At 44.1% G+C, this 67694-nt stretch overlaps 1 protein-coding gene across 1 annotated transcript; it reads right to left on the reverse strand.

The window, feature by feature from the left end:
• Window positions 1-28908: 28908 nt before the first annotated feature.
• Window positions 28909-59995, reverse strand: chaf1b (chromatin assembly factor 1, subunit B). Its single transcript, XM_055645187.1, has 14 exons — window positions 59871-59995; window positions 55894-56029; window positions 55233-55365; window positions 53997-54117; window positions 52119-52222; window positions 50092-50188; window positions 48025-48103; window positions 46584-46677; window positions 42466-42535; window positions 42287-42378; window positions 35539-35701; window positions 32316-32753; window positions 30646-30722; window positions 28909-29387 (listed from the first exon to the last, which is right to left on the reverse strand). Exons 2-14 carry the CDS (start codon window positions 56017-56019, stop codon window positions 29233-29235), a joined length of 1749 nt encoding a protein of 582 aa, XP_055501162.1. The 5' UTR covers window positions 56020-56029; window positions 59871-59995; the 3' UTR covers window positions 28909-29232.
• Window positions 59996-67694: the final 7699 nt, after the last annotated feature.

A 67694-nucleotide genomic window follows, 5' to 3' on the forward strand; every position in this document is an offset into this window, starting at 1 on the left:
TGTGTTGGTGGCCTTGCCAAGGCAGCGTGAAGTGTAGATGAAGTCAACAGAAGGGAGGTTGGTTTGTGTGATGGTCTGGGCTGCGTCAATTTCTTGCTGTCTTGGATGGAGCAGTTCCTAAACCATGCTGTGACGCATCCTGATAAAATGTTTCCTACGGGCAATTGCAGAAGTTGGTTAGAGTTTGTTTCTTAATTAACTTAGCTATACATTAACATCTTCTCAGAGCTAAGTACAATGATACCATGACGCCCATGTCATATATAACCATATAACCATATAACAATTACAGCATGGAAACAGGCCATCTCGGCCCTACAAGTCCATGCCGAACAAATTTTTTTTTCCCCTTAGTCCCACCTGCCTGCACTCATACCATAACCCTCCATTCCCTTCTCATCCATATGCCTATCCAATTTATTTTTAAATGATACCAATGAACCTGCCTCCACCACTTCCACTGGGAGCTCATTCCACACCGCCACCACTCTCTGCGTAAAGAAGTTCCCCCTCATATTACCCCTAAACTTCTGTCCCTTAATTCTGAAGTCATGTCCTCTTGTTTGAATCTTCCCTATTCTCAAAGAGAAAAGCTTGTCCACATCAACTCTGTCTATCCCTCTCATCATTTTAAAGACCTCTATCAGGTCCCCCCTTAACCTTCTGCGCTCCAGAGAATAAAGACCTAACTTATTCAACCTATCTCTGTAACTTAGTTGTTGAAACCCAGGCAACATTCTAGTAAATCTCCTCTGTACTCTCTCTATTTTGTTGACATCCTTCCTATAATTGGGCGACCAAAATTGTACACCATACTCCAGATTTGGTCTCACCAATGCCTTGTACAATTTTAACATTACATCCCAGCTTCTATACTCAATGCTCTGATTTATAAAGGCTAGCATACCAAAAGCTTTCTTTACCACCTTATCTATATGAGATTCCACCTTCAAGGAACTATGCACGGTTATACCCAGATCCCTCTGTTCAACTGTATTCTTCAATTCCCTACCATTTACCATGTCCTGGAACAACTATATAAGTAGGACGTTTGATGATGAAAGTTGATACAGTCGGTAAAACTTTGATCTATGACGGAACTCATGTCTTCATGAGAGCCAAAGGGAAGCAACTTGAAATCGAGTTGTACCTGTACAGTCATAACTGTGTGCCATATTCTGCTTTAACTGCATTTTCAAGTTTCTAGATGACACCACAGTAATGGGCTTGATCTCGAACAAAGATGTGATGGAGCACAGGAAGGAAATGCAGATCTTGGTATCACAATGACAACCTCCCCCACAATATCAGCAAAGCGAAAGAGTTAGTTATCAACCTCAGGAAGCGGGCTGTAAGCATGTCCCAGTCAGCATCAATGGTGCTGAAGCGGAGATGGTCGAGAGCTTCACGTTCAATATCGAACTTCACTTTCATGTTCCTTAAACCTGCGTGCAAACTTCCAGTCCATCGTATTTTGATAGTCAAAATAAACAAAGTGCTGTAACTCAGCGGGTCAGGCAGCATGTCTGCAGAACAAGGACAAGTGACGTTTCAGCTTGAGACCCTTCTTCAGGGAAATATTGTTAAAATTGGACAGAGTGCTGGTAATACCTCTCATCTGGTCCCTCGTTTAGGAAAGTATATGCTGGCATTGGAAGCGATCCCAAAGAGATTCAACAGGTTGATTCCCAAACTGAGACAAACGTCCTGTCATGAGACACTGAAGACATTTATTTGATGTGTATTCTTTGGAGTTTTAGAAGAATGAGGTATCATCTTATTGAATAGACAATTGACAATAGGTGCAGGAGTAGGCCATGCGGTCCTTCAAGCCAGCACCGCCATTCAATCTGATCATGGCTGATCGTCCACAATCAGTGCCCCGTTCCTGCCTTTTCCCCATATCCCCTGACTCCGCTATCTTTAAGAGCCCTATCTAGCTCTCTCTTGAAAGGATCCAGAGAACCGGCCTCCACCGCCATCTGAGGCAGAGAATTCCACAGACTCACAACTCTCTGTGTGAAAAAGATAGGTGTGAAACAATAAGATCACCAGACGTTATGACAGAGTAGACATGGAGATGTTTCCACTGGTCAGAGAATCTCAAACAAGGGGAGGGGAAGACGTTGTTAGGTCTTTAAAGTCATTGACGATCATTTAAACATAAAGCATGTAGAAACATAGAAACATAGAAAATAGGTGCAGGAGTAGGCCATTCGGCCCTTTGAGCCTGCACCGCCATTCAATATGATCATGGCTGATCATCCAACTCAGTATCCTGTACCTGCCTTCTCTCCATACCCCCTGATCCCTTTAGCTACAAGGGCCACATCTAACTCCCTCTTAAATATAGCCAATGAACTGGCCTCAACTACATTCTGAGGCAGAGAATTCCAGAGATTCACCACTCTCTGTCTGAAAAATGTTTTTCTCATCTCTGTCCAAAAGATTTCCCCTTTATCCTTAAACTGTGACCCCTTGTTCTGGACTTCCCCAACATCGGGAAGGAACTTCTTTGTAGGTGCTTCTTTGCAGGAACTTCTGTATGTATGAACGTCTTTGCAGAGTGTGGTGAATCTTCGGAACTTGAGTTTAGTTTAGTTTAAAGATACAGCGTGGAAACAGGCCCTTCGGCCCTCCAAGTCCGTGCTGACCTGTGATCCCCGCACATTAACACTATCCTACACAAGGGACTATTTTTCTTATACATTAATACCAAAGCTAATTAACCTACAAACCTGTACATCTTTGGAGGAACTTTCTGGAGGTGGTGTGGAGTTCATGGAAGTGATATCATGGAGCATATTTAAAGTGGATGTGTATCATTTTTTGAACGATCAGAGAATTGAGGACAGACACAGAGGAGATAATAAGATCTGATCCAATTTAATGGCACTGCAGCATGTGGGACTGAGGGCTGACTACTGTCTTGTGTATAATGTTTTTATGTAAGTCTAGATCGTTAAATAAACCTGGCATAAAACAAGGCTAATATCAGTTATTTGAACTCGTCCAATAAGCTAATCACAGTGATGGTTTTTGACTATGTGTTAAAAGCCATTCTGTTTTTTTAAGCAACACTCTTGACCTACATTTGGAAGAGATTTGAAATCAAAATGACATTTAGTTTAGTTTAGATTTGCAGATAATGCTCTGATTTAGTGCAAAGAAAGACTCGTGGAGCTAAAAATTGGAGATAAGAAGATTAAAAGGGAAATAATGCAGATTTTTATAATGTCAATCGATACAACTATTACACACAGCTGCATCATTGCTAAATTAAGATTAGGTAATGTATGACTGATTCATTCTGGTCTATTGATTATGAGTCAGAGAGTCATAGAGTCATAGAGCACAGAATTATTTCCTTTGGTGTTCAGAGTTGGTTTATTTTACCATGGAGTTTAAAGCCAGTTTCACCCTACAAACAGCGAACAATGGCCTGTTTCCATTATCATTGTTACTTTTTTGCTTGTCTTTAATCCATTAGTCATAGAGTCATAGAGCAATACAGTGTGGAAATAGGCTATTCAGCCCAACTTGCCCACACCAGTCAACATGTCCCAGCAACACTAGTCCCACCTGCCTGCGCTTGGTCCATATTCCTCCAAACTTGTCCTATCCATGTACTTGTCTGACTGTTTCTTGAACGTCGGGATAGTCCCAGCCTCAACTACCTCCTCTAGCAGCTTGTTGCATAGACCCACCACCCTTTGTGTGAAAAAGTTACCGCACAGATTTCTATTAAATCTTTTCCTCTTCACCTTGAACTTATGTCCTCTGGTCCTTGATTTCCGTACTGTGGGCAAGAGACTCTGTGCATCTACCCAATCTATTCCACTCATGATTTTGTACACCTTCATAAGATCACCCCTCATCCTCCTGCGCTCCATGGAATAGAGACCCAGCCTACTCAACCTCTCCCTATAGTTCACACCCTATAATCCTGGCAACATCCTCATAGTTTTGGTCTCCTAATCTGAGGAAAGACATTCTTGCCATAGAGGGAGTACAGAGAAGGTTCACCAGACTGATTCCTGGGATGTCAGGACTATCATATGAAGAAAGACTGGATAGACTCGGCTTGTACTCGCTAGAATTTAGAAGATTGAGGGGGGATCTTATAGAAACTTACAAAATTCTTAAGGGGTTGGACAGGCTAGATGCAGGAAGATTGTTCCCGATGTTGAGGAAGTCCAGAACAAGGGGTCACAGTTTAAGGATAAGGGGGAAATCTTTTAGGACCGAGATGAGGAAAACATTTTTCTCTGCCACAGAAGGTAGTTGAGGCCAGTTTATTGGCTATATTTAAGAGGGAGTTAGATGTGGCCCTTGTGGCTAAAGGGATCAGGGGATATGGAGAGAAGGCAGGTACAGGATACTGAGTTGGATGATCAGCCATGATCATATTGAATGGCGGTGCAGGCTCGAAGGGCCGAATGGCCTACTCCTGCACCTATTTTCTATGTTTCTATGTAAATGTTCTCTGAACCTTTTCAAGCTTGACAATATCTTTCCTATAACATGGTGCCCAGAACTGAACACAATATTCCAAATGCGGTCTCACCAGCGTCTAATACAACTGCAACTTGTCATCCCAACTACTATACTCTGACTGAGAAAGGCCAAAGTGCCAAAAGCCTCTTTGACCACCTTATCTACCTGTGACTCGACATTCAAGGAACCATGCTCCTGTACTCCTAGATCCCTCTGCTCTACAACACTCCCCAGATGCCTACCATTTACTGCATAGGTCCTGCCCTTATTAGACGTCCTAAAATTCAACACCTCACACTTCTCTGTATTAAATTCCATCAACAATTCCTCTGCCCACCTGGCCAATCAATCCAGATCCTTCTGCAATCTTTCACCACCATCTTCACTATCTGCAAAACCACCCACTTTTGTATCCTCAGCAAACTTGCTAATCCTGCCCTGTATGTTCTCAACCAAATCATTGATGTAGATGACAAGCAGTAACGGACCCAGCACCGAACCCTGAGGCACACCACTAGTCACAAGCCTCCAGTCCGAGAAGCAACCTTCCACCATCACCCTCTGCTTTCTTTCATGGAGCCAATTTGCTATCCATTCAGCTATCTCCCCTTGGATCCCATGCAATCTAACCTTCCCGAGCAGCCTACCATGTGGAACCTTGTCAAATGCCCTACTGAAATCCATGTATACAACATCTACAGCTCTGCCCTCATCGACATTTTTAGTCACGTCTTCAGAAAACTCAACCAGATTTGTGAGACACGACCTCCTATGTACAAAACCATGTTGACTATTCCTAATCCGCCCTTGCCCATCCAAATGCCTGTGTAACCTATCCCTCAGAATACTCTCTAGTAACTTTCCAACTAATGTTAATGTTGAGGTCACCAGCATTCTGAGTTCCCAGCATTTTCCCTGCAGCCCTTCTTGAAAAGAGGCAAAACATTTGCCACCCTCCAGTCTTCCGCCACCTCTCCTGTATTTAAGGACGACTTGTAAATTTCAACCAGGGCTCCGGCAATTTCCTCATTGGTTTCCCACAATGTCCTCGGATATATCTGATCCAGCCCTATTGTTCTTTATCTCTCGACATTATCGTCTATATCTCTCGTTTCCCTTATCCCTAACCAGTCTGAAGAAGGGTCTTGACCCAAAACGTCACCCATCCCTTCTCTTCAGAGATGCTGCCTGTCCCGTTGAGTTACTCCAGCTTTTTGTGTCTATCTTCAGGGAGATGGAACCATGGGGGTAGATTGCTGACATGGATGGAGAAGTGGTTGGCAGACAGGAAACAAAGAGTAGGGATTAACGGATCCCTTTCAGAATGGCAGGTAGTGACTAGTGGGGTACCGCAAGGCTTGGTGCTGGGACCACAGCTATTTACAATATACATCCATGATTTGGATGAAGGGATTCAAAGTAACATTAGCAAATTTGCAGATAACACGAAGCTGGGTGGCAATGTGAACTGTGAGGAAGATACTATGAGAATGCAGGGTGACTTGGGCAGGTTGGGGGAGTGGACAGATGCATGGCAGATGAAGTTTAATGCGGATAAATGTGAGGTTATCCACTTTTGTAGCAAAAACAGGAAGGCAGATTACTATCTAAATGGCGTCATGTTGGGAAAAGGGGAAGTACAACGCGATCTGGGGGTCCTGGTACATCAGTCTATGAAAGTAAGCTTGCAGGTAGAGCAGGCAGTGAAGAAAGCAAATGGCATGTTTATAGCAAGAGGAATCGAACATAGGAGCAAAGAGGTCTTTCTGCAGTTGTACAGAGCCCTAGTGAGACCACACCTGGAGTATTGTGTGCAGTTTTGGTCCCCTAATTCGAGGAAGGATATTCTTGCTATTGAGGAAGTGCAGCGTAGGTTTACAAGGTTAATTCCCGGGATGGTGGGACAGTCATATGCTGAGAGAATGGAGCATCTGGGCTTGTGCACTCTGGAGTTTAAAAGGATGAGAGGACATCTCATTGAAACATATAAGATTGTTAAAGGTTTGGACATGCTAGAGGCAGAAAACATGTTCCCGATGTTGGGGGAGTCCAGAACTAGGGGCCACAGTTTAAGAATAAGGAGTAAGCCATTTAGAATGGAGACGAGGAAACACCTTTTCTCACAGAGAGTATTGAGTGTGGAATTCTCTGCCTCAGAAATTAAAATCCAGGAGAAAAGTGTAAGCTGAGCCATAGAGCTCTTTAGAGTGTGACTGCCATAACTTCCCACTGCCATGTAAACAAGCCCTAAACAAGCCCTACCTCTCATCCTTCACTTGGGCAGCTTACAACCCAGTGGTATGAATGCTCTCTAATTTCAAGTAAACCTTGTTTTCCCGCTCTCTCCATCCCTCCCCCCCCCCCCCCCCCCCCCCCCCCCCAACCTAGTCGTCGTACTAGTTTCACTGTCGTCCTGCTGAGTTTCACTGTCTGCATCCACTCGTTCTCACCTCCTCCACAGCCAACAATGAACCATTGTGGGCTCCACCTTTCCTTGATCATCATTGCAGGCTTTGATTTGTCCATTTCATACCTTTCATTCATTTGTTCTCTGTACCTTTTCATATCCCTAGTATCCCTCTCCCCCACTCTTAGTCTGAAGAAAGGTGTCGACCCGAAACGTCACCTATTCCTTGTCACCTATGCCTTTTCCCCAGAGATGCTGCCTGGCCCGCTGAGTGAGCATTTTGTGTCTAACTTCGAAGCAAACCTCCAGTGGCTTAGGGATATACTGATGACTAGGTCTCTGACCGGTTGACCTGCCCCCCCCCCCGCAACACCATAAATATTTGCATGGTCAGTGCAGAAGCCCAGAGAAGCTAGTTTAATATTTTTGCCTTCCTTAATATTTCCACAGACTATGAAAAGAGGTTACTTGCCTGAAACTTACCGAATAATGAAAGGCCCAGATAGAGTAGATGTGGAGGGGATGTGCCCACTAGTGGGAGAGTCGAGGACTGGAGAGCACAACTTCAGAATGAAAGGATGGACCTTTGGAATGAAGATGAGGAGGAATTTCTTTAGCCGGAGGGTGGTGAATCTGTGGAATTCATTGCCTCAGACAGCTGTGGAGGGCAAAATGTTGGGTATTTTTAAAGCAGAGATTGACAGGTTCGTGATTAGTAAGGGTGTCAAAGGTTTGGGGGAGAAGGCAGGAGAATGAAATTTCAGAGGGAAAAATAGATCAGCCATGATTGAATGGTGGAGTAGACTCGACGGGCCATATGCGATTATGTGAGGTAAGGGAAACTGGTAGAGTAGTTATGGATACTATGAGGTTCAAAGTAAAAGAAGTACTGACACTTTTGAAAAATATAAAAGTGGATAAGTCTCCAGGTCCTGACAGGATATTCCCTAGGACATTGAGGGAAGTTAGTGTAGAAATAGCCGGGGCTATGACAGAAATATTTCAAATGTCATTAGAAACGGGAATAGTCCCCGAGGATTGGCGTACTGCGCATGTTGTTCCATTGTTTAAAAAGGGTTCTAAGAGTAAACCTAGCAATTATAGACCTGTTAGTTTGACTTCAGTGGTGGGCAAATTAATGGAAAAGATACTTAGAGATAATATATATAAGCATCTAGATAAACAGGGTCTGATTAGGAACAGTCAACATGGATTTGTGCCTGGAAGGTCATGTTTGACTAATCTTCTTGAATTTTTTGAAGAGGTTACTAGGGAAATTGACGAGGGTAAAGCAGTGGATGTTGTCTATATGGACTTTAGTAAGGCCTTTGACAAGGTTCCTCATGGAAGGTTGGTTAAGAAGGTTCAACTGTTGGGTATAAATGCAGGAATAACTAGATGGATTCAGCAGTGGCTGAATGGGAGAAGCCAGAGGGTAATGGTGGATGGCTGTTTATCGGGTTGGAGGCAGGTGACTAGTGGGATGCCTCAGGGATCTGTGTTGGGTCCTTTGTTGTTTGTCATGTACATCAATGATCTGGATGAAGGTGTGGTAAATTGGATTAGTAAGTATGCAGATGATACCAAGATAGGGGGTGTTGTGGATAATGAAGAGGATTTCCAAAGTCTACAGAGTGATTTAGGCCATTTGGAAAAAAGGGCTGAAAGATGGCAGGTGGAGTTTAATGCTGATAAATGTGAGGTGCTACACCTTGGCAGGACAAATCAAAATAGGACGTACATGGTAAATGGTAGGGAATTGAAGAATACAGTTGAACAGAGGGATCTGGATATAACCGTGCATAGTTCCTTGAAGGTGGAATTGCATATAGATAGGGTGGTAAAGAAAGCTTTTGGTATGCTAGCCTTTATAAATCAGAGCATTGAGTATAGAAGCTGGGATGTAATGTTAAAATTGTACAAGGCATTGGTGAGACCAAATCTGGAGTATGGTGTACAATTTTGGTCGCCCAATTACAGGAAGGATGTCAACAAAATAGAGAGAGTACAGAGGAGATTTACTAGAATGTTGCCTGGGTTTCAACAACTAAGTTACAGAGATAGGTTGAATAAGTTAGGTCTTTATTCTCTGGAGCACAGAAGGTTAAGGGGGGACCTGATAGAGGTCTTTAAAATGATGAGAGGGATAGACAGAGTTGATGTGGACAAGCTTTTCCCTTTGAGAATAGGGAAGATTCAAACAAGAGGACATGACTTCAGAATTAAGGGACAGAAGTTTAGGGGTAATATGAGGGGGAACTTCTTTACTCAGAGAGTGGTAGCGGTGTGGAATGAGCTTCCAGTGGAAGTGGTGGAGGCAGGTTCATTGGTATCATTTAAAAATAAATTGGATAGGCATATGGATGAGAAGGGAATGGAGGGGTTATGGTATGAGTGTAGGCAGGTGGGACTAAGGGGAAAAAAAAAAATTGTTCGGCACGGACTTGTAGGGCCGAGATGGCCTGTTTCCGTGCTGTAATTGTTATATGGTTATTGTTATATATGGCCTAATTCTGCTCCTATGTCTTATGGTCTAATTACCTGTAGGCGCTAGCATCATAGACAAACGCTGCAGATTGTTAAGTCTGTGGTGTTGAAGATAGCGTGGAATGCTTCTCTCAGGCAACAACAGGATATAGAGCCATTGGAAAATGGGACAGAGTGCTGACAGATGCAACCTAATGCACTTTGGGGAATCAGGGGTAGGACGTGTACAGGAAATGGCAGGACACTAAGGAATGTTGTCGAATAAATTGACCTTGTGGTTCAAGTCCATATGTTCGCTGAACTGAGGCACAGCGGGATAAGGTGAGGTCAGGCAGGGGAATAGTGATATGAGACTCTATAGTTAAGGGGACACAGGGTTTATCGCACAGAGGATGGTGCGCAGAGAAAGTAGTAGATGCTGGTACAATTTAAATGACACTTGGACAGGTACAAGGATAGGAAAGCTTTGAAGGGATATTGGCAAGTGCAGGCAAATGTGACTAATTTGGTTGAGCAACTTGGCTGGCATGGATACAGTAGGAAGAAGGGCCTGTTTCCATGCTGTGCAACTCAATGACTCTATGAGTCTAAGACTCCATGACTTTTTGCGCAAATATCTAGAAAAAGAAATGTCCTGAAAGAAACTCTTCCCGCCTTTGCTGCATAATGTTGGAGGTGGTAGACGCAAGTCACTGCAGATGTTGGTTTACCAGAAAATACACAAAACGTTGCCTATTTCCTTCGCTCCATAGATGCTGCCGCACCCGCTGAGTTTCCCCAGCAATTTTTGTCTACCTGAGACGTCATACTTGATGAGACAAAAGAAGACACAAAGTGCTGAAGTAACTCGGCAGGCCAGGCGGCATCTCTGGCAAACAGGTAGAAGTGACTTTTTGGGTCGGGACCCTACTTCAGTCTGACCCTTCTTGAGTAACTCCAGAACTTTGTATTTTCTTTTGTAAACTGGCATCTGTTGTAAAAATGGTAGCTCTTTCAACACCTGTTCTGTTCATTTGGACGCAGATTGTTCCTATTCGCCACAGGGTGCCTGAAGACAAATTTCATTCCAAACTCCCAACAAATGGCGGCACAGATGGCGCAGCGGTAGAGTTGCTGCCTTACAGCGCTCGAGACCCGGGTGTGATCCCACTATGCGTGCTGTCTGTAGAGAGTTTGAACGTTCTCCCCATGACTTGTGTGGGTTTTCTCCGAGATCTTCGGTTTCCTCCCACACTCCAAAGATGTGCAGGTTTGTAGATTAATTGGTTTGGCGTAAGTGTAAATTGTCCCGAGTTGTGTGTTGGATAGCGTTAATGTGCGGGGATCGCTGGTCAGTGTGGGCCTGGTGGACCTGTTTCTGCGCTGTATCTCTGAACTAAATTAAACAAAACTAAATTTGGTCTTTATTTCACTGAAGACTGATGCCTATTAAATACTGCCCTGCATGCTCTAAGCTAGAAACATTTGGTGCTGAAGCTCTGTTTCGACTTGATGAAGCCAGTGAAAAATCTCCCCCTGGGCTCCCCTCCTCTATTTTCCTGTGACTAACCTTGAGGCCTGGCTTATATTTCAGCAGCTATTGTTCTCCTCGTATCCTAGTCTTTTGTCGCTAGTTTTCATTCCCAACTCTCCCTTTGGCCCTGCAATTTCCCTTTCCCTTTCTTTTTTTTCTTTTTTTTTTGTTTTGTTTATTTTATTAGAAGTTAATACAGTACAAAACACTACAGTGGAACCTAATTTTAGGTGCCAACTATGTCATATTTCCCTTTCAAGTGTACAAAATCATGAGATGAATAGACTAGGTGGACGCACCGGGTCTCTTGGCCAGAGTAGGGGAATCGAGAACCAGAGGACTTGGGTTTATGGTGAGGGGGGAAAGATTTAATAGGCACCTGAGGGGTAACCTTTTCACGCCAAACTCTTCTAAACTCGCCAATTAGGTCGCCCAAGTGGGACAGCCCCTTTAGTATTCTCCATTTCTGTTGTCAATTACTTAGTTTTAGGTTTTTTCGTAATTGATTTAAATTCTATTTAACATATAGAGCATTGGTATCTGCACTTACAGTTTTCTTTGTGATCAAGAATATTTTGCCTCTGAAGTTGAAGTAATCATGAGAATGGCAAATTTTAGAGCATTGATAGTTTGATAGTTTAGTTTAGGACAAAGGACATTTATTGTCACATACACCAATTGGTGCAGTGAAATTTGAGTTACCATGCAGCACACAAATAAGATAAACACAACACTTTAGAATTTTACATAAAACATAAAAAACATCCCCCCCACAGCAGAATAAACATTTCCCACTGTGAGGGAAGGCAGCAAAGTTCAGTCCTCTTCCTCTGTTCCCCCGTGATCGGGGCCTATTGTGGCCTCCGCAGTCGCCGCAAAGGCACCCCGATGTTTCAGGCCCTCAAATGGAAGAACATTCTCAGCGGCCGGAGCCTCCGAATCGGCCACTTCCTACCAGAGACCGTGGCTCTCGAAGTCCACAGGCCGAGCTGGGCGGAGATTCAACGCTGGCAACCTCGGCAAGGATCCCAGGCTCCGCGATGTCAAAGTCAGCGCTGCTCGCGGCTGGAAGCTCCGCAGACCACAGCTCCACGGTGTCAAAGTCGGCAGTCCCAGCACTCCGGAGCTCCAACACGGTGACCCCAGTAAGGCATCGCTCGCTCCGCGATGGAATCCAGTGCTGCACCGCTGCTGAAGCTGAAGCTCTGGCCAGTCTCCGGCAGGAATGCCCGCGCCAATCCAGAAGGTAGGCTGCGAGGAGGGGGCGAAGATGTGGTTCGGAGGAAAGACGCATCCTCGACCAAGTATTGTCTAAGAAAAACGGTTTCCCCCTTCCCCCCCTGCCCCCACATAAAAAAGACTAAAATACCTCCAAAAACAGAGACTAAAAATAACAAAAAGGATGAAAGGACAGACAGCTGCTGGCGAGGCTGCCACACTCAATGGCGCCACCACTTATTGTCACGTGTACCGAGGCACAGTGAAAAGCTTGTTTGTTGCGTGCTATCCAGTTAGCGAAAAGATTATACATAATTACAATCAAGCCGTACACAGTGTACAGATACAGAATAAAGGGAATAACGTTTAATGCAAGATAGTTAGAGAAAGAAACAGCCCAGAAAGAGGACCTTCGGCCCACCGAGTCCGCACCGACCAGCGATCCTCGTTCATAAACACTATCCTACACACACTTGGGACAGTTGCATTTATACCAAGCCAATTAGCCTACAAACCTGTATGTCTTTGGCGTGTGGGAGGATATCCAAGGATTCGGAGAAAACCCACGCTAGACATGGGGACAATGTACAAACAGCACCTGTAGTTGGAATTGAGCCAGGGCCTCTGGCGCTGCAAATGCTGTAAGGCAACAAATCTACCACGGCACCACCATGCCGCTGTTGAAAGAAAGATAGAAATGAATGGATCGATTGTAATGAATGATAGCAGATACACTTTTGGAACCAGCATGCAAAGAATGGCCTGGTTTTGCCACCATCTTGGAAAGATTGACTTCTGAGAACGGTCTGGAATGAAGCTTACTTTGGCACGGAGCTTAAGTTGCATAAGGATTGGACCTCCTTGTCTTTGCTCCCACGGTTCTGTATCCAATGGATTATGCTGTGGGCTGTTTCTGTCAATAAAGCCTCCCTATCCAATTAGAGGGGATATTGGACATGGGTGATTGTGGAAGAGTTAAACCTACATGCATTCTGCAGGTGCAGAGTTGGGACTAATGCTGACAAGTCTGTACATTGGGGTAATTTTATCACAATATAGAACTAATCACAGAGCAAGAAAACATTTGAACAAGAACAAGTTGCTTGCAGAAGAAATCACTTCAAACTCTAGTGAGTCTAATCACACTAATTACTAGTTGGTGTGCTTCTTAAGTGAGGGACAGCCACAAAGTTCCCCTTAATTACCTGAGGAAGTCGAAGAGAAAATTGCCAGCAGTTTTGTTTCCAAATTAACTACTACATATTTTGCTTCCTTCCAGAAGATAATAGTCGGGACTAACCAATGGTGCATAACATCACTAGATACTTGGGTTTAGTTCTAACTTTGAGTGCCGTCGGTGTGGAGTTTGCACGTTCTCTCTGCGACCGGCTGGGTTCCCTCCCACATCTCAAAGACGTGCGGGTTTATAGGTTAATTGGCCTTCTGTAAATTAGCCCTAGTGTGCAGGGAGCGGATGAGAAGGTGGGTCAGCATAGAAATAGTGTAAACGGGTGATCGATGGTCAGAGTGGACTCGATGGGCCAAAGGGCCTGTTTCCATGCTGTGTCTCTAAACTAAGTGGTGAATCTCTGGAATTCCCTGCCACAGAAGGTAGTTGAGGCCAGTTCATTGGCTATATTTAAGAGGGAGTTAGATGTGGCCCTTGTGGCTAAAGGGATCAGGGGGTATGGAGAGAAGGCAGGTACAGGATACTGAGTTGGATGATCAGCGATGATCATATTGAATGGCGGTGCAGGCTCGAAGGGCCGAATGGCCTACTCCTGCACCTATTTTCTATGTTTCTATGTAAACTAAACTAAACCAAACCTGTTAATTCTCTAAACTGATCTAAACTAAACCTTTATACAATACAATCCAATATGGTTTTATTCGTCACATTGCACATAAAGTGCAAGTGAAATGATTATTTATTTATTTATTTTTTTAAATAATATTTTTTATTAGAAGTAGACATATTATAAAGTATAGTTGCATATTATAGTAAAACAACTTTTCATATACATCAGTCATACATTATTAAACATTTTAAATTGTCGATTACTTCTACTTCTAGTGGGTTTTTTTATATAGAAAAAGAGAGAAAGAGAGAGAAAAGTTACAAATATTAAAAAAAAAAAAGGTGGAATGGATTACTTATAATACGTCATTGGAGATAGGTTCGTAGATTATAAAATATGACTTTTCATCTAATCCTGAGTTCAAGTTTCAGTTGGGTTTTCGTGCCGGGCCAATCTATCCCGTCAGATAATTAATGAATGGAGCCCATATTTTATCAAAAAGTTCTTGTTTGTCCATTAAGACAAGTCTAATTCTTTCTGGAGTGAAATGATTATTTAGGACACGTCTCAAATGTATTGTATATTTAATTTATTGTAAATGTTAATCTATTGTGATTGATGAATTGTATTTTTAATCTATTGTAGATTCAGGGAACACGCAGCTCTGATCCCATAGGGAAACCAATTAACAAATGCAAATAGCAGGAATGATCTTTGGCTTGGGGTAACAAATATTTAATCTGCTGAAGAGTTGAGAATAGTTTCATAAAGCATACGTTATTGCAGCCAGCTGTTTAATTAGTTTTGTTCTGAATGTTATTTTGATAGGTTTCCCCCTCCACTGTAGCTAAAAACATTGGTCAGCAAAACCGACATAGTTTTACACATTGCCATAGAGGGAGTGCAGAGACGGTTCACCAGACTGATTCCTGGGATGTCAGGACTGTCTTATGAAGAAAGACTGGATAGACTTGGTCTATACTCTCTAGAAATTAGAAGATTGAGAGGGGATCTTATAGAAACTTACAAAATTCTTAATGGGTTGGACAGGCTAGATGCAGGAAGATTGTTCCCGATGTTAGGGAAGTCCAGGACAAGGGGTCGCAGCTTAAGGATAAAGGGGCAATCCTTTAAAAAAAACCGAGATGAGAAGAACTTTTTTCACACAGAGAGTGGTGAATCTCTGGAACTCTCTGCCACAGAGGGTAGTTGAGGCCAGTTCATTGGCTATATTTAAGAGGGAGTTAGATGTGGCCCTTGTGGCTAAGGGGATCAGGGGGTATGGAGAGAAGGCAGGTACGGGATACTGAGTTGGATGATCAGCCATGATCATATTGAATGGCGGTGCAGGCTCGAAGGGCCGAATGGCCTACTCCTGCACCTAATTTCTATGTTTCTATGTTTCTATGTTACACAGAGAACTATATGGGAGAATAAAACAAAAGTCAATTCATCAACTGTTGTAGAACATAGAACAATGTAGCACAAGAACAGACCCTTCGGTCCACAATGTTTGTGTTGCACGTGATGCCAGGTTATTCTGATCTCATCTGTCTGTACATGATAATCTTGCAATGCTAAGATTCTGCAAAACATTAGTTCTGAGAGGAAATGGGTTACAGTCTTGTGGGAAACTGAAAGATTAAAGTTTGTAAACACTGGTGTTCAGACTGCAAACGTGTCGCAATATGCGGGCAGCACGGTGGCGCAGCGGTAGAGTTGCTGCCTTACATGCAGGGCTGGATTAACCATTAAGCAAAATAAGCACGTGCTTAGGGCATCAAGGGAAGGGGGGCACCACAGAAATGGTAAATGGTTTACGGCACAAAAGAAATCACTTTAAACTTGCTAAAATAATATTCGAAGTGGTTTATATGATCGGAAATGTTCATGGTGTCATAGTGATGTCATATAAAATTGACCAATCATAAACAAGATGGGCGGAGTTTATGATTTATTCACGTGTTGCTGGGTATTATTTACCAGTCAGTTCATTTTCTCAGTTGAAGAATATTAAAAATCCCATCAGGACAACTATGCAACAAGGCAGGCTGGATGCCTTATCTCTACTAAGTATAGAAGCAGATGTGTTACGTTAGATTGATTTTGAGGATCTGATCAAAGACTTTGCAATTTAAAAAAGTAGGAGGAAACTTTTCAAATATAAATAAAGTGGAAGTATACAAAAATAAACATTATTTTCCATCTTACAGTTAGTTTTGTTTCATTTTGAAAAATAAAAATGTATTTTATGGTTTATTATTGTTTATATTTTGAATGACATATATATATGGGGGCACGAAAATCTTTTAAGTGCTTAGGGCCTCTATGGGTCTTAATCCGGCCCTGCTTACACGCCAGACACCCAGATTTGATCCGGCACTATGGGCGGTGTCTGTACAGAGTTTGTGTTCTCCCTGTGACCGCGTAGGTTTTCTCTGGGTGAGCCGGTTTCCTCCCACACTCCAAAGACGTACAGGTTTGTAGGTTAATTGGTTTCGGTAAATATTGTAAATTGTCCCTTGTGTGTAGGACAGTGCTAGTGTGGACTCGGTAGTCTGAAGGGCCTGTTTCTGCGCTGTACCTTTAAAGTCTAAAATATTTGAAGTCGAAAGAATAAGACTAACAATACATAATCAAAATTATGGAAGGTAATCTAAGAAGGGCCTGTGGCTATCTGTACTGACTGCTTGTCATAATCAGGTTCTCGTAACAAATCTTCTTATAATCAGGATCTTACCCACACCCAGAAAAGACATAATGGGTTCAATCCCTCCTTAATGACAACCATTTGTAAACATCCTATCTACATTCTTGAATGTGCTAGCTGCAAAAGATATTTGAGAAAATCAAAACAAACTTGCCTTCCACAGAAATTCCCCCAAACTAATCATGTTTCAGTTCACCATTCATTGCTCCGGTTTCATAAGTTCATAAGCGATAGGAGCAGAATTAGGCCATTTGGCCCATTAAGTTTAGTCCACCATTCAATCATGGCTGATCTAACTCTCCCTATCAGCCCCCATTCTCCTGCCTTCTCCCCATAACCCCTGACACCCTTTTTTTCGCCTTCCATCACAGTGAGGAATGCGGAGGAGTCACTGTGGTGGATGTTCATGTTAAAATGTATTTTGTGTGTTCTGTTGCTTTTTATTGGTATGACTGTATGGCAAATGAAATCCTCATAGGTTGCAAAACATACTTGCTAATAAAGTATTATTAAAATTATGATTATGATTATTACTAATCAAGAATCTACCAGTCTCTGCCTTAACAATATCCATTGACTTGGCCGCGACGGCCTTCTGTGGCAATGTATTCCACAGATTCACCACCCTCCCACATCCCAAAGACATGCTGGTATGGTAAGTAAAGATAGACACAAAAAGCTGGGGTGACTTTCAAAAAGCCTTTGACAAGGTCCCACACAACAGATTAGTGTGCAAAACTAGAGCACATGGTATTGGGGGTAGGGTATTGACATGGATAGAGACTGGTTGGCAGACAGGAAGCAAAGAGTAGGAATTAATGGGTCCTTTCTAGAATGGCAGGCAGTGACTGGTGGAGTGCCGCAAGGCTCAGTGCTGGGACCCAAGTTGTTTACAATATATATTGACGATTTAGGCGAGGGAATTAAATGAAACATCTCTAAGTTTGCGGATAACTCAAAGATGGGTAGCAGTGTGAGCTGCGAGGAGGATGCTGTGAGGCTGCAGGGTGACTTCGATAGGTTTGGTGAGTGGGCAGAAGCATGGCAGATGCAGTATAATGTGGATAAATGTGAGGTTATCCACTTTGGTTGCAAGAACAGGAAGGCAGATTATTATCTAAATAGTGTCAGATTAGGAGAAGGGGAGGAGCAATGAGACCTGGGTGTGCTTGTACATCAGTCACTGAAAATAAGCATGCAGGTACAGCAGGCAGTGAAGAAAGCTAATGGCATGTTGGCCTTCATTGCGAGAGGATTTGAGTTTCAGAGCAAGGAGGTCCTACTGCAGTTGTACAGGGTGCTGGTGAGGCTGCACCTGGAGTATTGTGTGCAATTTTGGTCTCCTAATTTGAGGAAGTACACAGTAGGGAGCTTTTGCATTTTTCAGCTCAAAATTGTGAAATCTGGTGCATACTGGAGCAAGTCTTTTAACTTATACTTGAATGCAACATTTATGCTTCAAATTGGATTAGGTATGAATAAGGTTAGGCTAAATTACATTCCTAATTACATTCCACAGTAGAGCCAGGCTCTGATCAACAGGTGCAGCACATGAATGACCTTAGTATATTCTTGGAAATCTTGGAAATCAGATTATAATTCGTGCTGTTATGCATATATATATAGACACAAAAACATAGAAACAAGGCAAGAAGAATCAGAGTTCCATCACTGTTCCGCACAAATTAATCAACCTTACCCTTTCACTATTGAAACAAGACAAAAATAATGTCACATATTCAACCATATATGGTTCAATGAAATTAAGATATATAACATATATATTAACATAAGATATAAAACATATATATGGAAACAGCCCCTTTGGCCCACCAACTCCACACCGACCAGCAATCTACCACACACCAGTTCTATCCTACACACCAGGGACAATTCACAGAAGCCAATTAACCTACAAACCTGCACTTCTTTCGGATGTGGGAGAACCGGAATATCCAGAGAAAACCCATGTGGTCATAGGGAGAATGTACAAATACTGTACAGACAGCACCCGTAGTCAGGATCAAATCTGGGTCTGTGGTGCTGTAAGGCAGCAACTCTACCGCTGCGCCACCGTGCCACCCCATTAAATTATTTTTTCTGTAATATATTTATTATGGTGTCACGTCATTAAAGATGAACACATGATTCTGATTTATGCCCTTAGTTGGATAACACACATCTCCAGTCATTGTGTTTTATGGCTGGTTTTCAACCTCTTCAGTCTGAAGGTCTCGACCTGAAACCCCTATTCTTTCTCTCCAGTGATGCTGCCTGTCCTGCTGAGTTATTCCAGCTTTTTGTGTCTATCTTCAGTTTAAACCACCATCTGCAGTTCCTTCATACACTCTTTGTTAAGCGAAACAGGTCCTATTCTCATAATATTATTCACCTCAACTAAGTGTTTTCTTCACCTCCGTTGCTGCAGAGATTACAATCCCAGTTATCAAATCTTTCTTCAAAGTGAAAAAAAAAATTCCAGCCCTGCCAACATGTTCATAAATCGCCCCTGGATCCCCCTCCAGAGCAATTGCACCCGTTCTACAATGTGTCATAGTCTTACAGCATGGAAACAGGTCCTTCCGTGACTCACCGCCGTGACTCACCTATCACACCATCTGTACGGGAATGTGAATGCGGGTGAGGTAGCATCTATGGAGCGGTCGACAAAAATGCTGGAGAAATGCTTGAGTGTGAAGATGGGTCAAACTCAGACATATAAAACTTCTGGAGGGGAATATTTGATATCTTCTCCAAAATACTTTAAATAAAATTGGAACCAGATATAAAACTGATCACATTAGGTATGTCAGAGGCCTGCTCTAAACTAACGGTATCTCAAAGACGTTTCCTCAATTACGGCCCAATAACGGCAAAAAAACGAATACTCAAATTTTGGAAAAAGACACCAGTCCCCACAGTGAAGATGTGGATTACTGATATGTCCGAGACATTACATTTAGAAAACATTAGGCTTGTCTTGGTGGGAAAAGCAGATCAATTTCTCAAGACATGGTTACCTTTCACTGAGTTTCTGCAACAACAGATTGGTTAAATACAAATTTAAACCCGATGCCATGGATGGGTGAGGGGGGGGGGGGATGTATATCTCCATTTTCTCTTTTCTTATTTATTTTCTTTCCTCTTGCACTTCTTTGGTAGCTTAGGGATCTTCTCTTTCTTCAATCTCTTCTTTTTTCTCTCTTTTTTTCCCTCCCTTTTTTACCTTTTTTTAAAATTTAGGTTTCAATGTTAAAAATGAAGCTGTACAATAATTGTATAACCATTATGTCGATTGCCCTATCCCTGTACAATTGCTTCTAACAAAATAAATAAAAAACCAAGACATAGATGCTGCCTCACCCGCTGAGTTTCTCCAGCATTTTTGTCTACTTCAAAGATCTATGATCTTTGGTCTCCATTGCCATTTTAAATAGTGTGTGATGGGCTTAAGCCAATCAAACTGCTCGTTCTTTACGGGAAACCCGCCAACAGAAAACTATTCTCATTGGTTAGTGTGGAGGAGTGTGACTTTATTTAGTTATTTACATTTAAAAAAAAAAATTTTGAGCGTGAGAACTTGTCATCAGCGTGAGAATTTCATGAAATGCGTGACTCTCACATTCAATGCGTGAGAGTTGGCAGCCCTGATTAATTACCCATCTGTACTAGTCCCACTTCCCAGCAATTGGCCCACAATCTTCTCTGCTCACTTAGTTTCTTATTCAACTTCATGACAGTCTGGATGAAAAAAAAATCCTCTTCAGAGCCTATCTATTACCCCTTTGTCTATGTCTCTGTTTCCATAGCAAAATGAGGAAGGGTTGCACAGTGGCACAGCTGTTAGAGCTGCTGCCGCACAGCGTCAGAGACCTAGGTTTGATACTGACCTAGGGTGCTGTCTTTGTGAAGTTTGCATGTTCTCCCTGTGACCACGGGTACTCTGGTTTCCTACCCCACCCCCCCATGTCTAAGATGTGTGGATTTGAAGCTAAAGTTGCCTCTGTAAATTGCGCCTAGTGTGTAGGGATTGGAAGAGAAAGTGGGATAATGTAGAACCAGAGTACATGGGTGATCGATGGTCGGCGTGGACTCGTTGGGCCGAAGGGCCTGTTTCCATGTTGTATCTCTTAACTAAACTCTATGAATTATAGATTTATAATTGACACTGCTACAGAGCACATTTTTTAATTAGTTTTTCTTGGCCAAGGTGAAAAACTATTGGCATTGACTAGTGGTTAAAAAAGTAGATTGGAGCAGGCGATGAAAGTCTTCTGTACTGTCAAGCTGGCTGGAAGTGACTTCCCAGTTTTACTTTCACTTTTGATTCACATAGACAGCCCCAGATGCTGTACAATGTGTCAGCTGCCATTTTAATGACAAAAAAAAAACAGACAGCCATTTTGTGGAAAGCAAAGGCTATTGTGGGATCACAACCATAGTATTTATGATTGTAAATCTCATCCAGAGATTTTTGTTACCAGATTATAAACTGCAAGAAGATGTTTATTTTGTAGTGATACTTGTAGTGAAAAGGTGGTTTTATTTTTGTAAGCCAGCATCTGCAGTTCCTTTTCTACATATAAACCGCAAAACAATAGTGAAAAACAGACATTTTCCTTGTGCTGAATTATTGAATAACATTTCCTTATTGTCTGGACAATACTTTCACAATTCTTTAGAAAACAGATTTTTTTCAATTCTACTTTATTCAAAGCCACCCTGCAGTGGAATTTTATTGAGTAACAATCCAGAAAAAAGATGTAGGAAAGAACTGGTTTAAATCAAAGGTAGACACAAAATGCTGGAGCAACTCAGCGGGCCAGGCAGCATCTCTGGAGAGAAGGCATGGGTAACGTTCCAGTCTGAAGAAGGGTGTCGATCCAAAATGTCACGCATTCCTTCTCTCCAGAGATGCTGCCTGTCCCGCTGTTTTCAGCATTTTGTATCTACTTTCAGAAAAAATGATATACAAGGAACTGCAGTTGTTGGAACCTTGAGCAAAACACAAAGTGTTTAGTTTAGAGATAAAGCATGAAAACAGGCTCTTTGGCCACCAAGTCCATGCTGACCAACGATCACCGGTACAGCATATCTATCCAACACACTGGGGGCAATTTTCAGAAGCCGATTAACCTGCAAACTTGCACGTCTTTGAAATGTGGGAGGAAACCTGGACCTACAGTTTTGGTCTCCAAATCTGAGGAAGGACATTATTGCCATAGAGGGAGTGCAGAGAAGGTTCACCAGACTGATTCCTGGGATGTCAGGACTGTCATATGAAGAAAGACTGGATAGACTTGGTGTATACTCTCTAGAATTTAGGAGATTGAGGGGGGATCTTATAGAAACTTACAAAATTCTTAAGGGGTTGGACAGGCTAGATGCAGGAAGATTGTTCCCGATGTTGGGGAAGTCCAGGACAAGGGGTCACAGCTTAAGGATAAGGGGGAAATCCTTTAAAACCGAGATGAGAAGAACTTTTTTCACACAGAGAGTGGTGAATCTCTGGAACTCTCTGCCACAGAGGGTAGTTGAGGCCAGTTCATTGGCTATATTTAAGAGGGAGTTAGATGTGGCCCTTGTGGCTAAGGGGATCAGAGGGTATGGAGAGAAGGCAGGTACGGGATACTGAGTTGGATGATCAGCCATGATCATATTGAATGGCGGTGCAGGCTCGAAGGGCCGAATGGCCTACTCCTGCACCTAATTTCTATGTTTCTATGAAAACCCATGCGGTCACAGGGAGAAGGTACAAACTCAATGGTACAAACTATGTACAGACAGCACCTGTAGTCAGGATCAAACCCGGATCTCCGGCGCTGTAAGGCAGCAACTCTACCGCTGGCCCACTGTGACACCTTTGTTCTGGAGGAACAGCAGGTCTGGCAGCATCTGTGGAAGGAATGGATAGACGATGTTTCAGGTCAAGAACCTTCTTCAGACTAACTGTTTCTTCAATTCTCTCCTATCCAAAAAACAATCAGAGGGTTATCGTATAGAAAGGAACTGCAGATGCTGGTTTATACCAAAGATAGACACAAAGTGCTGGAGTAACTCAGCAGATCAGGCAGCATCTCTGGAGAAAAAGGATGGGTAACGTTTCGGGTTGGGGCCCTTCTTTGGACTCAAGAGCGATCAGTCTGAAGAAGGGTTCCTACTCGAAACGTCACCCATCCTTTTTCTCCGGAGATGCTGCCTGACCCGCTGAGTTACTCCAGCACTTTGTGTCTATAGTCACGGGGTTACCCTGAATATCCTGGACAATATTGATTCCTTAAACAACTTCACAAGAAACGGATTAACTGACCATTTTCATGCTGTGGCTTGTGAGAGTTGCTCTTCAAAAATTGTTTGCCGAGCTCTCCAACACTATGGCGGTGGTTACTCTCTGAAACCACACTGCATTGATGGCTTCATCTGAAGTCCCTCCAGACACTGGGACATTGAACTGAAGCAGAGTGTTCATGTTTTCTCCAGATTTGGATCAGCGGACTCAGCATAAACCTGTTGCACACAGGTTAAGTGATACACGGAGACAAGAATGGAGGAGCAGGAGGGAAGATAGACACAAAGATCTTCCAGTAACTTAGTGGGACAGGCAACATCTCTGGAGAGAAGACATGGGTGACGTTTCAGGTCGAGACCCTACTTCATACTGGTCCATGGTGATACAGTTGAGTTGAGTTGATCTCCTTCAAATGTTGCTCCTTGTACCTTTAAAGCTATGCTGGTATTTGATATTTCCATCCTGGGAAATAAATTCTGATCATCTACCCTTTCTACGCCTCTCATAATTTGACATATTTCTATCATCAACTCCATCTATGCTTCACACTGCCTTGGGAAAGCAACCAATAATAAGGGCCACTCACACCCCGGTTATTCCCTTTTCTTCCCTCTCCCATCGGACAGAAGATTCAAAAGCTTGAAAGCACATACTACCAGATTCAAGAATAGCTTATTTCCCGCTTTGTCAGACTACTGAACAGACCTCTCCTATATTAATGATGTATACCCCGATCTTCCAGTCTACCTTGTAACACTTTTTTTAAATATCTACACTTTTAACTGTAGCTGCAACACAATATTCTGCACTCATTTTTGATCATGGGGAATAAGGACATGGCAGACCAATTGAATAACTACTTTGGTTCTGTCTTCACTAAGGAAGACATAAATAATCTGCCGGAAATAGCAAGGGACCGGGGGTTAAATGAGATGGAGGAACTGAGTGAAATCCAGGTTAGCCGGGAAGTGATGTTAGGTAAATTGAATGGATTAAAGGCCGATAAATCCCCAGGGCCAGATAAGTTGCATCCCAGAGTACTTAAGGAAGTAGCCACAGAAATAGTGGATGCATTAGTGATAATTTTTCAAAACTCTTTAGATTCTGGAGTAGTTCCTAAGGACTGGAGGGTAGCTAATGTAACCCCACTTTTTAAAAAGGGAGGGAGAGAGAAAACGGGGAATTACAGACCAGTTAGTCTAACATCGGTGGTGGGGAAAATTCTGGAGTCAGTTATTAAAGATGGGATAGCAGCACATTTGGAAAGTGGTGAAATCATTGGACAAAGTCAGCATGGATTTATGAAAGGTAAATCATGTCTGACGAATCTGATAGAATTTTTCGAGGATGTAACTAGTAGAGTGGATAAGGGAGAACCAGTGGATGTGTTATTAAAAAGTGGGGTTCTGTCATTTACTTGTGACAGAGGGAGTACAATAACCATTTACTCCCTAGATTGCCGAGATGGGGGCGATTGTCCCGTAAGGAGAACTTAAACAGATAGCCTTGTACTCTTTTAAAGTTCACAGGAATGAAAGAAGGCCAAATGGAAATGTTCTCAGTTGTTTCGGATAGGCATATAGATATGCAGGGAATGGTTTAGTTTAGCTTTGTTTATAGATACAGCACGGAAACAGGTCCTTCAGCCACCCCGGCTGATCAGCGATTCCTGCCCACTAACACTATCCTACACATACTTGGGACAATTTATATTCATACCAACCCAATTAACCTACAACATGCAAGGCTTTGAAGTGTGGGAGGGAACTGGAGATACTGGAGAAAACCCATGCAGGTCACGGGTAGAACATAGAAACTCTGTACAGATAAGCACCCGTAGTCAGGATCGATCCCGGGTCCCTGGCGCTGTAAGGCAGCAACTCTACCGCTGCGCCATCGTACCACCCACAGTGTTTCCTCCGGGGTTGGCCGGTTTCCTCTCACATCCCAAAGATGTGCAGGTTTGTAGATTAATTGGCCTCTGTACAATTGCTCCTGGTGAGTGGATGCATAATTGTGACAACGTGGAACTACTAAAGCAGAATTACAATGCATGTCAATTACAAAGATTTCAATGAATGTATGTCAATGAACATTTTCACACAGAGTGGTGAATCTCTGGAACTCCCTGCCACAGAAGGTAGTTGAGGCCAGTTCATTGGCTATATTTAAGAGGGAGTTAGATGTGGCCCTTGTGGCCAAAGGGATCAGGGGCTATGGAGAGAGGGCAGGTACAGGATACCGAGTTGGATGATCAGCCATGATCATATTGAATGGTGGTGCAGGCTCGAAGGGCAGAATGGCCTACTCCTGCACCTATTTTCTATGTTTCTATGCAATCAGTAATGTTTCTGAATCAGCGGGTCTGGCAGCATCTCTGGAGAAAAGGAATAGGTGACGTATCGGGTCGAGGCCGTTCATTAGACTGAGAGGGGGGGGGGGGGGGGGGGGAGGGGTTAATGGTCTTGTGTTCAGGACCCTTTTGGGAAAATGGAAGAATTCTTAGTTATGAATTATAGTGGTCAGAAGCAGGCTCTTCAGTCCACCATGTCCATACCAAGTGCTTCAAGAAAGGCTCTTCTTTAAGCTGTAAAGTGAGGTAGTGTCCTGGGAAACTAGAATCCCATGACTAAGCAAAGGAAAATTTGACCAGAGTGTGTTTTTCTCTGATAGATTGGGGAGCTTCATTAAATAGGCATGACGATAGACTAAACTTTACAGATTGAGGGCAGGAACTGCAGGTCTTACTTATTCCCGCTGTGTGTAAAGATGCAAAAGGAAACTCAACGATGAGTAACCCAAAAGGTTAGGCGATGTATTAGTCTCAAAGAAGTGTTATATATAAAATGGCAAGTGAAAGGAGTAAATCTGAAGAATGGAAGCAGTTTCAATGTCTGCAAAGGAAAACAAGGAAATTGATTAAGAGAGCAGAAATAGAGAATAAGGGTGAACTTGGCGAGACCTTCTTCCCGACACGAAACGTCACCCATCCTTTTCACCCCGAGATGCTACCTGACCTGCTGAGTTACTCCAGCACTTTGTGCCTATTTTAGGAATAAACCAGCATCTGCAGTTCTTTGTTTCAATGGACAATATTTTTAGTCAGGACCAATCTGAAGGAGTAACCCGAGCTGAAATGTTGTCTCTCAAATTCCCTCCACAGATGCTGCCTGGCCTGCTAAGTTCCTCTAGTAATTTGTGTTTGCCTCCAAGATACAGTTGTAAATATCGGCCTGATGCCCTAAAGTTAACATCGACCTCTTCTACTGAAGTTAATCAATCAACCTTCGCATTCATTCACCTCTTTGGTGCATTTAGTTTAGTTTAGTTTAGTTTGCAGATACAACACGGAAACAGGCCCTTTGGCCCACAGACTCCGCGCCAACCAGAGATCCCTGCACACTAACACTATCCTACACACACGGGGAACAATTTACAATTTTACCAATCCAATTAACCTGCAAACCTGTATGCTCTTTGGAGTGTGGGATGAAACCGGAGATCCCGGAGAAAGCCCACAGTCACGGGGAGAACGTATAAACTCCGCGCAGACAAGCATGCGTAGTCAGGATCGAGCCGGGGTCTGTGGCGCTGTGAGGCAGCGACTTTACCGCTGTGTTAACGTGCCGCCACTCTGTGACACAACAATATAATCAGTACATTTTCACGCAGTTGATATTTACTATTTCACTGTATGGGAGCGCACACGCACACAATCAAACACCAGGCATGGATTTACACTCAAGACCATAATGCCTGGTTGACTAGGGAAACAGATACCATATCCCCACACATGTACTCCTCCTCAAAGGCCAGATATGAATTCATAACTAGTATAAGTGAGCTGTATTCATGGGTACATATTTGTAGTACAAACAGATAATTTAAATATAAATGGCTTTTGGCTTGCTGTCGTAATCTGACACCTTCCCAGGCCTCTTCCTTCTTTACACCATTATACAGGAATGACATACTGTACATCGAACACATATTTGTTTAATACCAGGGCTTGGTCTAGCTACAAATTCCTAGGCTCAGAAATTCCTCCACACTTTGAAACTTATTTTTCTTTATTCATTCAAGGAATTTGTAGGCTGCGCTGCCATTTAATTGCCCCGTTCACCAATGCCCTGGAGAAGGTGGTGATGATCTGCCTCCCTTAACCCGCTGCGTTCCTTGAGGTGAGGGTACACCAACATTGATGTTGGGGAGAGAGCTCCAGGATTTGACCCAGCGATGGTGAAGTCTCGGCGATACATCTCCTCGTCAGGATGGCTTCCGGCTTGGAGGGCAACGTTCAGCTGTTTCCGTGCTTTTGTCCTTCTAGCTGGTAGAAGTCGGAGCATTTGGAAGGAGCTTCTCCTAAAATGAGGTGGGGACCCACACCAGATTTGTGTAGGGCCTTGGACCACCAGATTCAGGAACAACTTCTTCTCGATGTTATCAAACTACTGAACAGCCCTTCCAGAAATTAAAGTTCATTAATTCTAAATTGATTAGTTAGGGTGTCAGAGGTTATGGGGAAAAGGCACGAGAATGGGGTTGGGAGGAAAAGATAGATCAACCATGATTGAAGGGCGGGGTAGACTTGATGTGTCCAAATGATCTAATTCTGCTCATACAAATTATAAAGTGTAGTCCCGATCTTCCAACCTACCTCATTGTGGACCTTGAACTTTTTCCTCTGTGGATTGCAACACTATAGTGCAGTGATGCTATTTTCTGCACTCTGGTATTTTTATCTTTACACAACCTTTTGTACCTGTGCATGGCCTCATTGTACTCATATATAGTATGAATTGACTGGGTAGTATGCAAACAAACCATTTCACTGTATCTCAGTACTATTTGTTTAGTTTAGTTTATAGTTTAGAGATACACCGCGGAAACAGGTATTTTGGCCCACTGAGTCCGCACCAACCAACGATCACCGCGCACTAATACTATCCTACACACACTGGAGACAATTTACAATTTTACCAAGGGGTGGGAGATTGCAACCTTCACGTGGTCCACCCTGTTTTGACTAATGCAATCAACCCGACGTGCACAAACAAGATCAAATAGAACAAGTTGACCTACAACTTTAGGCTGAGCACGCCATACGCAAGAGGAATTATACCAAACCAATTAACCTACAAACCTGTGTGTCTTTGGGGTGTGGGAGGAAGCTGAAGCTCCCGGGGAAAACCCAAGCACTTCAAGGGGAGAATGGATCATCATCATCATCACAAGGTTTGGTTCCGTGAGTGTGACAACCTCAGCTGACTACCAATGCAGATGGGTGGGATTAGTGTAGATGAGATATGTTGGCTGGTGTGGGCAAGTTGGGCCAAAGGGCCTGTTTCTATGATGTAAGACTGTGGAGGGAAGGGACCGACAATGTTTCAGGGCGGCACAGAGGTAGAGTTGCTGCCTTATAGTGCCAGGGAGCCGGGTTTGATCCTGACTACGGGTGCTGTCTGTACAGAGTTAGTACATTCTCCCTGTGACCACATGGGTTTTCTCCAGGTTCCTCCCACGCTCCAAAGACAATAGACAATAGGTGCAAGAGTAGGATATTCGACCCTTCGAGCCAGCACCGCCATTCAATGTGATCATTGCTGATCATCCCCAATCAGTACCCCGTACAAGTTTGTTGGTTAATTGGCCCTAGTGTGTAGTATATAGAACGAGTGTACGGGTGATTGTTGGTTGACGTAGACCCGGTGGGCCGAAGGGCCTGTTTCCACGTTGTATCTCTAAACTAAACCTTGTAGTCGGGAGAAAGCAGGAAAAGAGGTGGGAGGCTCACAAAGCTTACAAGTGATAGGTGGGGACAGGTGAGGGAGTTTCATTGGCAGATGGATGGTAAGTGACAGTGGTGAGAGGTGAAAAGTCCTCAAATAATTCCTTCTTTGGTGTGAAAATTTAACAGCTGCAGCAGCATTTTCTAAAGTTGCCTGACCGTAAAAGATCTTGCGATTAATTACATGATAAAGTCAAATATTTTCTTTGAGAAAACGGTAATATCAAATTAATGATTTTACCAGCGTATAGAGACTTTATTATTTTTTTTAAGGCATAATTAATACTTTGTACAGTGATTAATAACTAAAACTGGACTATTCACATTCAGAGACAGGCCAATACGGGTAGCACTTAAAGGACAATATGGCGTTTAAACTCACAACAAATGTACCCAGAAAGTTAATAGTACTCTCTATGGAATCTCTTGCTCCTTATATACATTGGAGACTCACAGCCAAAATAATACAGATCGCATTGCGGAGTTCTATAAAGATGTAATGCTTCAGGTTTTCAGAGCAACGTTCACTTGCTGTCTGATTGTCCACTGTTCGTTGTGCAGTCATCCTTTGCTTTGACATCATCCACCGTGGCGGGACTGAGATCCTGACTGTCCTCCGTTCTGGAGCGTTTCGCATCTGGTGGCTTGCACGAAGGATCATTCGACGGAGAAGGTGGCTCTGAAACATTTATAAAAATCATCGCTCAGTGTTTTCATTGTGAAATGTAACTGCAGCCAACTCGCTCAACAGTAGAGTCATAGAGTGATACAGGGCCCTTTGCCCCCCCTCCCACCTCCCAACTTGCCGACACCCGCCAACATGTCCCAGCTAAGCTGGTCCCACCTGCTTGCGTTTGGCATATATCCCTCCAAACAAGTCCAATCCATGTGTAGGAAGGAACTGCAGATGTTGGTTTAAACAAAAGATAGACACAAAATGCTGGAGTAACTCAGCGGGACAGGCAGCATCTCTGGAGAGAAGGAACGGGTGAAGTTTCGGGTGGAGACCCTTCCCCAGGCTGGAAGTCTGAAGAACAGTCTCGACCCAAAACGTCACCCATTTCTTCTCTCCAGAGATGCTGCCTGTCCCACTGAGTTACTCCAGCATTTTGTGTCTATCTTCTGTCTTATCCATGTACCTGTCTAACTGTTTCTTAAAAGTTGGGATAGTCCCGTCCTCAAGTACCTCCTCTGGCAGCTTGTTCCATTCACCAATCACATTTTGTGTGAAAACGTTACCCCTCAGATTCCTGTGAAATCTTTTCCCCTTCACCTTAAACCTACAAGGTCGGTCAGATTAAGGCTGGAATAGAGCTGCAACAGCACCACCTCCGTGGTAACACAACTCACCCCCAGGTTAAAATGTAGAGGAACCATCTTAGGAAACAAAGGAAGAGCACCCAGCATTAATGGAGATATATCTCCATAGAGACAAGGGCCTCCGTGTAATGGTAAACCTCAAGGCTCAAAATAATATTGTCTGAACAAGTCTCTTGACCCGAAACATCACCTATCCATATTGTCCAGAGATGATGTCTGAGCAGCTGAGTTACACCTAGCTGGCAATCAATGTTTTTTTGCCATATTTCTGTGAAGGAGGTTCGTCTTGACCCCAACACAAGACGGAGTCTTCTGGAAAGAAGCTGTAGCCAGGGGAGTCCATGCAAGTTAAAGGTAGCCTTAATGAGTAGGTGAGGGCTGGGCAGAGGAATCCTGAAGCAGTCATCCCTGCTTTATAGAGCCATAGAGAGAAAGGAAACAGGCCCTTCAGCCCAACTTGCCCGCACCGGCCAACATGTCCCATCTGCACTTGTCCCACTAGCCTGTGTTTGGCCCATATCCCTCTAAACCCGTCCTACCCATGTACGGAGACAAGTTAGACTTCAACATAAACACCACGCCCGAAGCTCAAACTCAGATGGGAATCAAATACTCACCGTGTTCTGCCTGGTTAACCAAAGGTGTCATTGTCAGCTTGGAGGAGCTGGGGTTCACAGGAGTGAGCGAGATTCGCCTGGAAAAATAGAGTTCAGAGTTAGGCTAAATGCAAATTGGAGGAACAGCATCTCATATTTCGCTTGGGCAGCTCACAGCCAAGTAGTATGAACATCGATTTCTCTAACTCCAAGTAACCCCCGGCATTCCCTCTGGCTCTATCCCTGCCCCACCCAAGTCGCACCAGCTTCTCGTTTTCACCCAACAAACAGCTAACAATGGCCTGTTCCCTTTATGATCGTTTTATTTTTTTTGCACATCTTTCATTCATTGTTTTTTATCTCCTTACGTCATCGTCTATATCTCTTGATTCCATTATCCCTCAACAACTGAAGAAGGGTCTCGATCCGAAACGTCACCCATTCCTTCTCTCCGGAGATGCTGCCTGTCTTTCCAGTTACTCCAGCTTTTTGTGTCTCTCTTTAGAAAAATAACCGCACAGCTTTATACTGGGCGCGCCAAGAACCACAAGACATTGGCAATCAGAGTCGAGCATCGCTGTGCACACAGTCAGCTTCAGACCTAAGGTACACAAAAATGTTGGAGAAACTCAGCGGGTGCAGCAGCATCTATGGAGCGAAGGATTTCCTTCGCTCCATAGATGCTGCTGCACCCGCTGAGTTTCTCCAGCATTTTTGTGTACCTTCGATCTTCCAACGTCTGCAGTTCCTTCTTAAACACCTCTAGACCTAAACCGCTGATCCTCACCACTTTCACATTGACTTCAAAACATATCATCAGAATGTGGGACAAGCAGCCAATGCACAGTGGTGCACTATCAACAGAACTCTACTCCCCTCCCCCCCCCTCTTCCAAATGACAAAGTCTAGTCCCACATAAATCATACCAACATAAACTTGGACAAAGTTAAAAACAGTGGCACAGCGGTAGAGCTGCTGCCTCACAGCAACGGAGAACCAGATTTGATCCTTGCTGTCTATGCGGAGTTTGTGCATGCTCTCTGTGACCTTGTGGGTTTTCTCCAGGTGCTCATTCTAAAGTCCTGCAGGTTTGTAGGTTAATTGGCTTCTGTAAATTACCCCTAGTGTGTAGGATGGAATAGCATAGAACTTGTCCCTAGTGTGAAGGACCGAACCATTGTGAACGGGTGATCGATGGTCAACCTGCACTCAGTGGGCTGAAGGGGCTGTTTCCATGCTATATCTCTAAACTAAACTAAATAGCAATTGAACACACACTACTCTAAGCTCATTGGCCTGAAACGTTAACTGTTTCTCTCCCCACATACATGGCTTCCGCTGCAGTTTTTCCAGCATTTTCTATTTTTAGTTCAGATTTCCAACATCTGTAGATTTTTGCACATTTACGTATAATCCTTCCCGTCTCCTGCGATGCTGAGCGGGTGACAGTGATATGAAGCAGGGATGAAGGGACTACAAGAACAATGTTGCACTGACGGGCCAAAGACGTACAGGTATGTGGGTAGATTGGCTCGGTAAATGTAAAAATTGTTCCTAGTGGGTATAGGATATTGTTAAATGTGCAGGGATCGCTGGTCGGCGCGGACCCGGTGGGCTTAAAGGGCCTGTTTCCGCGCTGTATCTCTAAACTAAACATTGGTTTTGTGAGTACAGGTAAGGATCAGCTTTACCTGGGCACCAAGGTGCTGCCGGGTTTGCTCCAGGCCTCCAAGGTGTTCAACGTGATCCTCCTGGACTGGGAGGCCTTGTTGCTCTGAACGGCAGACTTGGGAGTTTTCGTGTCCGATGAGGTCGGGCACAGTTTGGTAGCGAGAGAACTGGTGGGAGATGGTTTAGCGTCCGCACCGGGTGTATTCAGCTGAGCGGGTGCTCCCGGCTCGCTCTGCTCCACGCTTCTGCTTGGCGTGCTGTCGTCGGGCGTTTTCTGGGCCGCGGCTGACAACCTGCTCGCTCGGCCCTTCTTCGTTTTCTTCTCAGCCGTGGTGGGGGTGTGCATGCACAGCACCGGCTTCTCCTTCAGCGGCACGCCCAGCTCGTCTTTCCCAAACGTGATGAAGGAGCAGTAGCCGTCCGTGGACGCGATGGTTAGGTACGTCCCATCTCGAGACCTAGTTAAAAGCAGACGTTGGCACAAGTCAACAAGTTGTCCATTCTGAAGTTATAGGGTGGCGGTGGGGGGGGGAAGGAGCAACGAGGAAATTTCTGTTGAATACCAGATTACTTAATAGAAATTCCCTTTACAGCACTGATGTACAGAGGGATCCAAGTCTATTTATGCTGACATGATTTTGTTTAGTTTAGTTTATAGAGATACAGCGCGGAAACAGGCCCTTCGGCCCAAGTCCGCGCCGACCAGCGATCCCTGCACATTAACACTATCCTACACTAGGGACCGTTTTTACATATATACCAAGCCAATTAACCTACAATCCTGCACGTCGTTGAAGTATGGGAAGAAACCAAAGTTCTCGGAGAAAACCCATGCGGTCACAGGGAGAATGTACAAACTCCGTACAGACAAGCATCCTTAGTCAAGATCGAATCCAGGCGCTGTAAGTGCTGTAAGGCAGCAACTCTACAGCTGTGTCACCGTGTTCTGAGAAAAAGCATCAGTATATTTCATTGAACTTGTCACCCTCACCAAGCTGCCTACTGAGACTGAAGTTTAATTGTTGGGGGGGGGTGGGTGTGTGTTGAGATCATTGACATTAACTGGAAAAACTCTTGATGATGACACATATAACATCTGTGCCTTTGGAGTAACACAGCGGGTCAGGCAGCATTTCTGGAGAGCATGGATAGGTGATGTTTCAGGCCTCCTTCTAACGCGGAACGTCACCCGCCCATGCTCTCCAGAGATGGATTACTAATGGGCCTGCTCCACGTAGACGACTTTTCAGGCGACTGCCGTTGACCGTCAAGTTGCCAGCAGTTGCCTGAAAAACGGGCAACTGGAACAGCAACTGGCAGAGTGGAACACACACGGAGTGCTTCCTTCACCAGCCCGTTATGCAGGCGGGGGACAGGGCAAGCGGGGGGAGCACTGTCTGAGTGAAATTCACACAGTGCAAGGCCAATGCGATACGGTCGATGAACAGGAAGGTTGGCGCCGTGATTAAGAAGCTAATTGTGCGGTAAGTCCTTTAAAAGAGGGGGGGGGGGGAGAAGGAATGGAGCCAACTTTTAAGAAGCCAGAGATACACGGCTGTGAAGCTCGGCGGACATTAACATTACCGGTCGGTTATCCTTGGTTCTGAAAACTACTGCTTATCCTTGTTTCTTTTCTCCCAATGAGCCAATGAAATTCACCGGTCAGCACCGACTACAACCTACGAGAACCTTCGCCCTCCTGGCAACCCACCTACGGCACGAGAATTCCCGCTACTCCCCATGGCGGCTTCATTCTAGTCGCCGCGGTGACCATAATGAGGCCTCGATTTGTTCCCAGAATGTGGGAACTCCTCACGACCATGAAGGCGACTCCCCGGCAACCACCCGTGAACATGTGTCGACTGTGTGGTGACTGCATAGTCTCCTGCAGGAGCCTAAAAAGTTGCCTAAGTGGGACAGGCCCATATGGGCGTAAAAGGTCACGGGGAGAAAGCAGGAGAATGGGGTTGAGGGGGGTTAGACAGATCAGCCATGATTGAATAGCAGAGTAGACGCGATGGGCCAAATGGTCTGCTCCTACGACTAATGAACTACCTATAAACTGTCCAAGTGACTGATTTACTGATTTAAATTAGAAATACACACAATTGGCAAAAAACCAGCACCATGAAAGTACAAAATCCACAACTAAAGATCAGCGACACATCAGGAAATATACGAGTAGCTGTGCATTTTTCATTAACTAACCACTTCCTTTCTTCTATTCTCACAGGAGGCAGATGACATTGACCAAGATCAAGCCAAGCCTGAGCGATGTTTACAGATGCAACAAAGCCACAGGAGGTGGGGGATAATGCTTCAAAGTTATGGAACCCAAGCCCGAGAAAAGCCTCAGACTTCAGAGATACAGCACGGAAACAGGCCGGCCTTTGGTCCACCGGGTCCGCGCCGACCAGCAATCACCCCATAGTTCTATCCTACACATTCTCCCTGTGACCACATGGGTTATCTCCAGTTGCTCCGGTTTCCTACCACTTTTGAGATTAATGGAAGGAAAGCTTGAGAATGGACAACAGAGTAAGGTCAGGGCGAATTGCGAGGGGGGAAGTGAATACAGAGATCAAAGTGCTGTTTATGAATACGCGAAGTATAAAGAATAAAGTGGACGAGATTGAGGCTCAGTTAGAAACTGGCAAGTATGATGTTGTGGGAATTACTGAGACATGGCTGCAAGAGGGCCAGGGCTGGGAACTGAATATTCAAAGGTATACCTCCTATCGAAAAGACAGACAGATGGGCAGAGGGGGTGGGGTTGCCCTGTTGGTGAGGAATGAAATTCAGTCCCTTGCAAGGGGTGACATTGAAACAGGAGATGTGGAGTCAGTATGGATAGAATTAAGGAATTGTAAGGGTAAAAAGACCCTAATGGGACTAATCTACAGGCCCCCAAACAGTAGCCTGGACATAGGGCGCAAGTTGAATCAGGAGTTAAAATTGGCATGTAGTAAAAGTAATGCTGTGGTTGTTATGGGAGATTTCAACATCAGTTGACTGGGAAAATCAGGTTGGTACTGGACCCCAAGAAAGGGACTTTGTAGAGTGCCTTCGTGATGGCTTCTTTGAACAGCTTGTATTGGAGTCTAAATTATTACGCATAAACTATCCAATAATTCTTCCTGAAGCTTGTGATCTTCTGGTGAGCAGTGGGCCGAGACAGGCAAGCAATGTCAAAGACATGTACACACGGAAGTGCGGTAATTCTGTCAGAGAACACGTGCTTACCATGTAATATCACTTAGGGTGTGATAATGGATGTTTGAGATATAAGCAAAGGGAACAGACTGCTGTGTATCATATAAGAGTACGGAGTCTTCAGAAGCTATAGCAAATATCAGTCGATATGGCAAGTTGAACAAGTTCATTTTCTTAGTCGACTCATCCGAATCTGAAAATACATTGGTTGTTATTGTTAAGGGAAGAGAATAAGAAGCATTATTCCAGTGGATAAAATAACAAAAGGGTTGGCTGTATCTCTGGTGAACTCAGAAAGGTGACCTTTTTGACTCTGAACAAGGGTCCCGACCCGAAACGTCACCTATCCACGTTGTCCAGAGATGCTGCCTGACCCGTGGAGTTACTCCAGCACTCTGCGTCTTTTTTTGTAAACCAGCATCTGCAGTTCCTGGTGTCAGCAGCGACGTTACTGCTGGCAGTGAGGAATGCAGAAGAGAATGAATGAATGAATTATACTTTATTTGTCACTGGCAATATACCGGCTGAACGGTACAAATGGCAGAGCAGGCTTGAGTGACTTAACCTGCTAATTCGTATCCATCTGCTTTAGATACTGCACAGATTTAGAAAGGAAAGCAATCCAATTTTGCTAGCATAATGCAATCAAGTATAAATGCATAATAACCTAGCATATATCTCATATTAAACATTAGCTCCCGGGCAAGAGATTCCAGGCAGTTCCATCACTAAAACATACAGAGGAGGGCTTCATAATTTGCCTGGTGCCCTGGATGATTATTTTCATTCCTTATTTACTGCCTGTGCCACGCGACAGTGAGAGTAGGAATGGAGCGAGGTGGAGGATAAATGCATGGATGAGGGACTGGAGGAGTGGGTATGGATTTAAATTTCTGGATCATTGGGACCTCTTTTGGGGAAGGTGCGACCTGTACAGAAAGGACGGTTGCACTTGAACTCAAGGGGGAACCAATATCCTGGCGGGGAGATTTGCAAAGGCTACTGGGGAGACTTTAAACTAGAACGGTTAGGGGGAGGGACTCAAATAGGGAAAGCTAGCAGTCAGTGTGTGAAGCAGGAGGCAGAGAAGGGTAGCACTCTGACCCAAAATGTAGGGGAGAAAGAAGAAAAAGACAATAAACAGAGAATAAGAGGGGGTGGGTTTCTTAAATGTGTATATTTTAATGGTAGGGGCATTGTAAGGAAGGTGGATGAACTTAGAGCCTGGATTGACACCTGGAAGTATGATGTTGTGGCGATCAGTGAAACGTGGTTGCAGGAGGGCTGTGATTGGAAACTAAATATTCCTGGATTTCATTGTTTCAGGTGTGATAGAATTGGAGGGGCAAGAGGTGGAGGTGTTGCATTGCTTGTCAGGTAAGATATTACAGCAGTGCTTTAGCAGGATGGATTAGAGGGCTCGTCTAGGGAGGCTATTTGGGTGGAACTGAGAAATGGGAAAGAGGTAGCAACACTTTGTTCATTATAGGTGTATTATAGACCGCCAAATGGGGAGCGAGAATTGAAAGAGCAAATATGTAAGGAGATCGCAGATATTAGTAGTAAGCACAAGTTAATGATTGTGGGAGATTTCAATTTTCCACACATAGACTGGGAAACACATTCTGTAAATGGGCTGGATGGTTTGGAGTTTGTAAAATGTGTGCAGGATAGTTTTTTGCAGCAATACATAGAGGTACTTACTAGAAAAGGGGCGGTGTTGGACCTCCTGTTAGGAAATGAGACAGGTCAGGTGGCAGAGGTATGCGTTGGGGAACAGTTCGGGACCAGTGATCACAATACCATTAGTTTCAATATAATTATGGAGAGGGTCAGAACTGGACCCAGGGTTGAGATTTTTGATTGGAGAAAGGCTAACTTTGAGCAGATGCGAAAGGATTTAAAAGGAGTGAATTGGGACATTTTGTTTTATGGGAAAGATGTGGAAGAGAAATGGAGGATATTTAAAGGTGACATTTTAAGAGTACAGAATCTTTATGTCCCTGTTCTGTTGAAAGGAAATAGTAAAAATTGGAAATAGCCATGGTTTTCAAGGGAAATTGGACACGGTTCGGAAAAAGAGAGAGATCTACAATCATTATAGGCAGCATGGAGTAAATGAGGTGCTTGAGGAGTATAAAGAATGTAAAAAGAATCTTAAGAAAGAAATTAGAAAAGCTAAAAGAAGACATGAGGTTGCTTTGGCAAGTAAGGTGAAAGTAAATCCAAAGGGTTTCTACAGCTATATTAATAGCAAAAGGATAACTAGGGATAAAATTGGTACATTAGAGAGTCAGAGTGGACAGCTATCTGCAGAGCCAAAAGAGATGGGGGAGATATTGAACAATTTATTTTCTTCGGTATTCACCAAGCAGAAGGATATTGAATTATGTGAGGTAAGGGAAACAAGTAGAGTAGCTATGGAAACTATGAGATTCAAAGAAGAGGAAGTACTGACACTTTTGAAAAATATAAAAGTGGATAAGTCTCCAGGTCCGGACAGGATATTCCCTGGGACATTGAGGGAAGTTAGTGTAGAAATAGCAGGGGCTATGACAGAAATATTTCAAATCTCATTAGAAACGGGAATAGTGCCGGAGGATTGGCGTACTGCGCATGTTGTTCCATTGTTTAAAAAGGGTTCTAAGAGTAAACCTAGCAATTATAGACCTGTTAGTTTGACGTCAGTGGTGGGCAAATTAATGGAAAGGATACTTAGAGATAATATATATAAGCATCTGGATAAACAGGGTCTGATTAGGAACAGTCAACATGGATTTGTGCCTGGAAGGTCATGTTTGACTAATCTTCTTGAATTTTTTGAAGAGGTTACTCGGGAAATTGATGAGGGTAAAGCAGTGGATGTTGTATATATGGACTTCAGTAAGGCCTTTGACAAGGTTCCTCATGGAAGGTTGGTTAAGAAGGTTCAATTGTTGGGTATTAATGGTGGAGTAGCAAGATGGATTCAACAGTGGCTGAATGGGAGATGCCAGAGAGTAATGGTGGATGGCTGTTTGTCAGGTTGGAGGCCAGTGACTAGTGGGGTGCCACAGGGATCTGTGTTGGGTCCACTGTTGTTTGTCATGTACATCAATGATCTGGACGATGGTGTGGTAAATTGGATTAGTAAGTATGCAGATGATACAAAGATAGGTGGTGTTGTGGATAATGAAGCAGATTTTCAATGTCTACAGAGATTTATGCTAGTTGGAAGAGTGGGCTGAAAGATGGCAGATGGAGTTTACTGCTGATAAGTGTGAGGTGATACATCTTGGCAGGACCAATCAAAATAGGACGTACATGGTAAATAATAATAATAATAATAAATTTTATTTATGGGCGCCTTTCAAGAGTCTCAAGGACACCGTACAAAAATTAGGAAGTAGAGGAAAAACATGTAAGCAGAATGAAATAACTAGTAGAGACATGACTAGCACACAAATTAAAGACATTGTGTTTTGAAATTCAGTTCAAAACACAATATGAGGCAATTGAAGCACAGATGAAAAGGGAGGGGGACGTGGGGCTAAGGATAGGCAGAGGTGAAGAGATGGGTCTTGAGGCGGGACTGGAAGATGGTGAGGAACACGGAATTGCGGATCAGTTGCGGGAGGGAGGTGAACAGAGGGATCTAGGAATAACTGTGCCCAGTTCCCTGAAGGTGGAATTCCATGTAGATAGGGTGGTAAAGAAAGCTTTTGGTGTGCTGGCCTTTATAAATCAGAGCATTGAGTATAGAAGTTGGGATGCAATGTTAAAATTGTACAAGGCATTGGTGAGGCCAATTCTGGAGTATGGTGTACAATTTTGGTCGCCTAATTATAGGAAGGATGTCAACAAAATAGAGAGTCCAGAGGAGATTTACTAGAACGTTGCCTGGGTTTCAGCAACTAAGTTACAGAGAAAGGTTGAACAAGTTAGGTCTTTATTCTTTGGAGCACAGAAGGTTAAGGGGGGGACTTGATAGAGGTCTTTGAAATGATGAGAGGGATAAACAGAGTTGACGTGGATAAGCTTTTCCCACTGAGAGTAGGGAAGATTCAAACAAGAGTTCCCACGGTGGCCGATTGGGAAACGGGGAGATGCAGCGAGACCTGGGTGTCATGGTACACCAGTCATTGAAGGTAGGCATGCAGGTGCAGCAGGCAGTAAAGAAAGCGAATGGCATGTTGACCTTCATAGCAAGAGGATTTGAGTATAGGAGCAGGGAGGTTCTACTGCAGTTGTATAGGGTCTTGGTGAGACCACACCTGGAGTATTGCGTGCAGTTTTGGTCTCCAAATCTGAGGAAGGACATTATTGCCATAGAGGGAGTGCAGAGAAGGTTCACCAGACTGATTCCTGGGATGTCAGGACTGTCCTATGAAGAAAGACTGGATAGACTTGGTTTATACTCTCTAGAGTTTAGGAGATTGAGAGGGGATCTTATAGAAACTTACAAAATTCTTAAGGGGTTGGACAGGCTAGATGCAGGAAGATTGTTTCCGATGTTGGGGAAGTCCAGGACAAGGGGTCACAGCTTAAGGATAAGGGGGAAATCCTTTAAAACCGAGATGAGGAGAACTTTTTTCACACAGAGAGTGGTGAATCTCTGGAACTCTCTGCCACAGAGGGTAGTTGAGGCCAGTTCATTGGCTATATTTAAGAGGGAGTTAGATGTGGCCCTTGTGGCCAAGGGGATCAGAGGGTATGGAGAAAAGGCAGGTACGGGATACTGAGTTGGATGATCAGCCATGATCATATTAAATGGCGGTGCAGGCTCGAAGGGCCGAACGGCCTACTCCTGCACCTAATTTCTATGTTTCTAAGAGGACATGCCTTGAGAATTAAGGGACAGAAGTTTAGGGGTAACATGAGGGGGAACTTCTTTACTCAGAGAGTGGTAGCTGTGTGGAATGAGCTTCCAGTGGAGGTGGTGGAGGCAGGTTCGATTTTATAATTTAAAAATAAATTGGATAGGTATATGGACGGGAAAGGAATGGAGGGATATGGTCTGAGCGCAGGTAGATGGGACTAGGGGAGAATACGTGTTCGGCATGGACTAGAAGGGCCAAGATGGCATGTTTCCGTGCTGTAATTGTTATATGGTTATATCATGGTGTTATTAGTCAAATAGACTGGTAATGCCCCTTATATGTATCATAGTCATAGAGTTTTACAGCGTGGAAACAAGCCCTTCAGCCTAACTTGCCCACAAGGTTCAACATGCCCCATCTACACGTCCCATTTGCCCGTGTTTGGCCCTATCCATTTACCTGTCTAAATGCTTCTTAAACGTTGCGATAGTACCTGCCTCAACTACCTCCTCTGGCAGCTCGTTCCAAACACCTACCACCCTTTGTGTAAAATAGTTACCCCTCGGGTTTCTATTACATTTTTCCCGCCTCACCTTAAACCTATGGTCGGTGGGGGCGCTGCGAGTCAGCTGCCCTGCCAGCAGCATGTTCGTTATTTCGACTTTTTTTTTGTGTCTAAATATTAGTTTAGGTGTCTCTTGGTGTGTTTTGTGTGGGGGGGGTGGTGGGAAGGGGGGAACTGCTTTTGGTTGCCTCCTCGACGGAGAGGCGCTTTTTTCCATGTCGCCTCCCTCTCGGCCTAACAGCATGGATTGGAGCGGCCTTTCCCGGAGTCGGGCCCAGAGCTTCAGCTGTGGGCGCAGCGTGCACTTTTCCATCGCAGAGCGGGCGAACCGTTGCCGGGGGTTGCCAGAGAGGAATGCTCCGACCGCTGCCCTGGTGACTTTGGCAACATGGGGCTGTGGTCTGCGGAGTTTCTAGCCGCGGGCGTGGACTTACCATCCTGGGATCCCTTGCTGGGATCGCCGAATAGCTCCGACTGCCGGCCTGCGGCCTATAACATCCTGAAGCCCCGGTCTCCGGAAGGAAAGTGCCGATTCGGGCACTCCAAGCCGCGGAGTGTGTTTGACCGTCCCGACGTTGGAGGTTTGATCATCCCGACGAGAGGGCCTGTACATCGGGCCGTCCGTAGCGGCCACTACGGAGGGTTTATGGCCCCGACCACGGATGAACAAAGCAGTAGGACTGACTAAACTTTGTTGCCTTCCACCACAGTGAAGAATGCTGTGGTGGATGTTTGTGTTAAATTCTATTGTGTATTGTGTGTTCATTTTAAGTGTATCGCTGCTGGCAAATGCATTCAAAAATTGACTTTGACTTTATGTCCTCTGGTTCTCGATCCACCTACTCTGGGCAAAAGACTCCGTACGTCTACCCAATCCATTCCTCTCATAATTTTGTACACCTCTATAACATCACCCTTCATCCTCCAAGGAATAGAGTCACACTGATCGGCACGGACTCTGTGGGCTTGCTCTTGTGAATTTAGTTGTTTTTTTTAAATTTCAAGATACAGCATGAAAACAGACCCTTCAACTCACTGAGTCCACACTGACCATCGATCTCCCATTCACACTAGTTCTATGTTATCCTATTTTCTCATCCACTAGCTACACACTAGGGGCAATTTACAGAGGCCAATTAACCTACAAACCTGACGTTTTTGAGACGTGGGAGGAAAAAGGAGGAAACCCACATGGTCAAGAGGAGAATGTGCAAACGTACTTGAATACAGCTCTCTACCTGCTGCATCACCTTGAATGGACACAGTGAAAATTATCGACATTTTCCCAAGATAAAATTTAGATTGCAAAAGGAGAAAATAGGCCAGCAAGGTGGAATTAAAAAAAAAGTAAACGCATTACAATTACAGTCAGACGACATTCTCCAAAACGAGATCAGTACTCGAGCAAACTTACCGCTTGCTTTAGGTTGCCGTAGCTCAAAGAATACCGGGCAGCATCGAACGGCCAGAGTGGCCTTGGCTGGACAAGGCAGGTGGGCAATGGGCCTAGAAACAGGACAGAAGCATTGGGGAAATTCTCTCACAAAATGTCCGGCGAAGATTTGTGGTCGCGATGATGAAGCAAGCCCCTACCGTTTCAGATTTTTCCTGGAAAAGACGTACGTAGTGTTGGCAACGTTTTCTCCCGCTTCCACACATCCAGCTGTAAGAGGAGGCACAAACACGGGTGAGCACGTGTTCACGGAGGACGATTAAACGGTGGACGGAGGCGACACGGTGTCGCGGCGGTAAAATCACTGCCTCACAGCGTCTAAGACTCGGGTTCGATCCGGACCACGGGTGTGGGGTTTGTACGTTCTCCCTGTGTGGGTTTTCTCCGGGATCTCAGGTTTCACCCCCCACCCCCCCCACACTCCAAAGACGTATAAGTTTGTAGGTTAATTATCTTTGGTAAAATTATAAATAGTCCCTAGAGTGTGCAGGATAGTGCTAGACAATAGGCGCAGGAGTAGGCTGTTCGGCACTTCGAGCCAGCACTGCCTGTGCACAGGGATCACTGGACAGCGCAGATTCGGTGGGGCCCAAGAGCCTGTTTCCGCGCTGTACCTCTAAACTAAACTAAATAAAATGCAAATGTGGAACAGAAAATGTTGCAAAGCCCAGACATTTAGAAGAGAGATTACCTTTTCATGTGGATCGGTCCATCATAATCAGATCCCATATGGATTATCCCAACATTTTTCTGTGTATTTAAAACGGGTGCTAGCCGTGTGGGTTTACACCGGATTGCTCCCTCATCACTAAGGCAGGTTTATATGTTAATTGGCCTGCCTAATTTGTAGGGAGTGGATGCAAAAGTGGGATAGTGTAGAACTAGTGCGAATGGGTTATCGATGGTCGGCGTGGACTCGGTGGGCAGAAGGGCCTGTTTCCGTGCCAAATCTTTCAATCAAGCAATGGAAGAAATTGCTTGAAATAACCAAGCCAATTAGAAAATGTGAGCCTATGTTAAGTTGGATAAAGATAGTTGATAAACACACAGACAGAATTTATTAGGGCTCATTTCCACAAAACAAAACTTAGCGAGGAAAGAAACAAACTTCTCCCGCCAAATCTTTAAATATAGTCCTTCAGAAGTGATAAAGGGACAAGCTCTATATTTTCACTGCAATTACGTTACTCAAACTACAATACTGATTAGACTAACTGCATCCGCAGTTCCTTATCACAAGTTCACAAGGTATAGGAATAGAATTAGGCCATGGGCCACCTGGAAGACCCTGAACTATCTCGCTGCCCAGGGTTATCAGACCGAAGTCGATCGAGTCTGCTCCGCCATTCAATCATGGCTGATCTCTGCCTCCTAATCCCATTTTCCTGCATTCTCCCCATAGCCCTTGACACCCACTCTAATCGAGAATTTGTCTAGCTCTGCCTTAATAATATCCTCACAGCACCAGAGAACCGGATTCAATCCTGGCTACGGGTGCTTGTCTGTACAGGGTTTGGGAAATTGTCCCCAGTGTAGGATAGTGTTAGTGTGACGTGCGTAAGTACGTGGTTTCCTCCCACATTCCAGGTGGTGCGGACTTGGTGAGCCGATGGGCCTGTTTCCGTGCTGTATCTCTAAACTAAACTGTGGTAAGAGGCACACACCACAACATCTTTTGACTGCTCAATGCTAGAGAGCAGACAGCCTGTCAGTCAGCATTTAGCCCATACCATCTCACTTTGTATCGGGTCAGTCGTTGTAACGTTTCAGATTTTGGTGGGTGAACACTAAAAAAACGGACAAACAATTCCCTCCAAGATTTCATCTTCAATCTATCTGTTATTGTGATTCCAACAATTAAGACCATAAGAAATAGGAGCAGAATTAGGCCTCTCCACACGTTGAGTCTGCTCCACCATTCGATCATGGCTGATCCATCTCAACCCCATTCTCCTGCCTTTTCCCTGTAATCTTTGACGCCGTTACTAATCAAGAACCTATCAATCTCTACTTTGAAAATACACAATGACTTGGCCACCACAGCCGTCTGTGGCAATGAATTCCAGATTCACCACCCTCTGCCTAAAGTAGTTCCTCCTCACCTCCTTTCTAAAGGTGCGTCCTTTTATTCTGAGGCTGCGCCCTCTGGTCCCAGACTCTCCCACCAGTGGAAACATACTCTCCACATCCACTCTATCTGGGCTAAACAGGATACAAGACTTTGCTGGCCCCTTTTTAATCCGTGCCCATTATACCCGGTGCACGTTTATAAATATATATTTAGATGACGGTATTGAATTACAAGTCTTATTTGGTTATGTGTGACACGTTCTCATCTGCCCGGGTTAGAGGCCAATTTGGAGTGCTGCCACCCGCTGGCTGATCGAGGTTCTGCTGCCGGCTTCTGCAAAGGAACTTGACTGACGTCACCGCCGGCACATGACCAGCAAGGCTCTGACAGGAGCAGAGGGTGTGGGAGCTAGAGGGAGGTGGCAACTTCCTGGCAACCGGAATCAGATGTCTTCCCTCTCAGAGCTTGCTGTCTACGCCTAGAGCAATGTTCACTGATTTATGTACGAAACATCGAAAAATAGGTGCAGGTGTACCAGGAGCCAGCATCGCCATTCAATATGATCATGACTGATCATTCAGAATCAGTACCCCGTTCCTGCTTTCTTTCCATATCCCTTGATTCCGTTGCCCCAAGAACAATATATACACTCTCTCTCTCTCTCTCTCTCGTCAAATACATCATGGATTGCAGATACACAAAAAAGCTGGGGAAACTCAGCGGGTGCAGCAGCATCTATGGAGTGAAGGAAATAGGCAACGTTTTTGGCCGAAACCCTTCTTCAGATTGCAGATCCTGGTGTACACCGAAGATGGACACAAAATGCTGTGGGTCAAACTCAGCGGGTCAGGCAGCATCTCCAGAGCGGGGAAATGGGTGACGTTTCGGGTCTGAAGGGTCTCAATCCGAAACGTCATCCATTCCTTCTCTCCAGAGATGCTGCCTGTCTTGCTGAGTTACTCCAGCATTTTGTGTCCATCTTTAGTGTCAGAAGATCATAAGTGATAGGAGTAGAATTAGGCCATTCGCTCCATCCAGTCTACTCCGCCATTAATCATGGCTGATCTATTTCTCCCTCCTCAACCCATTCTCTTGCCTTCTCCCCATAAAAACTCTGAAACCTGGACTAATAAAACATTATTAGTAAAATAAAACATTTATCTATCCCTGCCTTAAAAATATCCATTGACTTGGCCTCTACAGCCTTCTGTGGCAAAGAATTCCAGATTCACCACCCTCTAACTAAATATATTTCTCATCTCCTTCCTAAAAGAACGTCCTTTAATTCTAAGGCAATGACCTCTAGCCCTACTCTCCCACCAGTGTACAAAGTGTAGATGTGATAGAATGGCAGAGTAGATTTGATGGGCCAAATGGCCAAATTCCGCTCCTCTGTCTTATAAACTAATGATTTGCTGGTCGCAGCGGAGCTGGTGGCAGCTTCTGCTGGATGAGGATAGATTATTTCCTCATGCCTTCTTCCCACCCCCTCTACCTACGTGCCGCAACATTCAGGGGGCTGGTTGGAGAGGTGCAAAGCTGGGATCTCCGAGCAGACTCACTCTCCTCGCGCCTGCCTGCTCCCTCATCACAGCCATATCTACGTTCCTCTCGGACACGCTGATTATGTTAATTTCCGACACGAACAGTTTGGGTTACGTACAATTCTCAGGAACAGAAACCCTGCCGTATCTGGGGAATTCCTGCTAACAAAAGGGGTGGCAGGCACGATAGCACAGCAGTGGTTGTGCAGGAAGGAACTGCGGATGTTGGTGCAAGTCAGTGGGGCAGGCAGCATCTCTGGAGAGAAGGAATGGGTGACGTTTCCATTCGAGAGAAGAAGGGTCTCGACCCGAAACGTCACCCATTCCTTCTCTCCAGAGATGCTGCTTATCCCGCTGAGTTACTCCAGCTTTTTATGTTTATCTACAGCAGTAGTGTTGCAGACACCACCCGGGTTCGATCCTAACTACGGGTGCTGTTTGTATGGACTTTCTCCGGTTTTCTCCCACGTTCCAAACAATCTGCAGGGTTGTAAGTTAATTGGCTTCCGTAAATTGTCTCTAGAGTGTTGGTTAGACCTAGTGTAAGGGTGATCGCTGGTCGGCGTGGAATCGATGGGTCGAAGTGCCCGTTTCCATGATGCACCTCTAAAACTAAAAATGTAAATACCAGGTAACCACTTACCTGGAGTGAGAAGCAATGATCCATCAGGTGTGAAGGAGAGTCTGCGGAAGAACGACTTCATGCCATCATCGTGATACATTCGATAGCTCTTGGTCTGCCGGGGGTTCAAAACAGGAATAAATGACTGAACTCTTAATTCTACAATTTATTTTACAACCAATGGATTGGGTCAGACATTGTGGGCCGAAGGGCCTGTTCCTGTGCTGTACCTTTCTATTGTTTTTTTTGTTTTGAGGGATAAATATTGACCAATAGACAAGGCACAATGGGGAGAAGGCAGGAGAATGGGGTTAGGAGGGAGAGATAGATCCGCCATGATCGAATGGCGGAGTGGACCTGATGGACCGAATGACCTAATTCTACTCCTATCACCGATGACCATATAATTCTCTGACTCTTCACAAAGTACAGCGCAGATTATCAAAGGCCAAACTGTTGGCTTTGGTTTGAAGGCATCGAGTACACACTGCCTCAAACAACAAGTAGCTCCCCAAGACTTGATTATTTATAACAATTAGGAAAGGCTCAGAAACGGCAGAATATTAAATAAAAAATGTTAATTAAAGAGTATCTTTCTGCCACAAGAGGTCTCCACAGATACAACTGGATGTGGAGAGGATGTTTCCCCTAGTGGGAGAGTCTAGGACCAGAGAGCACAGACTCGGAATAAAATAACGTACCTTTAGAAAGGAGAGGAGGGGAAATTTCTTGTCAGAGGGTGGTGAATCTGTGGAATTCATCACCACAGACAGTTGTGGAGGCCAAGTCATTGAGTATTTTCAAAGCGGAGATTGATAGGTTCTTGATTGGTACGGGTGTCAAAGGTTATGGGGAGAAGGCAGGAGATTGTGGTTGAGTAGGAAAGGTATATCAACTAAGATTGAATGGCGGAGGAGACTCAATGGGCCAAATGGCCTAATTCAGCTCCTATCACTTCTGAACATTAATGGGGGGAGAGGCAGGAGATGGGGTTGAGAGGGAAAGATATATCAGCCATGATTGAATGACGGAGCAGACTCGATGAGCTGAATGGCCTAATTCTGCTCCTATGTCTAATGAGCAATTGGCAAGTAGAAGTTGTTAGTAAAAAGTAGTTTGTAAAGCATTAAAATCTCCTCAAAATTAACAGGCCTCTCAGCTTCATTGGAGACGGTCCATACACAAGTGCATCTGCTTTGGTATCTTCTAACTCCCAACCAACTGTTGACTGTTACTCAACTAAACTGTTGAATGATAACCAGAGGCATAATTTTCCTTAATTACTTTGTATAACTTTGGCAGATGCCCCAGGGAAAAAATAGATAAGACATTAAAAGCAAATCTCCACAGAGATTTCTCAGAAAATTAAGGTGACCAACTTGTTACGACAGTCCGGGGAAATAGCAGGCATTACACACTCAGCATGTTTTGTTGTATAGCACCTCAGTAAGGTACAGCTTACCTCTCCATCATTACTGGCTGACATCTTGCTTACATTGAAGGCAACTCGTTTGGTCTGTGTGTTGTACACTCGCATTACCCTGCAGAAGCAATGCAATAATTTCTGTTAAGTCTTAAATTACATTCAGAAATGGATTTAATCCAACATCAAAAAGTGACAATCACAAAATAGTTCAAAATGCCAACAAGTGAAAATATACTAACACGTTAAAATAGGACTGATACACTAAGGGACTCAGCAGGAACAGTTAACAGAAAGCTGAAGGCTTTTGAGCGGCACAGCGCTAGAGTTGCTGCCTTACAGCGCTAGAGACCCGGGATTAATCCTGACCTCTGCTGCTGTCTGTACGCAGTTTTATACGTTCTCCCTGTGGGTTTTCTCCAGTTTCCTCCCACATCCCAAAGACATGCGGGTTTGTTGATTAATTGGCTTTTGTAAATTGCCTTTAATTTGCAGGATGGATGTTTGTCGGTGGGCCGAAGGACCTGTTTCCACTCTGTAGCTTTAAACTTAACTGACATTAATCTGTCCTAAGGTCATAAGTGATAGGAGTAGAATTAGGCCATTCGGCCCATCAAGTCTACTCCATCATGCAATCTCGGCTGATCTAATCTCTCCCTCCTAACCCCATTCTCCTGCCTTCTCCCCATAACCTCTGACACTTGTACTAATCAAGAATATATCTATCTCTGCCTTACAAATATGTACAGACATGGCATATACAGCCTTTTGTGGCAAATAATTCCTTGAAGTGATCTCTTATGGATATCAAAGTTGATTATGGAAAAGTGAAAGAAAATTCATTTTTTACAGAGCAAACCAGCCTTGACTACCTGATGAGAATTGATAAATTACCTACATTACTTCAGCAGACAACAGTAGGACATAATTCATTCCTGTTAATATACTCTTAAAGCTCACATTGTTAACCCTGTAGAACACAGTCAAAGCAAGACCTTTTCTCGGGATACAAGACATTTTCAAATCCGTCCCCTTCATAGCTCTGAGATTCCAAGTTTGTAAATCTCGAGAATAATGAGGAAAATGGGGGCTAGGGGCTACAGAGTTTTTACACTTGTAATAACAAAGTTATTTTTTATGCTCAGGATTTTCAAAAATGAAAGGCCTTTTTAATAGCAAAAAGTGTATTTTTGTTACTGTAAAAATGTTCAAAGGGCTATAAGTTACAGTATCTTGGCACAAGTGCCAGTAGAAGCAATTGCTTGTCAATTTCAATGACCACCAGAGGTTAAAGTCGCAGCTTACGTTCTTAAGAAAAAAAATGGAGTCCAATTACTGCAGGGATGTTCCATGGAAACAGATTTCATTCCCTGTGTTTAAATCTCAGACAGCTTTTTCTTTTCTGCTTGGCATTCCCAAAATAACTTTGAAGTGGTTCTCTAGTTCCTGATCAAAATCACGTTATAACCAACTTGGCCCGAGTAGTGCAAATAGTTTCCTCTATTTCATCACTTGCGTTATATCCAAAACGTGATGTGGAAACACATATTGAACTACCTGCATTAACCAGTCGCTGGGTGTTCCTCAGATTCCCTCTAAATCTCTTAGCCCTTATGCTAACTCTATGTTTTCTGATTTTATATACTTCTGATATGGGGGAAAAAGTGCCCTGCAGCCCACCTTATCAACACCCTTCATAATTTTATATACTTCAGTCATGTCAGTAGCGCAGCGGCAGAGTTGCTGCCTTACAGCTCCAGAGATCCGGGTTCGATCCTGACTACGGGAGATTGGTTGTATGTTCGTCCCGTGACCTGCGTGGGTTTTCTCCGAGATCTTCCGTTTCCTCCCACACTCCAAAGCCATCCAGGTTTGTGGGTTAATTGGCTTAGTATAAATGTAAAATTGTCCCTGGTGTGTGTAGGGTAGTGTTAATGTGCGGGGATCACTGGTCGGTGCGGACTCGGTGGGCCAAAGGGCCTGTTTCCGCGCTGTATCACTAAACTAAACTTAATTATAATCTAAAAAACTGCGGGATAAAGCACAGAAACTGCTGCAGGTGTTATCAGGCACCTACTGGAAGAGGAAAGTTTAAATGTCCCTTACCGGTCACAGCTAAGAGTCGCAATGAATTTTCCCAAAGGATCCCAGGTCACACCTTGCACATAGCTCTTGTGCTCATTAAAGATCGACAGCTTCACCCCTGAAAAGATTTATAGGTGAAAGTTCATAATTCAGCGCAAGTGTGGCAGAATGAAGGTTACCAGTCATTAACGTTCAGTACTTGAAATCATATTTTAGATGTAAAGGGCCTGTCCCACTTGGGCGACCTAATCCGCGAGTTCTGGCGAGTTTGCCCTCGACTCATACTCGCAGCTTGGTCGACACGAGGTCGTAAGAGGTTGTCGTAACTCTCCTTCATGCTCGAGAGTGGTCTCTGCGTACTCGAGGCCTCAGCTAGGTCGCGGCGGTTTTTTCAATTTGTTAAAAAATGCCCGCGAGTAAAAAAAGGTCGTCATGGAAAAAATTGATACTTTTTTTACTCGTAGGTTTAGTCGTAGTAGGTCGTCATGTTAGTCGTAGGTAATCGAGGGTAGTCGAAGATAGTCTTCATCATAGTCGAAGGGAGGTCGAAGGAGGTCGTCTTCACTCTCCACTATTCAGTGTCCAATTTTCCCGAAGTTAGTCGTAGCTAGTCGAAGCTGGTCTTCAACATAGTCGAAGGAGGTCTTCAACATGTCATTTTTTCAAACTCTTCTAAACTCGCCAATTAGGTCGCCCAAGTGGGACAGCCCTTTAGTAAACAAGTCAGGTTATGCTTTCCTTACAATTCTTAACAAGGTGCACATTTTAGCAAAAATAGAGAGCTTAGTGCCGATGAAATTTAACACAATGCTTTCCAAGAAACCACATAGCCAGCCTGCAACAGTAATTACATTGCCCAAATTAGTATAGGGGAAGATGGGGAATTTGTGCAGAAGACAAAAGTTAATGGATGCTTTTTCTAACCATTGTCCTTTAAGTGTGAATCCAGCAAAAGAAAACAAAAAAACTATCTCTCTTACTGCCGTAATGAATGAATAAGTTTATACAAGGAATTTGCCTTGGTGCTCCGCTCGCAAGTAACAACATGACATACAGTAAACCATTAAGAATAAAACATAAAAACAGTAAGAATAAAACATTATCATGCCTGTAGGAAAAAAGTTGACGTGGACTGTGCAAGTGCTGTGCATGACAACATCTGTGGTGAAAATAAAAATGCTCTGCATACACAATGTGGATTAGGAATATCACCATGAGGAGGACATCCAAAGTTTGTTGATTGGCCGAGTTGAGCCATGCAGACCATGACAAGGTTGGCCAACAATGGCAACTATGCAGAAGGAACGTCCAACAGATGTTGTCGGCCGAACGGCCTGTTCCTGTGCTGTACTCTTCTACGTTCAACGGGTTTCTAGTAGCCAAAGGAGAAATACTGAAGGGGGCACAACTGCGAGGGCAAGTGGAAGTGGGTGATGAAATAATTCAGAAACAAGGAACTGGTTAACGCACAAAAGGTCACAAAGTGCTGGAGTATCTCAGCAAGTCAGACAGCATCTAGGGAGAACATGGGTAGGTGACGTTTCGGGTTGAGACCCTTCATCAATCAGAAACGCCACCTATCCATGTTCTCCAGAGATGCTGCCTGACCTGTTTAGTTTAGTTTTTTGACACGTGTACCGAGGTACAGTAAAAAGCTTTTGTTGCGTGCTAACCAGTCCACGGAAAGACAATACGTGATTACAATCAAGACGCCCACAGTGTAGATGCATAATAAAGGGAATAATGTTTGGTGCAAGATAAAAGTCCAGTAAAGTCCGATTAAAAATAGGCTGAGGATCTCCAAGGCAATGGAAAGTAACACAGGATCACTCTCTAGTTGTTAATAAAATGGTTCAGTTGCCTGATAACAGCTGGGAAGAAACTGCCCCTGAATCTGGAGGTGTGCGTTTTCACACATCTGTACCTCTAGCCTGATGGGAGAGGGGGACCCCGCTGAGTTACTCCTGCGCTGGGTGGCTTTAGGATGAAATAATTCAATCAATTTTAGTCTTTTAACGAAAGGTCACATTTGATGGCTGCATTCCTACCTTTATTAATGTCCCACATAATGGCCGTGTTATCGACAGACCCAGAAACCAGGTGAGTCCCATCAGTAGTCCAACAGATATCGTACACATCCTCTATGTGCCCTCTGCAAGAAATGGACAAAAAACACAAAATAAACTCAGTAAATATCATCAATAATGCAAAACCCAAACATTCACCCCTATGGAATTATGGCTATTGCCATGAACACATTTATTCAGTCATTCAGAAAGTTTTTCTGCAAGTAACATGTCGAATTAAATTAAAACACAGCAACCTGCAAGAATTCAGGCCTGACAATAGATAATAAGTGCAGGAAGAGGGCATTCGGGCCTTCAAGCCAGCACCGCCTTTCACTGCGATCATGGCTGATCATCCACAATCAGTATCCCGTTCCTGCCTTTTCCCCATATCCCCTGACTCCGCTATCTTCAAGAGCTCTATCTAGCTCTCTCTTGAAAGATGCAAGGAACCGCAGATGCTGGATTCTTGAACAAAACACAGAGTGCCGGAGGCAGCATCTGTGCAGGGAAGGGACAGGTGACTTTTTGGGGTCAGAACCCTTCTTCAGACTGCTGAAGAGTCTGATCTGAAACATTGAATGCCTGTACCCTGCACAGATGCTGCCTGACCTGCTCAGTTCTTCCAGTACTTCACGTTTTTGCACGTAGTTGAGGCTTGACGCAGGGTCTTGATCTGAGATGTCAATTCTTTCCCTTCTACAGACCCTGCTTCATCCAATGGTTTGCTTCTAACCCACAAGACTATTTTAAATATAAAACTCCACTTTCAAAGCAGGATGGGTGAGATCTGTGCGTTTTCTTAGTCGGTCTCTGTTTGGCTTCCATTATAACCTCTGTAACTGTGCCGGGCATGTGAAGCTGTAATGTTTATTTCAAATATGTACATCACTTTCAACAGTTTTTTAAAATGTCATAGGCTTACGTGTGGAAACAGGCCCTTTGGCCCAACTTGCCCACATGTCCCATCTACACTAGCCCCACCTGCCTGCGTTTGGCCCATATCCCTCTAAACCTGTCCTTTCCATGTACCTGTCTAAATGTTTCTTAAATGTTGCGATAGTACCTGCCTCAACTACCTCCTCTGGCAGCTCATTCCATACACCTACCACCCTTTGTGTGAAAATGTTACCCTTTGATTCCTATTAAATCTTTCCACCCTCGCCTTAAATCTATGTACACTGGTTCTCGATTCCCCTACTCTGGGCAAGAGACTTGGTGCATCTACCTGATCTATTCCTCTCATGATTTTATATTCCTCTATAAAATCACCCCTCATCCTCCTGCGCTCCAGGGAATAGAGTCCCAGCCTGCTCAACCTCTTCCTACAGCTCAGACCCTTGAGTCCTGGCAACATCCTTGCAAATCTTTGCACCCTTTTCAACTTAACAATATCTTGCGTATAACATGATGCCTAGAACTGAACACATGACTCTAAATGCGGCCTCATCAACATCTTAGCCGGTCTCTGAATTCTAACGATATTTAAACACTCACTTGCTTTGACAAAGGTTGTCTTGCAATCTATCAAAGGTCAGAGCACACTACCTACCATCAAAATCGTGCCGTGAGGATCCCTTAGATCCACCTACAAAACCTGCTGGTGTCATGCTCAAAGCATTAGAAGTACGTAAATACGTTCTTAAAAGCGATGGATTTCTTATACTCCAAAATATTTTAGTGCAATTTATATTCAGAATGCTGCTGAACACGTACGTACCAACATCATTCCTCATAGGCATGTTTCTAAGCTGACAAAACTACTCCTCATAACATATCCTACATTATGACCAATAACTTTATCATGAGTGAAAGGAGAAGGCCGAGAGTAGAAGACAATGGCACAAAAGCCCTTCCTACCGTAACGTTTTGTGTACTGTCCAATTCTCCTTATTTAACTGAGCATCCTCTTCAAATAGATTTTGTTCCTGTTCTTTGAAGTCCTTGTTATCGTTCAGTTTCCACAGAAATATTAGTGCATCTATGAGGATGGAAATTTGAATGTAAGAAAATATAATGATCGTTTTTAATCACGGTGGCGCAGTAGTGAAGTTGCTGCCCTACTGCGCCAGAGACCTGGGTTCAATCCCGACTACGGGTGCTGTCTGTACAGACTTTGCATGTTAGAAACATAGACAATAGGAGCAGGAGGAGGCCGTTCGGCCCTTCGAGCCAGCACCACCATTCATTGTGATCATGGCAGATCGTCCCCAATCAATAACCCGTGCCTGCCTTCTCCCCATATCCCTTGATTCCATAACCCCTAGAGCTCTATCTAACTCTCTCTTAAATCCATCCAGTGATTTGGCCTCCACTGCCCTCTGTGGATTTGGTGGGCCGAAGGGCCTGTTTCCGCGCTGTATCTCTAAACTAAATTAAACTAATTTGTTTTATTTTTAAACTGTAACTAGCAGCTACCACTTATGCAGCATTTAGCAGTCGTCAACATAATCATTAATGGTGGTAGTTATATTATCAGAGGATGGCACAGCACCATGAGCTACTGCCTTATGGTGCCAAAGACCCGGGTTCAATCCTGACTAAGGGTGCTGTATGTCTGTATGGTGTTTGCACATTCTCCCTGTGATCACGTGGGTTTCCTCTAAATGCTCCGGTGTCCTTCCACATCCTAAAGACGTCCAGGTTTGTAGGTAAATCGGCCTTTGTAAATTGCCCCTAATGTGTAGGGAGCGGATGAGAAAGTGGGTTAACATAGAACTAGGGTGTACGAGTGATCGATGGTCAGTGTGGACTTAAAGGACCTGCTGTATCTTTCAAACAATCAATCAGTACATATTAAGGCAAGTTTATCAATGTTCCATTATTATTGATTACATTTTACGGATAAACTGTACTTACCTTTTTTGACTTTCATACTTATCTACAAGTGATAATTGTGGCTTATGGGATCCTTGGCCACTTCCCGAACCTATCCTCAGTGAATATTCAAAAGTTTATTTTTCCTTCTATCGCCTTTCATGGAGTGCAGTCACAATAAACCTTACCTTGGAATTACTCCTTTAGTGTGGCATTCAAATTGGATCAGTTTCAGAAACAACTTTTTTAATGGTTTTGAGATTTTTTAATTCAACATACCATCACCTCCAGATGCAAGAATTTCACCGTTCGGAGAGAAACGCACAACGTTCACTGCCTTTGTGTGGCGTATTAGATTCGATAAAAAATCCACAACTGCTTTGCCATCCCGGCCTTTATCCGCCCTCCATATCTGGAAGAAAATGACACTCTTAGAAACAACTGAAGCTGAGCAAACCAAGTTTTACCATGGTGTTGGATTTTTTTTTTAAAGAGATACAGCACGAAAACATGCCCTTCGCCCCACCGAGTCTGCATCAACCAGCAATCCCCGCACACTAACACTATCCTACACATACTAGGGACAATTTACCTATAGACCAAGCTAATTAGTCTACAAGCCTGTACATCTTTGGAAGGCAGGAGCTTGGAAACTGGAGTTTCCCAGAAAAAACCCACGCAGATCTACCCTCTGACTAAAGAAGTTCCTCCTCAGCTCATTTCCAAAAGAGCGGCCTTTAGTTCCGCAGCTACGACCTCTAGTCCTAGACTCAAGTCCAAGTGAGTTTATTGTCATGTGTCCCTGATAGGACAACAAAATTCTTGCTTTGCTTCAGCACAACAGAACATAGTAGGCATTGACTCTCCCATCAGTGGAAGCATCCTCTCTATGCCCACTCTATCTATGCCTTTTGTTATTCTCCACCCCAGGAGCACTTACCCGGACTGCAGTGTCCACGCCAGCGGAAGCCAATCGATCTATCCTGCAGTCAGGTCCGTGCTGGAAGTCGACGCTGTATACGGGTTCTTTGTTGTGCCACGCTATCTCGCAGGTGACAAACTTCATGGTGCCAACTCTGGGAAAGATGGGGGGAAGAGGAAGAAATGTTAGCTCTGCGGTCATTGTATCATGCCTCTTTTTCCACTGTGAGATTTGGTTTGGAGATACAGCGCGGAAACAGGCCCTTCAGATCACAGAGTCTGCGCCGTCCATCAATCACCCTGCACACTAACCTGCACATACTAGGGACAAATTAACCAAATAAAATCAGCTTACAAACCTGTAGGTCCTGGGAGTGTGGGAGGAAACCGGAGCACCCGGGAAAAACCCACGCCGGTCACGGGGAGAATGTACAAGTTTAGAGTCAGGATCGAACCCGGGTCTCTGACGCTGTTAGACAGCAACTCTACCTCTGCGCTACCTTTTTGATTGCTTTTGAACACCCTTTTTGAATGTTTTGGATTGCAACAAGGTGATTTCAGAAGCAGAAGGGAAAACCTCTGGGTTACCCTCTGACCCGATGAGAGCATTTTATCGGAATGCATCACAACATGGTTTGGGAACTGCTCCATCCAAGACCGCAAGAAATTGCAGACTTTTGGACCATCATGCAAACCAACCACCCTCCCATTGACTCTATCCACACCATGTTGCCTCAGCAAGGCCGGCAGCATAATCAAGGATGAATCTCACCCCAGTCACTCCTTCTTCTCCCCTCTCCCATCAGGCAAGTGGTACAGAAGTGTGAGAACGCACACCTCCAGATTCAGGGACAGTTTCTGCCCAGCTGTTATCAGGCAACTGAACCATCCTACCAACAACTAGAGAGCACACCTCAACTACAATCTACCTCATTGGAGACCTTTGAACTATCTTTAATCAGACTTTACCTTGCACTAAACGCTATTCCCGTTATTCTGTATCTGTACACCGTGGGCGGTTTGATTAAAATCACATCCAATTGTCGGCATGCACCCCCTGGGTGGATGAATGAAGTTTGCAAGAGCGATATTTCTTATTGTATACTTTGCTCCTATACTCAACTCCTCTTCTTATAAGGCCAACATGCCATTTGCTTTCTTCACTGCCTGCTGTACCTGCATGCTTACTTTCATAGGTACACAAAAAAGCTGGAGAAACTCAGCGGGTGCTGCAGCATCTATGGAGCGAAGTAAATAGGCAACGTTTCGGGCCGAAACCCTTCTTCAGACTGATAGGGGGTGGCGGGGAGAAGGAAGGAAAAAGGAAATTCTTACTTTCATAGACTGATGTACAAATACCCCCAGATCCCGTTGTACTTCCCCTTTTCCCAACTTGACGCCATTTAGATAGTAATCTGCCTTCCTGTTTTTGCTACCAAAGTGGATAACCTCACATTTATCCACATTAAACTGCATCTGCCCACCCACCTAATCTGTCCAAGTCACCCTGCATTCTCATAGCATCCCCCTCACTGTTCACACTGCCACCCAGCTTTGTGTCATCTGCAAATTTGATAATGTTACTTTGAATCCCTTCATCCAAATCATTGATATATATTGTAAATAGCTGCGGTCCCAGCACCGAGCCTTGCGGTGCCCCAGTCACTGCCTGCCATTTTGAAAGGGACCCGTTAATGAAAGTAAGCATGTTGGCGAATGGCATGTTGGCCTTTATAACAAGAGGAATCGAATATAGGAGCAAAGAGGTCCTTCTGCAGTTGTAGAGCCCTAGTGGGACCACACCTGGAGTATTGTGTGCAGTTTTGGTCCCCTAATTTGAGGAAGGATATTCTTGCTATCAAGGGAGTACAGCGTAGGTTTACAAGGTTAATTCCCGGGATAGCGGGACTGTCATATGCTGAGAGAATGGATTAGCTGGGCTTGTACACTCTGGAGTTTAGAAGGATGAGAGGGAATCTCATTGAAACATATGATTGTTCAGGGCTTAAACACACTAGAGGCAGGAAACATGTTCCTGATGTTGGGGAGTCCAGAACCAGGGGCCACAGTTTAAGAATAAGGAGTAAGCCATTTAGAACGGAGCCGAGGAAACACTTTTTCTCACAGAGTGGTGAGTCTGTGGAATTCTCTGCCTCAGAGGGCAGTGGAGTCAGGTTCTCTGGATACTTTCAAAAGAGAGCTAGATAGTGCTCTTAAAAATAGCAGTCAGGGGATATGGGGAGAAGGCTGGAACGGGGTACTGATTGGGGATGATCAGCCATGATCACATTGAATGGCGGTGCTGGCTCGAAAGGCCAAATGGCCTACTCCTGCACCTATTGTCTATTGTCTCTACTCTTTGTTTCCTGTCTGCCAACCAATTTTCTATCCATGTCAGCACTCTACCCCCAATACCATGTGCCATAATTTTCCCCACTAATCTCCAATGTGGGACCTTATCAAATGTTTTCTGAAAGTCCTAGTACACTACATCCACTGGCACTCCCTTGTCCATTTTCCTAGTTACATCCTCAAAAAATTCCAAAAGATTAGTCAAGCATGATTTCCCCTTCGTAAATACATGCTGACTCGGACCGATCATGTTACTGCTATCCAAATGTGCTGCTATTTAATCTTTTATAATTGACTCCTGCATCTTCCCCACCACCGATGTTAGCCTAACTGGTCTATAATTCCCTGTTTTCTCTCGCCCGCCTTTCTTAAAAAGTGGGGTAACATTAGCTACCCTCCAATCCACAGGAACTGATCCTGAATCTATAGAACATTGGAATTCACGATTTCTAGAGCCACTTCCTTAAGTACCCTGTGATGCAGACCATCAGCCTTCAGTCCATCAGTCTACCATACACCATTTCCTGCCTAATGTGGATTTCCTTCAGTTCCTCCGTCACCCCAGATCCTCTGGCCACTAGTTTATCAGGAAGATTGTTTGTGTCCTCCTTAGTAAAGACTAAGTACCTGTTCAACTCATCTGCCATTTCCTTGTTCCCCATAATAAAGTTACCTTTTTCAGTCTTCAAGGGTCCAACTTTGGTCTTAACTAATGTTTTCCTCTTCACATACCTAAAGAAGATTTTACTATCCTCCTTTATATTCTTGGCTGGCTTACGTCCGTACCTCTTCTTTTCTCCCTGTATTGTCTTTTTAGTCATCTTCTGTTGCTCTTCAAAACATCCTCTTACTTCTTGTTGTACTTATCTTTTATTTTTATACTGTCCCTGACATCCCTTGTCAGCCACGGTCGTCCCTTACTCCCCTTGGAATCTGTCTTGCTCTTTGGAATGAACTGATCCTGCACCTTCTGTATTATTCCCAGAAATACCTGCCATTGTAATTCCACTGTCATCCCAATAATGTGCTTCCTCAAATCGGGAGACCAAAATTGCACACAATACTCTCACCAGAGGGCCCTGTGCAACTGCAGTTACATAGAAAATATGTGCAAGGAGTAGGACATTCGGCCCCTCGAGCCAGCACCATTTAATATGATCATGTCATGGATGATCATCCAAAATATCCCTGACTACAAGTATGGATTAGGTTTGCAGTAATTATATTACTGACTGTAAGGGTGGATAGAGTTTGCATACAGTGATATTCCTGACTGTAAGCATGCACCTCCTAGGTGGACAGGTGAAGTTAACAGGAGTGATGTTTCAGACAGTAAGCAAGCACCCTCTCGGTGGACATGAAAAGTTTGCAGGAGTAATATATTCCTGACTGCAAGTATGGATAAATTTGCACGAAGTGATATTCCTGACCGTACGTATGCATCCCCTCGGTAGATGGGTGAAGTTTGCAGGAATGATGTTTCAGATTGTAAGCATGCACCCCCTCGGTGGACAGGTGAAGTTTGCAGGAGTGATATTTTCTTGACTACAAGTAAAGTATGGATAAAGTTTGCATGCAGTGATATTCCTGACTGTAAGGATGCACCCGGGGAACGCGCTGTTTCAAATCCGCGCGAGCAATTACCTCTCCCGGCCCAACGTTCCAACCGCCTGTAACAAGCAAAGATCTTTGGTAACAAGTTGCTTTCCCGCGCGCGCCCTCCCCGCCAACGAGAGGGGGTGGAGCCGGCCAGCAAGATGGGTCTCCGCCCACTCGGCGCGGTCCTCCCACGGCGCATCCTCCCACAGCGCGCCACCCGGCGAGATGCCGAACTGCAGGCGGTACCCGACCGCGCAGCGCGGCACAGACCCGCTACAAACGGGAAAAGTTTCATCCGAGGGGAAACAAACAATTTAGTGGAGCGGACTTCAAGCGGTGGGATTTTATTTGCTTCATTAACCTTTCGGTTTAGAGAGTAAATCGCCCAGGGCGCTTGGCCGCGGAAAGAACATTTTTTCCCCGCTGGAGCGGCGTCCTTTACATTTCACGCGACCTGCACACGACGGGTGGGTGTTGCTTTCGCGTTAATCTGAAATAATTGCGGCGGAATCGTCAATAAATGCGACGAATTCGTCAATAAATGGGTCGGTGGGGGTGGGGGTCGGGATTCAAGATGGCGGAGCGGCTGCCGCTGGAGCCGGGAGAAGGTGCTCGGCTGCGCCACCTGGGGGCCAGGACTGGGACACGCTGGCACCGGGGTGGCAATGGTTCAATTATACAAGCGAGTTCGGTATTCCGAAAAACCCAAGGAATCATGCGATTTGTCAAAGGACACTCGCCATAAAGAAAAAGCTAACGAAGCACTGACTGTATAAACTGTGTATACATTTTTATCTTTATTCAGAATTTATGTGTAAAAATATATTTAATCTGAGGAAAGGGGTGCCAGGTAGCGGGAGAGTGGGGGTGTAACAGCGAGATAGACGGGGCAGATGCAAGTGGGAAACGGGGGGAGGGGTGTCCGAGACTGGACCGGCGGAGAGACATTCTCGGCAGCTGCGCGCACACAGGCCCGCGCCTCATCCGCAGCCAGGATCGAACCCGGGTCCCCACTGCCGAACTGCCACTGAACCGTTTCCCCTCCCCCCCCCGAATATCCCATCCCCACCTGGGGGACAGCCAGAAACGTTCGGAGACCGACAGGACACCAGCCCAGAGGAGTGGCAGCCCACAGCCAGAGCGGAGAAGCGGCATCCTCAGCTCAACTCCGCCTCACCTGCCAGGTCAACTGACAGCCCCAGACCGACGGGAAAGCGGCCGATGGCACCGAGGAGGCTACCGACAGCAACTGGACAAGGAGAGAGGCGCAGCCGACAGTCCCCGGCCCACCGAGGTATAGGCCACCCGGGTGCCGGAGCCAGCGCCTCCCCCCGCCAGCCTAGGATCACACCAGACACCCCCAGACAGGGACGGGCCAGCAGTAACTCAACAATGTCGGAGACCCGACCCTGGCCATGGACGAAATGCAGGTCTGCACCAATGCAGATTCACAGCTACCCCGAGAATGTTTATCATGAGTGACCTATGACCTGGGCATGCGCAGTCGGAATACCAAACTTGCTTATTGCCACATGTACCTTTATACAGTGACTCTTTGTATTACATACATAAGCGCACACATACATAAGCACAGAGAAAGTGTCAGAGGTTATGGGGAGAAGGCAGGAGAATGGAGTTAGGAGGGAGAGGGAGATCAGCCATGATTGAAATGGCAGAGTGGACTTGATGGGCCGAATAACCTAATTCTGCCCAAAGGCTCTAAAGACCACCCAAAACATATACTCCTGTTGCATGTGATGGAAGCTGCAGTCTCACGTCTTTGTCTGCTCCTATCACTCATGAAAGGACACAAAATGCTGAACTCAGTGGGTATCTGGATAGAAGGAATGGATGACGTTTCGGGTCAAGATGCTGTATCTCTAAACAGTTCACTTTTTCCAGGATAGACACAAAATGCTGCAGCCTGAAGTAGGGTCTCGACTCATAATGTCACCCATTCCTTCTATCCAGAGATGCTGCCTGCATTTTGTGTCTATATCTTCTAAACCAGGATTTGCAGTGCCTTCCTGCACAGGTTAGGCAGCATCTCTGGAGAACATGGACAAGTGACATTTCGGGTCAAGACCCTTCTTCAGAAGGATTACACGCGAAAAGGATTACATGAGATTAGTTGAAATTGGCATCATGTTTGGCGCAGAAACTGTTGGCCAAAGGACCTGTTCTGTGCTTACATTGTTCTATGCAATACACCAGGAACTTTCATGGAGCTGATAACAGTGTTGTTGGTTCTTAAGTCCAGACATCCACAGGTATGTACCTTCTGTTTTTAAGACATCCTGCTTGGGCTGTGAGTCGTTGTTCTGGGAAGCCCTGCCTTCTGCCGGGCAGGCTTAGGTAAGCAGTGAAACAGGGGGCTCAGGATTCCCCCTGATTAGCATAGAGTACAACCACTAATGGATAGACACAAAATGCTGGAGTAACTCAGTGGGACAGGCAGCATCTCTGGAGAGAAAGAATGGGTGACATTTTGGATCGAGACCATCTATAGGCCACCCTGAACATACACTCCTGTGGCATGTGATGGAAGCTGCTGCCTCACATATTTGTTTGCTTGCACAAGCTCACAAGACAGAGATTACTTAAAAATGCAGCAAAAAAAACACCCCGTTTCAGAATTTGCTTCAGATGCCAGCATTTGCAATTTATTGTAGGGCGGCACAGTGGCGCAGTGGTAAAGTTGCTGCCTTAGTGTCAGAGATCCGGGTTCAATCCTGACCACAGGTGCTTGTCTGCATGGAGTTTGTACATTCTCCCCATGACCTGCGTGGACCTATTTACGTGCTGTATCTCGAAACTAAACTAAAAACAAGATGCTGAAAGTACTTAGTCAGGCAGTATCCAAGGAGGAGATAGAGTCAACATTTCAATTCAATGACTCATCAGAACTGGAAAAGTGAGAAAGCAAGCATGCTTCTAGATCTAGTTTTAGATCCAGACCTAATTATGACGGTAATAATTAAATACTGGCAGGTTGAGACAAAAGAGATCAAGGAAGAAATTGAAGCTGAAATAGCAACGTGATGTACCAAAGGCTAAACTAATCCCCATGGAGTCTTGGCTAACCAAAAAATGGCATTATCGGGACAAGTACATAAAAAGCGGTATCCACAGATACCAGTTGTACATTTATAAGTTCATACGTTATTTGAGCAGAATTAGCCCATTCGACTCATCAAGTTCAATCATGGCCATTCAATCATGGCTATCGTTTTTTTCTCAACCCCATTCTCCTGCCTTCTCCCCAAAACCCCTGACACCCTCATTAATCAAGAATCTGTCAATTTGCGCCTTAAAAATATCCATTGACTTGGCATCCACAACCTTCTGTGGAAATGAATTCCACAAATTCACCACTCTGACTGAAGAAATTCTCCTAATCTCCTTTCTAAAAGGTACATCCATTTATTCTGAGGCTATGGCCTCTGGTCCTAGACTCTCCAGCTAGTGGAAACATCCTCTCCACATCTACATTATCCAGGCCCAAGGTAAGTTTAATTAAGAAAGAAGAGCTGCTGAAGGAACTCAGCAGGTCAGGCAGCATCTGTGGAGGGAGATTGACAGTTGATGTTTCAGGTCAAGATATATTTGGTACAGATAAAGTGTGTCAACCAGAAACGCCAACTGACAATTTCCCTCCATTGATGTTGCCTGACCCACTGAGTTCCTCAAGCAGCTCTTTATTGCTGCAGATTTCAGCATCTGCAGTCTCTTGTGCCTCCAGGTAAATGTTTAACCAGGTGGGAAATATTTTTTCTTCCAACTCTGTCCCAAACACAAGATTCAGTAATTAGACTGTCAAAAGTTTAAAAGTGGAAATTTATTCAGCAAGACAAAGTATAAAACTGTTTATGTAAGGTAGACAGAAATGCTGGAAAAACTCAGCGGGTGAGGCAGCATCTATGGAGCGAAGGAATGGGTGACGTTTAGGGTCGAGACCCTTCTTCAGACTAATGAGGGGATGGGGGGGCGGGAAGAAGAAAGGAAGAGGTGGAGACAGTGGGCTGTGGAAGAGCTGGGAAGGGGAGGGGAAAGAGGGAGAAAGCAATGACTACCTGAAATTGGAGAAGAATTGACTTCTCTGGAGAGAGGAAATGGGTGACGTTTTGGCTCGTATCGGGCCTGAAGAAGGGTCTCGACCCGAAACGTCACCCATTTCTTCTCTCCAACGATGCTGCCTGTCCCGCTGAGTTACTCCAACATAGTGTCTACATTCACAAGATCAATTCTCTCAATATTGTCTCAAATTAAAAAGCTGTGCAGAAAGGTAAGTTTTGATGTTACTAAATGAATCACATAGTTTCTCTTTACAATAATGCACAAAATATTAACCAATATATTAACTTGCTGGTTGTATTGCTGGTTGTTTGCTGCTTGCTGGTTGTATTTTATCAAGCATTTCTGCTAAACTTTTTCTCAACAATTGGAGAGGTCACATAGAACCGAAAGATAACTATTACACAGCCAACACAGTAAAAATACATTCTAAGCATTTTACGACTGGCCATTTCAAATTTTCAGCCAAAGTGTAAAAAATGAGGCTTTGAAAAATGTCATAAGTTTATTCAAATAGAGTGGCTACCATCGCGTTGTCAAAATACCCGAGAAGCATTGAATTACCACTTGCTAATATTAATTACACATTCATCACCAACAATAGTTGAATTATGAAACTTAAAGCTGCTGTGTGCACTCGCAATATTAAAATAACATTCACATTCTTTCTGTGGGTGAGAAAGGATGAAAAAAAGTCTTCAGAATTCGCCTTTCTTTTTTAAAAAAAAGCTTTTTATAATTAAGCAAATTTTAGAAGACTGAAATTAAAGTTTTTTTTTCCCCAGGAGTTTCTAACACTACAAATTACCTGCATTTTTTTTTAACACAACAAATGCTTTTTACAAAGGAAGAATATTTGAATTTTGTTCAAGATCTGACGTAAAAAAGCTATTTTGTACCAGATACTTAAAAATAATCTTGATTACAGCAACTAAGTTTATATCATTGGATTAATTTGATATAGAACACCTTATAGGAAGTGGGTTTAGTTTTCCAATGTTCAACTTGTATACAGTTTGATATTTAAATTTTTCTTCTCCAAAAGCACTGATAAAACAATTTGAAATAATTTTGCCATTAAGGAGTCAGAGTGAACAAATTAAAAAATATATCCTGAAAGAAGCTTGAGTTTTGCATCTGGATATTAAACTGGGACAAAATGCGAACTGGAGACTTGTGGGGATTTGACTTGGAACACTGTAAATTCCACTTTTCAAAATTGATCAGTGCAGAAATTGAAATTAAATTGAAATTTTTAAACGGCAAACTGAAATAGACACAGAAAATACTGTGAACACTTAGCAACTCCAGAATGTGAAATTGAATTAGCATTTCAGATTCAGACCTGGCATCAGCTGTAAAAACTAAAGGACACTGTGTTGCATAAAAATGGTCTCATGATATATATCAGCATTCACTTTGCACCTTCATTCTCCAAACTATTTACCGCGTGTTCTGATAGAAAGTCCTTGAACTAAAATGAAATGTTAATTCTGCCAGCCTTACTGAGTGTTTCCAGCAATTCCAGATATATATCCACGTTAAAGTTGCTATTTTACAGCCCAAGGGACAAAATAGTGCTAAAATAAATAGAAAACAATTTGTGTGCAATATATTTAAAAAAGGCTGTTGATTGAATAGTACATTTGTAATTATGCTCCTAAAGCTTAACCCCCCCCCCCCCACCCCTAGTCTAATTCAGTAAAACACTGTCACGCACCAGATCACTATTCTTTATTCTTTCCAACAATAACAAACTCCCTATACAATACCTAACCACCACGGGTCCGATCCTTGTCTCTGCTCATTCAAGCCTTTCAGCCTCGCGCAAGCAGACACCTCCAAAACGTCACGCAGTCCAGACGATCAACTCCGATCCTAGTGGGGTCTACTCATTTATAGGTCATCGGGCCCTGTGGCGCGAAACTAGATGGGGGTGACAAACCAATCACACATATCGATCACATTATACAGTTATTGACAGTTCCGTAACCCAATTACAAAGTACCCCATTGCAATGTTTCTACAGAAGCTTCTGGAAAGAAGTCAGTTAACTAAAGTAATGCAACATTTCCCCAGGTTGTATGAACAATTCAAACAAGGTTTCATGCTTCAGCCAATCATCAAACAGCTGTACAAACACCCTGCAAAATTATTAACAGTATTTACAACTCCCCCTTATTTGACCAATCCTGGCCATGCATTTGCAATACCTCTGAGCTCTTCTGCAAAGTCCTCATGAATTTTAACAAAGGAAAGGACATCTGGACCTCACCTTATCCTGTATATCAATCTAGGGTCCAGACTGGCTGGAACCGGCTCACAGCTTGCAACTTTTCACAGAAAGAGGCCAACCAGGCCGTGCAAATGCAAAGATCCTCCATTTTGTAATACCTCTAATTGGTCAATATTAACACATTCGCTTTCTGAACTTCAGTACGTTGATTACTGGATCTGGAAAATGAGCAACATTGCCTCGTGATTAGGATTTCTCTGCTACACGTGATTTTTTTCTGTAAAGCTGACTTTCTATCTTCACAGAGGGTTGAGTGCCTTTGAAACTTTTCAAATGGCAGTGGAAGCAGTCATTTAATATTTTTTCAGGCAAAGGTAGCTAATTAGTTGGTAAATAAAAGGGTGAGATATTCTGCGTTCATTAGGGAAGGTTAGAAAAATGGGCGACATAGTTTGCAAGGGTTAATGGAAAATAAGGCCAAGCCACATAGGCAGCAGAATAGACGACCACATCTTGCATAAGAAAGAAACACAAAGGACACTCGTTGCTTAAGACAAGCATGTAATCATACAGGCAGGATATTGGAAAGATTACTTCTCTAATTGCTAATTTAAGACAAAAACCATATATAATAATATTCTTGTTACTATGCCAACACTGTCTTTGGAAAATACAACACTTGGGAAGTAACCAGATACTACTTCATCTGCTTTTGTAACTGCACCCAATACTTTGCAAGGTTAAGGTTCGCACTGTAAGTAAATACATAAAACCTGCTTCCTTGAATGTATAAATATGCTGTGATTACCATTAATCTTTGGAGTTGTTAGCCTAGCCTTTGACTCGGCCTTCTATGCAAATAAAATAAAGTTAGTCTGACGACCATTATTTTGTGTGTCAAGAGTCTTACTCGGAATCGAGATTTCGACACCTGTCTGAGAATAGTTAGAAAAGATTGGAATGGAATTGCAGCATGACGACTTTCTTAATTTAGAGCATGCAGTACTCTTAAATCTCAACCTTCACTGCATGTTGTAGTTCTGTTTATGTGAGGGCAAGGGCTAAGAGGTTTGCAGGGAAATGCCTTTTTCTGCAACTCGTTGATTTCATCTGTGCCACCCCAAGTGGGGAAATCAAAATTAAGATAGACACAAAGTACTGAAGTAACTTAGCAGGTCAGGTAGTATCTCTGGAGAAAACAGATGGGTGTTTCGGGAATGTCCCGACCCGAAAAGTCACCCATCTTTTTTCTCCAGAGATGCTGCCTGACCCGCTGTGTTAATCCAGAACTATTTGTCGAACTTTGGTATAAACCAGCATCTGCAGTTCTGTTTCTAGATCAAAATTAAGACTGGGTTGGTGTTGGACGTGCACATGCATGACACTTCTTTTTTTTTTAATTTCAAAATAGACTTTATTCAAGTATTAAATATATACAATACATGAACCGTGCAAAAAATTCATCTGACATTTTCGGAGGCTATTCAAACATTCAATACTGTTTACACACATTGCTCAAATTTCACAATTTATCCCCCACCCTTGCCACTCATGTGGCT

This window comes from Leucoraja erinacea, chromosome 13 (genome assembly GCF_028641065.1).
Source record: "Leucoraja erinacea ecotype New England chromosome 13, Leri_hhj_1, whole genome shotgun sequence".
Lineage (NCBI taxonomy): Eukaryota > Metazoa > Chordata > Chondrichthyes > Rajiformes > Rajidae > Leucoraja > Leucoraja erinaceus.

Excerpts from the sequence above, each read along its gene's own strand:
- chaf1b (XM_055645187.1), bottom strand. The coding sequence starts at position 56,019 with ATGAAGTTTGTCACCTGCGAGATAGCGTGGCACAACAAAGAACCCGTA. Across the intron at positions 42,536-46,583 it reads ATCATTGCTTCTCACTCCAG|CTGGATGTGTGGAAGCGGGA; the intron begins GTAAGTGGTTAC and ends CTCCTCTTACAG. Across the intron at positions 29,388-30,645 it reads GGTTAACCAGGCAGAACACG|AGCCACCTTCTCCGTCGAAT; the intron begins GTGAGTATTTGA and ends TAAATGTTTCAG.